At 42.1% G+C, this 72,089-nt stretch overlaps 1 protein-coding gene across 4 annotated transcripts; it reads right to left on the bottom strand.

The window, feature by feature from the left end:
* Positions 1 to 29,991: 29,991 nt before the first annotated feature.
* Positions 29,992 to 63,985, bottom strand: LOC144525094 (alsin-like). 4 transcript variants are annotated; one of them, XM_078261586.1, is made up of 41 exons: positions 63,787 to 63,985; positions 62,599 to 62,798; positions 61,775 to 61,935; positions 61,137 to 61,361; positions 60,725 to 60,915; positions 59,756 to 59,788; positions 59,465 to 59,659; positions 59,144 to 59,268; positions 58,795 to 59,009; positions 58,565 to 58,652; positions 58,081 to 58,256; positions 55,489 to 55,660; positions 53,950 to 54,046; positions 53,680 to 53,757; positions 52,976 to 53,203; positions 52,485 to 52,656; positions 51,998 to 52,193; positions 50,964 to 51,029; positions 50,470 to 50,629; positions 49,469 to 49,600; positions 48,710 to 48,838; positions 48,286 to 48,309; positions 46,452 to 46,522; positions 45,252 to 45,318; positions 44,545 to 44,723; positions 44,061 to 44,126; positions 43,668 to 43,766; positions 43,245 to 43,409; positions 42,781 to 42,892; positions 42,178 to 42,255; positions 41,731 to 41,867; positions 41,279 to 41,434; positions 40,960 to 41,074; positions 36,534 to 36,691; positions 36,288 to 36,386; positions 35,907 to 36,089; positions 35,683 to 35,728; positions 34,946 to 35,007; positions 34,248 to 34,397; positions 33,919 to 34,015; positions 29,992 to 33,308 (listed from the first exon to the last, which is right to left on the bottom strand). In XM_078261586.1, exons 2-41 carry the CDS (start codon positions 62,616 to 62,618, stop codon positions 33,270 to 33,272), a joined length of 4,962 nt encoding a protein of 1,653 aa, XP_078117712.1. In that variant the 5' UTR covers positions 62,619 to 62,798; positions 63,787 to 63,985; the 3' UTR covers positions 29,992 to 33,269. The 4 variants fall into 4 exon arrangements, with proteins under 4 accessions (XP_078117712.1, XP_078117714.1, XP_078117713.1 ...); XM_078261588.1 differs by having other exon boundaries at positions 35,907 to 36,086; XM_078261587.1 differs by lacking the exon at positions 63,787 to 63,985 and adding an exon at positions 63,147 to 63,206.
* Between the last annotated feature and the right edge of the window lie 8,104 nt (positions 63,986 to 72,089).

Below are 72,089 nucleotides of genomic sequence, written 5' to 3'. Positions count from 1 at the left end.
AGATGGAATTCCATCTTAGGCCTCCACATGACAGAAAGAGTTGCGTGTAATTAATTGATGAACATTTTTGGAAAATGCTTGTTTGACACTTTGGCATCACACTGCAGAAATTCCCTGGCTGGATCCAGGATTGTGCCTACAGTAAATACAGATGAAATGAAGAAAAATGAGGAGCAAAGGGCATTTCTTTTATACAGGCATTGCACATTTCACATCTGAAGCATTACAGTACAGTGCAGTAAAGTGTGTGTGCAGCAAAAGAATAACATCCAGGGGTTTAACCACTAACATTACCACACACAACAAAGAGTTGGAACATCATCAGGGCTTCTTTCCATTTGCCGTCAACAGTCAATCTACATGCTTTCTTGTTGTAGCCATTTCAAATGTTCTTGTTTCCTCCAGGTTTTCCAGATTAATGGATCAGCAAATATATTTGGAAAACACCACATTTATCTAAAAAACTGCATTTATCTTTTACATATTTTTTCATCTCACATAGCTTGCAGTATAAACCCCATGGCAGACAGTGCCCTTTCATTCCTGTAGTCACTGTATGGACAAGAAAGATACGAAAATATATTATATTTGTTTTACAATTTCTTTAAATTTAACATTTTGCATTCTCATCCTCCTCAAAATGTCAACATGTGATCAAGTTTGGAAGTTTTTGCTGTTTAACTTCAAAGGCCCTCCTGGGCAGCACTAGAGATGTGAGTCAGGTGAATATGAACAGGTAGTAATTAAATGTCTAATGGTGCATTCAGATGGAACGAGAAATTCAGAGATTGCACGCATGCACACACACACTCACAGTTTACTGTAACAACACAACATGTTGTCACCACAAACTGCAGCATCCATTTTGCCCTGCTGTAATGTACTTCAATAGGACAGCTGTTGGTTCCTGCACAGACTTAATACTTGCTTGAGATAAACAGTAGTCACAGTTGGGAAAGCTTTCTATATTTTGCTTTGTTAATTATCATTGTGCAGCTGTGAGCAGGGACGGTTTTGGAAACTCTTCCACACCGGGTGTGTTCAGGGAATATTGAATATCGGCTGTTGAACAGTTAGTCTACTAAAAGAGTTTGAATCACCCTTTCTCTATTTTCATTAACACACAATGATAAAGTAACTCGGAACAAAAATGAAGGTCACCCCCAGCTGACTGGTGTTTTAGGGCAGTTCATTTTCATGTAATTTAAAAACATAGCACTGAATTAAAATATGTACATACAAAGTGTTGATTTTCTCCTGTTTTTGCTGCAATAAGACCAGTTTAGCCAGTTACAATTAGAGAAGTCACACATGGCAACAGTGACATGGCAACAGCTACACGGCAACGCACAGTTACCTTAATGTTTTAGCGTCACAGCAGCTGGCGCTCTTTGACAAAGCTCTTATAAATGGATGCCTACGGTAAGTGAAGGTGCTGGCTCCTATTATTGTGGGTATAAATATCCTTGATACAACAATGTTGCCACAAATTTTTCCACACGTTTATTCCGTTCGTTCGTGATGTGTTCTGTGTAAAAAAAGGTCTTTTCTTTAAAGCGAATAAAAACCTGTGCGTAATGACGTCACATGCTGTTTTGCGATCAAATTGGTATATCGAATTGATTTTAGACATCTTAAGGTGTTTCCATTCATTTTCGCACTGAATCACACGACATTCAAGCAAACATTTGCGAACAAAGTTTCGCTAGACAAAATGGATCGTGCCATCTACCAACAAATGATCAATATTGCACAAGTTGTAATAGTGCTTATGTGCCAGCTGATAGTGACATATCAAGCTATAATAAGAAAACAACAACGCTATCAACACATTGCTATGATGATGCAGATGCAGATGCACGTAAATGCCCGACGACAACGGAGGCGGCCTGTGGTGTGGGAACGACAGCGCTCCAAACAGTTCTGGGAGATCGTGGTTCAGAGACACTTCACGGAAACCCTTTGGTTGAAGCATTTTCGGATGACCAAGACAACATTTGACCTGTTGTGTAATTGTTTTGGCCCGTCCCTTTCCCCAGATGTCGCAAGCTATCGCCCTCCGGTTCCAACCGAGAAGCGCATCGCCATTGCACTCTACAAACTGGCTACATGCGCAGAGTACAGAGTGGTAGGCGAAACGTTTGGAGTCAGCAAAACCACCGTGCACCGGTGTGTTTACGCCGTGTGCAATGCCATACGAACGAGGATAATGCGAAGGTATATATACCTACCTGGAGTGGATGAGCCGCATGATATCTCGCTGCGTAACTCAGAGCGCACCTTGTGCCACAGGTGTATGGCGCAATAGACGGGACTCACGTCCCGATTAGACCCCCTGCTGAAGGCTACAGGGATTTTGTCAATAGAAAGGGCTGGCCATCAATCGTACTACAGGCTGTGGTAGACGATCGTTGCATCACAAGGGACATTTGTGTCGGCACTCCCGGTAGTGCGTCTCCTTGTTCGTCCACTTACATCTGTCTTTGTTGACACCCGCCATGTGTGCAAACAGAGTGGAAATACTGGGCGGAAATTAACTAAAACTTCTTCTTCTTCGTTTTGTAGCGGGTTGCAACCATAAAATTACCTAAAATTTAATCGCAATTCATTATTTATTCGGCAAATAATGTTTCCATCAGCGTTTATCGCATAAGCTGTATATCGATCGAGATAAAATCCGATGAGACCGAACGTATTTCCTTTGAGTCGATATTCATGAAATTTAATCAAATTTTACTGTTTCCATAAGGCATTTTTCATTCTATATCACTTAATTCGGATAAAAAACATGTGGATGGAAACATAGCTACAGCCAAAAGAACTGAAACTATTGGCTGTCTGGAGAATGTCTGAAATTATTCTCTAAGAATTTTAATGCTGTGCTTTTGAAAAAGCTCAGCAGGTTAGACGCTGAAACTTGCAAAACCATCTGCATGGGCCATCTCCAGCCAAGACTTTCGTGAGAGGTAAGGTGCTTTGGTTTCACTTGGGCAGACAAAGAGCCATTGTGGCTGCAGACTGTCGTGTAGATAACACTGCTCACAAACATGGCTCCTATCCAAGAGCTCATATGGCTGTGGTAGTGTGTGTGTGTGTGTGTTTGTGTGTGTGTCCTTTGGGATTGACACACGACACCCTGAGTCATCACTGAAAGTAGCGGTAATGAGCACATGGCGTGGGAACAGCTAATTAATGCACACCAACCAGCTGACAAAAGTCCTTTTGGTCTCTCACTTTTTTTAGTTACTAGAGTCTGACAAGTGACAAGAAGACAATTGGAGCAAATACTGACATCAATAAAAATAACATATTAATCTTAATATTGAGCTGAAATATACAGTACATAGAAGTACATTGTATGGCCTTATAGTAAAACAAAGGACATTTATTATATTAATATATTTATTTATTTTGTTTTTTATTTGTTTGTCTCTCTCTTCCACTTGCTCGCTCTCCCTCAGACTTGAAGTGCTTACTAGGTTAGAAAAGGTTAATTTAAAAGACAATAACATTAAATGAAATTGCCTTCCTTAACCTAAACTTGATTTGTGTTCACTGGCAACACGTTGTTCCTTTGCAGGAAGTAACATTATGCAGGCTACTCGTGCAGTGAAAAGTCAATGAGGACAGTCTGATGTACAAAGTGCATGCCTTGTGTGCCTCATGCTTCAAATCAGTGTATTTTTTTCTTCTTTCTAAAGGGTTATCCAAGGCCATGATCTTGGCCTTAACCTTAGTCAAATGTTTGAGTTACATAAACATACCAATACAAACTTTTGACATGCACGTTGGGGGGGGGGGGGGGTTATAAAATGTGTTATTTACAAATATATTCAATATTAAACATTTTGTTTGGCCTTAAAAACACTATAAGGCAAAGCAGACTACAGTGATGTAGAGCTAGTAGCTCTGATGCCACCTTCTGAAGTTACATAATAGGACTGTCAGGATCGTGCTGTGACTGACTGCCTTTGTGTCACTCTGCTGGCCATTTTGTATTGTGTTGTGTTTTGTGCTTGTTGCTGTTTCCCATGTGCTCTGTGGTTACCTGTCTGTCATGTGTCTTTGTCTCCGTCCATCCCCTTATATGGTCTGTTGTTAGTTTCCCTTAGTTTCTGCTCTCACCTGTTCCCAATTATTGCCTTGTCCAGTCCCCTGTCTTCTTGTTAATTGGTCTGTGTATTTCTACTCCAGAGGCCTGGGGCCTATTGCACAACAGTAGAATGAAGAAATCCAGGATAACTGAAAAAGCGCAGCTTGACTTAGTGTGGTCTGCTCATCGCGGCTTAATCGGTTGTACGTTTGCCGAGCCAGGATGAGAAGGTGAAGCTATGTCAAGCCAGGTGTAGATAGCTGGGATAAGTGCATGTTCACGGCTTTCTTAAATAGACCACGGTATCGATCACAGATTTACTGATGCAGAAATGGAGAAGACGCGTGCGGCATATGTTTAGCCCGCTGAGCAGCAGCTGTTAATGGAAAGTTACGAGGAGGTGAAACATTTAATATGCAAAAAGGGAAATACGGCTGTTATCAGACAGAGAGAAAAAGTCCAACAGACAAAACAATGCGTAAGGATTTAAAAAATATCTACTTAGGGCCTACTAGTCACTCCACATTTTTGCAAAGTTTTAATTGCTTTTAATATGCTTGTTTTGTGTTGGTTTTATTGCTTGTGGGTTTTTTAACTAACTCCAAAAGTGGAGAGACCAGGGCGCAGGAAATCCAAAACCCGAACGCAGAGACCAAAGGGAATACTGACGGGAACGAACAAACTGGCAGGAACAAACACGAAATGATCTGACACAGGTCAGGGGGAAGACAAGGGGCATTTCTCAATCTGTGTTCTTCTTTTGACTTGTGTTCTTGTGTCCCTGTGAAACGAAAGCTTTGCCAAATTGACAATTTGCTCCAAAGTTTTCGGAGTTGAGAAGCTCCATAATGTGACGCGGCAGCAAGCTTGCGCCTGCCGGGCCGCTAGCTCGTCGCTCGGACGGTCACGCTCGGAGACCCCGCTGTAAGCCGGAGGTCTCTCAGACCGGTCTCGTAAAAAAGAGGCTTTTATTTCGCCGTTGACTGATCATTTGTTTAAATATCACAACACATGTCCATCATAGGATTAACGGTAAACTGTGGTTAACTGCCAACTACTCACCAACACCAGATCAATCACACACAATGGATGAGCTACAAATACACACAGAACTACTGCGTGATGATTTTTTACAAAAGCCTGGCTGAACACATTTATCACGGACAGCAGATAACAGCTAGCAGCTAACAGGCCAAGCTACCCACCGGCAGGATCAAGACCGGGTAGGTGAATTTAAACAATGTTCGAGTTGAAAACGCATCTTGTTGACACGTAAGGGCCCTGTTCATGTGGCACAGACATATTAATTGCATTTTGTGTCTGTTAAGAGGCACAAAGGCACTCTAAAACTTGCCCCGACAACTGCCGTTTTAGCTCAGGGGACGCTTGTACTACGTAGCTGCAGCTTCTCCATGTTGCCTGCACTGATTCGGGTCGGGGGGGTTTTCTATCGAAAGTACTCGCGTAGCTATAGCGATCAAGATTAACGTAAAAATTTGCCGGAATTCTCCTCTAAACTAACACACTAATAATAGTAGGGATCGCGTTCCACTCTTTTCAATAAATCAGGGGTGTTTGATCTAAACCATAAACAATAAAAGCTCAAGTTTTATTTTTCAATATTATTGCAATAGTTGTAGCATTGTGAGGTTTTCTTGTTCGGAGATTGTTTTAATACAAAGTGGTTATATTGTTTATTTCTAGCTGTCATTTTGGAGCACTGCAGGTAGCCTCTGTGCTGGGGGTGTTGAGCAATAACAGGAAGAACGCATCGTCTCAAACTGTTAACAGCGTTTTCTGTGCTTGGGAACTTGCAGGTTAATTCTTCCAAGAACAACCAGCAAGAACATTCTCCCCAAGAACACAAGTCTGTTCTTTGCATTCTTGAGCTTGAGAAACACCCAAAGACTAAATAAACAGGATAACGAGGTAACAAGAGGCAGGTGACACAAGGGCTGGGAAACAGGTGAGAAACATCAGGCAATCACAAGGGCGGAAAAACACAGGAAGTAAAACTAGACAAAGCACAGAAAACCAGACTATCACAATAAAACAGGAAACAGAACATAATACAAAATCCACAGAATATACAATCACAATAAGACAACACATAGGACCAAAATACCAGACTGAAATAGAACAAAATACAAAGCAAAATACCGAAACCATAACAGCTGTCACATAAATGTAGTGCAGTAAACATTACAACATTTCCCTCTGAGGTGTAGTGGAGTACAAGTATGAAGTAGCAGCAGGGACGTTTCTAGGATCTGACAGAGCCAAAGGCGTGAGTCTGGCACAACCACCTCAACCAGAATCTAAGCTTTCCAATGATATTAGCGCCAGTTGCTGTGACAAATGGTTTGCGAGAAAATTTAAATTGAAATGACATGAAATGTTATAATTGCATTCTGCATAAATCTCTGCACATCCATTACGCTATGTGAAATATCTTACAAACTCTTCACTCAACACATGCATCGGTACAACAAGCGGTTCTACATGGTCTCCAACTTTGAGCCAAAATTATAATGTATTTTAACGTAGGCTAAACTATTTATGTCAGCACAGACATTTTTGTAAATTGCTTAGCCAGTATATCCCACCATAATGGTTATTATATTGCCAGATTCCAGACAATCCCACTTACTTATATATATCCCACTTACAAATATTATACTGGGTTGTGTAAGGATTGTAATCTAAAGCACCTAATGTAGAAATGTGCAAGATAACATTTGAAGAAAATGAAGGGCCCGTTTATGAAAGGAGGTTTAACAAATTCTGAGTCTAACCCTGAACTCTGAGTTGATTTACCCTGAGATGGGAAACTCTGAGTTTTCAGTTCCAGAACATATGCAACATAACATTTGAAGAAAATTAGACAACTGAACCAGTTATGATCCACCTTAATCAGGATTCAATTGCTCGCAGCTGTGTGTCATTAACTGGCTATGTTCTGATTGGTCAGGGCAGGTCACCTGTAGCACTTATAAACCTTTCACAGGATCCCAGTGGCACCTGAGCTGTTCATTCAACATGATGGCTGTTTGGTGCATGTCAGGGTGAGCATGAGTTTGTGATGTTTTGACTGATTCTGTTAAGTAGTTAGAACTTATGCTTTGTCTGCTTTTAATAGGGCTTTGCTCCTTGTTTTGCTGACTGGTTTGAGTTACAGTTACCCTGTGAAGCAAGGTAAAGTATCATTGCTGTACACATTTTAAAAAGTAGTTTCATTGTTTAAAAATCCTGATGACTCTCTTACTACCTACAATGGGGGGAAAACCTGTCCCAAATCCAGCTCAGTCCAGTTTTCAGAATGCACCAGCACCTCCAAGATATGCTCAAGGCTCTTCTGCAGGCCCAGCTCCCCCTGCCTCTAAACAAGGTAACTAATGCTAATGTGATTTAACTAAACTAGCTAATCTTGAGCTGTCAGGGTCTCTAAATGTCTGAACTGATGTGGATAGTGAATGCTCACCTTTAGGTAAGGGACCTTGCTGTTGAATTCATTGCCTTGAATTCTACTTGCTAACATCACTCACTTCTGCTCCTAGGGACTTCCTGGGCTGTTGCACCTCCCAGTCCCTCTTCTGCTGGAGCATCCACAGGACCCTAGCACTCAGCAGTTTGCCTCCAGTGGACCTGCCCCTCAACCACTTGGCCTTAGCATTGTGAGCTGGCTTGATTCCTCTCTTCCACAGTACCAGGCAGGTGAACTGATCCAGGAACAGAAAAGCTTTTGAGCAAGGCAACTCTGAATCTGAGACTGAGGAGCAAGGTTCCTTACCACCACCTCCACAAGGCTTTAATGGCGGACCTATGCCATCAGGCCTGGCCCCTTTTCCTTATCCTTATCCTTACCCTTACTATGACTACATGTTCCTGACTGGCCAGTATCCTCCAGGCACGGTTACTTACACCAGCAACAGCTTTGAGCAGGGGAGGGACAGCTGGGAGGACGCTCGCTACACAAAGGACAACTATCCCAGCACTCGGCAGGCCAAGAACCTCCCTTCTAAACATCGGACCGCCAGGCAGGCGAGTATTGGGAGCGCTAGTCATGGTCAGAGTGGTGCAGCGACTGGACAACAGCAACTCTACAGTGGAGTTGGTGTACAAGGTTCTTACTCGCAGCTGGGATGACAACCCCGGGGAGAGCAAGATCATTCATGCGACAGGTACTGTTCTGTCCTTCACAGTTGGCAGGATATTTTCAAAGCTTGAGATTAACTTGTTTCCTTTCCTGTCTTTCAGGTTGGCTAAAGGGTGACTCTGAAGATTTGTCAATAAAACAAGCTTAATTTTCATGTTTGCCCTGGTTTTCAATATTTACTCACAAGATGCAATGCTTATGTAGCCAGAAGTCTAACTGGGTGCAGGGTTTGACAGCCATTTACAATCTGGCCATAGAACTACCAGACATCACCAATAACTGCCTACATTATGCTATGATCCAAATAATTCAGTCTGCTGCTGAACCCAGTTCTGACACCTTGAAGATTGATGCCACTCTGTCTGTATGGTAAATGTGTAAGCTAGTGCCGCCATAGCCTAGCATAAAGACTGGAAACAAATCGGCTAGCCTGGCAACACATCTGCCCTTGAGCACTAAAGCTTACTGAGGTATTTTCTGTTTTGCATAATCCAACCAGCAGAGACTTGGGAAGCAATTCTTTAAAATTGCTTACTAGCGGAGAAACTTGAACCTTATTTTTTCCATCACAGAACTTTTAGTTTCCATTTTTGCTATTGGACAATTTGTTCTATAAATGTACTACACCAGGTATCGGGGCTGTCTTTAAAAACTTGCATTTTAAAATGGCTTGGAAATGCATGCCATATGTAATGGTAATCAGAATGAATCTGAACTAGTTTAACTGAATTTGTGTGAACAATTATTTTAAGAGCGCCCCCTAATTGGGCCAAGGAGAATTCTGGTCGACTACATTTAGATACTTGGTACACAAAAGGAACACTAACAAAAACCAAGGATGTGTTGTATAAGGATTGTAATCTATAGCACCTAATGTAGCAATGTGCAACATAACCTTGGAGGCAAATTAGGGGCCTATTGAAGGAAGGTTTAACTGAGTCTAACCCTGAGATGGGAAACAGTTTTTTGGTTCCAGAACAGCTGATTTGAGTTGGTTCAATCAACTCAGAGTGGGTTGACTCAAAGTTAAACAAGTGCACCACCTTCTTAAAAAGGCAGCATGAATGGAGCCATGATACTATGATTCACCATGGCAACAACCACAAAAACGGTCGGCATACTTTACCCCCTCTGGAGCTGGAAATACTCATGCTCATGTCATTAACAGCATTATAATTTATTTCAAAGGGTTTTACATCATTCACCTGCAATTCTGTGGGATTCCTTTTTAATGTCTCTCACTGGTATGTGTCCAGGTGAACACTACAGAAACGTAAAAAAAAAAAACTGTTTCAGAGCGAGGCCCACTTTTCTGACGGCTCTGCAAACAGTGGCTTTACTAATATGATCCACATCACCAATGTTGTAAAGAAAAGTGTCGTTTGCAAAAAAAAAACATATCGCGACACAAAGAATCTACTCGGATGTAAGAATATGTCCACGATGGGTGACGTTAGTGATATGTGGACGGATAGGGTTATGTAGGCTACATATCTGATCGACTGTGAAGAAAAACGATACCGCTCAAACAGGTAGTTGGAAATGAAAATTCATTTGGAAGGGGCCTCAATATCATCTCCTGACATATGTTTAACTCCCTGCCTTGTGTGTGTGTGTGTGTGTGTGTGTGTGTGTGTGTGTGTGTGTGAATCTACAAAGCCTGACCTTAACATCTACTATGCAACAAACAGCTACTGTTGGAAGGTAAATTTAGCTCTGGACAGTGATATTTTAAGAAAATGAGTAGCTGGATTGTGACATTTTAGTTGTGTTCGGATGACTATGTTGGATGCATAGCTGGACTTTATCCATGCTGGGCTAATGTTAGATTGCTTGGGAAGGATGACGCTAGTCACACACGGAGATATGTAATTCAAACAACGGTGTTGTGATTAACACAACTATTAAGGCATGTCTGTAATATACCGGTCGGTCAATAAAATAAAATACTGTAGATCAGTGCTTTCCAACCCTTCTGGTCTGAGAGTCCCCACAGCCCTGTCATATAAACTCACATACCCCGCCCTATCAATTCCCAATGTGTTCACACTATTTATCATATTAAAGTGAATATTTTTACATTTTCATGCAATTGAACTGTAAACATTTAGGTTGGTTTGGTCAGAAATTCTACTAACTAGACCTTTAACTTGAAGTGTGGCTAATGTTTCAAAAGTCATCCATTACTTTTAGCTAATCATTTCAACTGTTAGCTAAGTCAGTAGGCCACTTTTAGCTATTTTTTTCTACCATTGATTACTTCGCTATATGTTTTAACGTATGTGTTGAGCTGTTTTAGCTGATATATTGTTTTAAATCAATCATAATTCAATTATTATTTTAATTAGTTAAGCTGCTCCACAATCTTTCCAAGTACCCACTGGCTACAGCAGAGATACCCCTTGCTGGGACATCACTGGGTGCAGCGCGATTTGAAGCCACCGCAGTGGGCGTGGTTTCCTTGGGGATTTGAATATTTTCTAAATATTTAGCTTTACACTTGGCGACACGGGTTTGCCACGGAGCCCGGCCGGGCACAGCCCGAAAAAGCTACGTGGCGGACATCTCTCCATCCCATGGGCCCACCACCTGTGGGAGGAACCGCTGGGGTCAGGTGCGCTGCCACATGGGTGGCAGTGAAGGTCAGGGGCCTCGACGGACCAGACCCGGGCAGCAGAGGCTGGCTCTGGGGACGTGGAACGTCACCTCTCTGTGGGGGAAGGAGCCGGAACTTGTGCGGGAGGTGGAGCGCTACCGGTTAGATCTGGTGGGGCTTACCTCTACGCACAGTCTCGGTTCTGGAACCATACTCCTGGATAGGGGTTGGACTCTTTTCTTCTCCGGAGTTGCCCAGGGTGTGAGGCGCCGGGCGGGTGTGGGGATACTCACAAGCCCCCGGCTGAGCGCCGCTACGTTGGAGTTTAACCCGGTGGACGAGAGGGTCGCCTCCCTACGCCTGCGGGTTGTGGGGGGGGAAAACTCTGACTGTTGTTTGTGCATATGCACCAAACAAGAGTTCGGAGTATTTCGGCCTTCTTGGAGACCTTGAGTGGAGTCCTGCATGGGGCTCCAGTCGGGGACTCCATAGTTCTGCTGGGGGACTTCAACGCGCACGTGGGCAATGATGGAGACACACGGAGAGGCGCGATTGGGAGGAACGGCCTCCCTGATCTAAACCAGAGTGGTTGTTTGTTGTTGGACTTCTGTGCTAGTCATGGATTGTCTATAACGAACACCATGTTCGAACATAGGGATGCTCATAAGTGTACTTGGTACCAGAGCACCCTAGGCCAAAGGTCAATGATCGATTTTATAATCGTTTCATCTGATCTGAGGCCGTATGTTTTGGACACTCGGGTGAAGAGAGGGGCGGAGCTGTCAACCGATCACCATCTGGTGGTGAGTTGGGTCAGGGGGTGGGGGAAGACTCTGGACAGACCTGGTAAGCCCAAACGGGTAGTGCGGGTAAATTGGGAACGTCTGGAAGAGGCCCCTGTCCGACAGACTTTCAACTCACACCTCCGGCAGAGCTTTTCGTGCATCCCTGTGGAGGCTGGGGGCATTGAACCCGAGTGGACAATGTTCAAAGTTTCCATTGCTGAAGCTGCGGTGAGGAGCTGTGGTCTTAGGGTCTTAGGTGCCTCAAGGGGCGGTAACCCACGAACACCGTGGTGGACACCGGTGGTCAGGGAAGCCGTCCGACTGAAGAAGGAGTCTTTCCGGGATATGTTATCCCAGAGGACTCCGGAGGCAGTTGCAAGGTACCGAAGGGCCCGAAGGGCTGCAGCCTCTGCCGTGAAAAAGGCAAAGCAGCGTGTGTGGGAGAAGTTCGGAGAAGACATGGAGAAGGACTTTCGGTCTGCACCAAGGTGCTTCTGGAAAACCGTTCGCCACCTCAGGAGGGGGAAGAGGGGGACCATCCAAGCTGTGTACAGTAAGGATGGGACGCTGTTGACCTCAACTGAGGAGGTAATAGGGCGGTGGAAGGAGCACTTTGAGGAACTCCTAAATCCGACTAATACGCCCTCTGTGGTAGAGGCAGAGCTGGAGGATGATGGGGGGATTGGCATCACTTTCCCTGGTGGAGGTTGCTGAGGTAGTTAAACAACTCCACAGTGGCAAAGCCCCAGGAATTGATGAGATCCGTCCAGAAATGCTTAAAGCTCTGGGTGTGGAGGGGTTGTCTTGGTTGACACGCCTCTTCAACATTGCGTGGAAGTCTGGGACGGTGCCTAAGGAGTGGCAGACCGGGGTGGTGGTTCCCCTTTTTAAAAAGGGGGACCTGAGGGTGTGTGCCAATTACAGGGGTATCACACTTCTCAGCCTCCCCGGTAAAGTCTACTCCAAGGTGCTGGAAAGGAGGGTTCGGTCGATAGTCGAATCTCAGGTTGAAGAGGAACAATGCGGATTCCGTCCTGGTCGTGGAACAACGGACCAGATCTTTACTCGCAAGGATCCTGGAGGGAGCCTGGGAGTATGCCCAACCAGTCTACATGTGTTTTGTGGATCTGGAGAAGGCGTATGACCGGGTGCCCCGGGAGATACTGTGGGAGGTGCTGCGGGAGTACGGGGTGAGGGGGTCCCTTCTCAGGGCCATCCAATCTCTGTACGACCAAAGCGAGAGCTGTGTCCGGGTTCTCGGCAGTAAGTCGGACTCGTTTCAGGTGAGAGTTGGCCTCCGCCAGGGCTGCGCTTTGTCACCAATCCTGTTTGTAGTAGTTATGGACAGGATATCGAGGCGTAGTCGGGGTGGAGAGGGGTTGCAGTTCGGTGGGCTGGGGATCTCATCGCTGCTTTTTGCAGATGATGTGGTCCTGATAGCATCATCGGCCTGTGACCTTCAGCACTCACTGGATCGGTTCGCAGTCGAGTGTGAAGCGGATGGGATGAGGATCAGCACCTCTAAATCAGAGGCCATGGTTCTCAGCAGGAAACCGATGGAGTGCCTTCTCCAGGTAGGGAATGAGTCCTTACCCCAAGTGAAGGAGTTCAAGTACCTTGGGGTCTTGTTCGCGAGTGAGGGGACAATGGAGCGGGAGATTGGTCGGAGAATCGGCACAGCAGGTGCGGTATTACATTCAATTTATCGCACCGTTGTGACGAAAAGAGAGCTGAGCCAGAAGACAAAGCTCTCAATCTACCGGTCAGTTTTTGTTCCTACCCTCACCTATGGTCATGAAGGCTGGGTCATGACCGAAAGAACAAGATCCAGGGTACAAGCGGCTGAAATGGGTTTCCTCAGGAGGGTAGCTGGCGTCTCCCTTAGAGATAGTTATCCGTGAGGAGCTCGGAGTAGAGCCGCTGCTCCTTTGCGTCGAAAGGAGCCAGTTGAGGTGGTTCGGGCATCTGGTAAGGATGCCCCCTGGGCGCCTCCCTAGGGAGGTGTTCCAGGCACGTCCAGCTGGGAGGAGGCCTCGGGGGAGACCCAGGACTAGGTGGAGGGATTATATCTCTAACCTGGCCTGGGAACGCCTCGGGATCCCCAAGTCGGAGCTGGTTAATGTGGCCCGGGAAAGGGAAGTTTGGGGTCCCCTGCTGGAGCTGCTACCCCCGCGACCCGACCCCGGATAAGCGGATGAAGATGGATGGATGGATGGATTTAGATTTAACATTTAGATTTAGATATAACATTTAGATTTAACGTTTATATATATATATATATATATATATATATATATAATTTCTGTCTTAAATGTGAGGAAAATGCGCTAAATGTGAGGAAAGTGAGCTAAATGTTGAAAATGTATCAGCTAAAAAATTTTAACCAAACTTTTACATTGGGCACCCCATAATTGTCCATCTTGTATTTACATTCATAAAAGTGCTTGTTTTGCCGCTGACAGGCTCAGATTAATATTCTAAGTGTTGGACAACATTATGGAAAGGATTTCTAAGGAGGTGGACCTTTCTGTTAAAGAGTAAGTAAGTAAGTAGTAATCCTTTTTTTAAACATAAAAAGTCTGCGAAATTGCGTTCGCTAAACCCACCAGACTCCATGTAAATAAACAGCAATTTTAGCATCGTAAAACATGGGCATTCTAAAACATCTCTGAGCTCTGAGCAGTGCTCGCTCTGGCTGTCTTGAGCCTGCGCGTGTAGGGTGCACGACTATACGTTTGGTCAATGTTTTCTTTCTTTCATTCCAATTTCGGGTCTGTCAGTCACAGTGAAAACCGGGGACATTTCCGGGGACAGCTCCAGCCGGGGACAGGTCACCGAAACCGTGGACGTCTGGTCACCCTATTCTACAATTAATGTTCATACAGAACAAACATGACTGGACAAAAACTAGAAAAAGAAGTAAGTGACTTCAATACACACTGTAGCATATCTGTAAAACAATATAGCCTATTATTCATGTTTTTTTCTCACTCCCAAGCTCCAAGATGCGTGACGGCACCAAAATAAAAAGATTAAGAAGCTTTTTGGCATTCCAACAGATTCTCACTCCCATCTCGAAAAATACGGACGTTTGGTCAGGTGCCATTGTCGTCGTTATTGACACTAAAAGTCTCCTTTAGAGTCCGCTGCACGGTGTGGGAGGATCCCCCTGCCTCCCCCCGGCCTCTCCACGTTGCACGGGGCATATTCACGGGGAGAGCAGCGGAGGAAAAGCCCATTTCCTCCGCATTGTCCCACTTTATCTCCGGTGCATGTGCAACAATTTCTTACCATCCAAACAACTGCAATAGTAGGATTTAAATCAAACTTGTGACCGCAATAGTGACAAGTAATGCATGTTAATTAAAATAAAGCAGAACACATTCAGAAGACAACGGAATAACTGTTAAACACGTTTATTTCGGATCAGAGCAGCAGCTGATTTAACACATCAGACTCCAGGATTAATCTTAGCCTGGCTGTTAGCCTGCTCTGGAGCAGGCTAACAGCAAAGAATAAATCTCCGTGGTTACTTGGCTGGGTTTAATTCAACCTGCTTTTGTGCAACCAAGTCAAAGCTAAATTCATCCAGGATAACTTGAATATCCCGGCTTAATCCCTTATCCTGGTTTTGTGCAACAGGCCCCTGAACAAACATCTGTGACAAGGAACACAGAAACAAAAACTAAGGAGGTTGGGTTGTGTAAGGATTGTAATCTAAAGCACCTAATGTAGAAATGTGCAAGATAACATTTGAAGAAAATGAAGGGCCCGTTTATGAAAGGAGGTTTAACAAATTCTGAGTCTAACCCTGAACTCTGAGTTGATTTACCCTGAGATGGGAAACTCTGAGTTTTCAGTTCCAGAACATATGCAACATAACATTTGAAGAAAATTAGACAACTGAACCAGTTATGATCCACCTTAATCAGGATTCAATTGCTCGCAGCTGTGTGTCATTAACTGGCTATGTTCTGATTGGTCAGGGCAGGTCACCTGTAGCACTTATAAACCTTTCACAGGATCCCAGTGGCACCTGAGCTGTTCATTCAACATGATGGCTGTTTGGTGCATGTCAGGGTGAGCATGAGTTTGTGATGTTTTGACTGATTCTGTTAAGTAGTTAGAACTTATGCTTTGTCTGCTTTTAATAGGGCTTTGCTCCTTGTTTTGCTGACTGGTTTGAGTTACAGTTACCCTGTGAAGCAAGGTAAAGTATCATTGCTGTACACATTTTAAAAGTAGTTTCATTGTTTAAAATCCTGATGACTCTCTTACTACCTACAATGGGGGGGGAAACCTGTCCCAAATCCAGCTCAGTCCAGTTTTCAGAATGCACCAGCACCTCCAAGATATGCTCAAGGCTCTTCTGCAGGCCCAGCTCCCCCTGCCTCTAAACAAGGTAACTAATGCTAATGTGATTTAACTAAACTAGCTAATCTTGAGCTGTCAGGGTCTCTAAATGTCTGAACTGATGTGGATAGTGAATGCTTACCTTTAGGTAAGGGACCTTGCTGTTGAATTCATTGCCTTGAATTCTACTTGCTAACATCACTCACTTCTGCTCCTAGGGACTTCCTGGGCTGTTGCACCTCCCAGTCCCTCTTCTGCTGGAGCATCCACAGGACTTAGCACTCAGCAGTTTGCCTCCAGTGGACCTGCCCCTCAACCACTTGGCCTTAGCATTGTGAGCTGGCTTGATTCCTCTCTTCCACAGTACCAGGCAGGTGAACTGATCCAGGAACAGAAAAGCTTTGAGCAAGGAAACTCTGAATCTGAGACTGAGGAGCAAGGTTCCTTACCACAGCCTCCACAAGGCTTTAATGGCGGACCTATGCCATCAGGCCTGGCCCCTTTTCCTTATCCTTATCCTTACCCTTACTATGACTACATGTTCCTGACTGGCCAGTATCCTCCAGGCACGGTTACTTACACCAGCAACAGCTTTGAGCAGGGGAGGGACAGCTGGGAGGACGCTCGCTACACAAAGGACAACTATCCCAGCACTCGGCAGGCCAAGAACCTCCCTTCTAAACATCGGACCGCCAGGCAGGCGAGTATTGGGAGCGCTAGTCATGGTCAGAGTGGTGCAGCGACTGGACAACAGCAACTCTACAGTGGAGTTGGTGTACAAGGTTCTTACTCGCAGCTGGGATGACAACCCCGGGGAGAGCAAGATCATTCATGCGACAGGTTCTGTCCTTCACAGTTGGCAGGATATTTTCAAAGCTTGAGATTAACATGTTTCCTTTCCTGTCTTTCAGGTTGGCTAAAGGGTGACTCTGAAGATTTGTCAATAAAACAAGCTTAATTTTCATGTTTGCCCTGGTTTTCAATATTTACTCACAAGATGCAATGCTTATGTAGCCAGAAGTCTAACTGGGTGCAGGGTTTGACAGCCATTTGCAATCTGGCCATAGAACTACCAGACATCACCAATAACTGCCTACATTATGCTATGATCCAAATAATTCAGTCTGCTGCTGAACCCAGTTCTGACACCTTGAAGATTGATGCCACTCTGTCTGTATGGTAAATGTGTAAGCTAGTGCCGCCATAGCCTAGCATAAAGACTGGAAACAAATCGGCTAGCCTGGCAACACATCTGCCCTTGAGCACTAAAGCTTACTGAGGTATTTTCTGTTTTGCGTAATCCAACCAGCAGAGACTTGGGAAGCAATTCTTTAAAATTGCTTACTAGCGGAGAAACTTGAACCTTATTTTTCCATCACAGAACTTTTAGTTTCCATTTTTGCTATTGGACAATTTGTTCTATAAATGTACTACACCAGGTATCGGGGCTGTCTTTAAAAACTTGCATTTTAAAATGGCTTGGAAATGCATGCCATATGTAATGGTAATCAGAATGAATCTGAACTAGTTTAACTGAATTTGTGTGAACAATTATTTAAGAGCGCCTCCTAATTGGGCCAAGGAGAATTCTGGTCAACTACATTTAGATACTTGGTACACAAAAGGAACACTAACAAAAACCAAGGATGTGTTGTATAAGGATTGTAATCTATAGCACCTAATGTAGCAATGTGCAACATAACCTTGGAGGCAAATTAGGGGCCTGTTGAAGGAAGGTTTAACTGAGTCTAACCCTGAGATGGGAAACAGTTTTTGGTTCCAGAACAGCTGATTTGAGTTGGTTCAATCAACTCAGAGTGGGTTGACTCAAAGTTAAACGAGTGCACCACCTTCTTAAAAAGGCAGCATGAATGGAGCCATGATACTATGATTCACCATGGCAACAACCACAAAAACGGTCGGCATACTTTACCCCTCTGGAGCTGGAAATACTCATGCTCATGTCATTAACAGCATAATTTATTTCAAAGGGTTTTACATTATTCATCTGCAATTCTGTGGGATTCCTTTTTAATGTCTCTCACTGGTATGTGTCCAGGTGAACACTACAGAAACATAAAAAAAAAACTGTTTCAGAGCGAGGCCCACTTCTCTGACGGCTCTGCAGACAGTGGCTTTACTAATATGATCCACATCAACAATGTTGTAAAGAAAAGTGTCATTTGCAAAAAAAAAAGAAATCGCGACACAAAGAATCTACTCGGATGTAAGAATATTAGAATTGACACTAAAAGTCTCCTTTAGAGTCCGCTGCACGGTGTGGGAGGATCCCCCTGCCTCCCCCCGCCTCTCCACGTTGCACGGGGCATATTCACGGGGAGAGCAACAATTTCTTACCATCCAAACAACTGCAATAGTAGGATTTAAATCAAACTTGTGACTGCAATAGTGACAAGTAATGCATGTTAATAAATATAAAGCAGAACACATTCAGAAGACAACGGAATAACTGTTAAACATGTTTATTTCGGATCAGAGCAGCAGCTGATTTAACACACAGACTCCAGGATTAATCTTAGCCTGGCTGTTAGCCTGCTCTGGAGCAGGCTTGCTGCAAAGAATAAATCTCCGTAGTTACTTGGCTGGGTTTAATTCAACCTGCTTTTGTGCAACCAAGTCAAAGCTAAATTCATCCAGGATAACTTGAATATCCCGGCTTAATCCTTTATCCTGGTTTTGTACAACAGGCCCCTGTACTACGAAGCGAGATCAACATGTCCTGGATTTCTTTCAGTTACCCGGCTTCACCTAACCTAACAGCCGCGGTCCCGCATAAACTGTATCACGACGGTGGTTAACAACTAGTTCAATCAACCCAGGGTTTCCCAATCCAGCGGCGCGCGCGTTCACATAAAAGAGGCGGTGTTTGCACAGCACGACCAATCGCAAACATCTACCAGAGCCACATATTTTATATAAGAAGAGGAAATTATAATTCTACATAAATATGAAGAACACAGACACGGTTTTACAGGCAAAACACAATACAGTCGCTGCTTCCTAAAACAGGAAGGAAAGCTGGCAAAAAATAGCCGACGCTGTAGATGCGTAAATCATAATGCTTATCAATATCACTTCCCCATCAGTCAGGCACAAGATCTGACCATTATTACACTTGTGCACTTTCCATTAACTGTCGTTGCTTTAGCCTAGTATTTCAGTTGCAGCCCTGGCAGTGGAAAGCCATCGTGAGAGCAAATAAAATATATAAAAACTAAATTCAAACTGATGTGCGCATTGGCAACACACGGCTCAAGAAGCCGAGCCGATATGTAATTCCCTCCCATTACAATCTATATATTTCATAAATATACACATCAGGGAATGCTAACGGGGTTGTCGGTCTCTAAATGTTTTAACTTTTATGTGCGCACCCATCTCTCTCTCTCTCTCTCTCTCTCTCTCCCTCTCTCTCTCTCTCTCTCTCTCTCTCTCTCCACCCACCAAGCTCCACCTGATCTTCTAAGAGCGGTGACGCCGTTATGAATCAAGTATTGATTGGTCAGTAGGCGGTGCTTTTACACCGGTTGATCTCTGATCTCCAACATAACCTGCTCCCGACCAGGTTAGGCATTCAGCATAAGTTACCACGGCGATTGAACCCGATCACAAGTGATCCACCTTCGTAGTACAGAAAACCCTGGGTTGAACCTGAAGTTAGCTCGTTAACGCCAAATCTCGCTTCGTAGTACAGGCCTCTGGTGTTCCTCTGTTCTTTGTCGGTATGTCTCTCTGTTTGTCCTGTGAGAGTCCTGTTCGTTTGTAGTTGTAAGTTTGTAAATTGTTAGAATAAAGCATGTTTCTCTGAACTTCTGCCTGGAAGAGTCTTGCATTTGGGTCCTCCTACTGAATCGTGACAAGGACAAAAAAAGCTATCTTATATAGATTACTTATTCAGTCATTTTTAGCCAGTCTAGCAGCATGTCACTGAAATATCTTGACAAGTATTGGATGGATTTTCATTAAATTTTGTACAGACAATTATAGATGATGAACCTTACTGGTGATCCTCTGATTTTTCCTCTAATGCCACCATGAGGCATTTTTGGTTTTGAGTGAAATGTCTCAACAACTATTGAATAGTTTGCAATGAAATGTGTTACATATATTTATGCTCACTCAAGATGAATTGTACTTCATATAGCGCCATTGTCAGATGAGGGCGTTATTTGGTGAAGTGTTATGAAACACAAGTAATGATGCATTGGTTAACTGCAGTTTGAGTTACAACGCACACAAATTTAAGATTACCGTTGACCAGAGTATCTTAAAAAATGACACTTTTCTAGGGCTGTTTGGAGACTTAATTTTTTCAACAATAACAATAGGATGTGCCCAAATCTTTTACATTTTAGGTAGAGCAGCAACAACAACATGGATGCAGAAGTGTGTGCATTTTGAGAATTGATCATGCAGACAATTTGTTTTTATTTGACCATTTGCATGTATGTTTTGATGTTTGCGATATGTATGCATGTGATTTTACTGTAATGTAGACCCACAGTTTGAAATACATTGAATTAAACTGGCATCCATTACAGGGCCAGACCCACACACACACACACTCTGTTTAGGGTTTGTGTGCAGAGACATTCCTCTCAACCTTTTACAAACACCAACCCTCATTCCTTCAGTCCACTTTCAAATATACTGTACCAAAAGTTCTGCTTAAAAAAGTTACAATCGTTGGATGCAAGGCCAACCAAAACGTATATCTAAATGTCCTGTGTATAACAGTATCTTATGTGAAAGGTAGTCCTTATTTATCGGCATTTTTTTATTACATAGATTGCCTAAATTTGGCAAGATCAAATGCTGAACAGAGGGCAAAACACATAAATCTTGACTTTGACTTTGCAGTTTCAAACTGATGTTTAAAGCTTTGTTCTTCCTAAACAGAGCTGAGGCATAATCAGTTTTGATTCTCACTCGCTCATTGATCACTTTTCTTCTCCAGTGCATTGTTTTACTTTATTACTTTGTTGTCCTTTACACGTAGGACGGAGTGACTAAATCTAACCTGGAAATGATGAGCATGAAGTCTGCTGGTGATGGAAAATCCTTGTCTATTCCAAACTCCCTCCTGCAATTTGCCAGTAGCTGGAATGCCAAGGAACACTGAGCACAGAGGAGCACAGTGTTTTATTACCCACCTACCCAAATATGAATCTAGCTTGAATGGGATTGCTGTATAAAGCATGCATATTTGATCAGCGGCCCTCTCCAAAATTCATTGTCATCCAAAAAATATGCAAAAAAAGGTATTAAAGTGCATATTAACAATCAAAAGCAATTCTTACCAGTGTATCTTGATTGGGAATCAAATGAATGCAAATAAAGTTACTTTATGAACTTGATTTTAAGATTTGTAATTATTTATTTACTGTAAACAATAGAAAAATGTGTGAATCTGTCATTATTGCACAATTCCTCCAAGTACCTAACTAAAAAACTAAAAAACCCTATCCTTACCAGAGTCAATATAATGTTTAGTAACTCCTAAATAATGTTGATTACTCACTGACGTCCAGTGATCACCGGTTAATGAGACAGCGTTTGCAGCACTTTGCAGCAGTTCCAGTTGGGCTGCTTTCTCCGTGTCGTACAGGCTATGTATCCGTGAAAACTACTGTCCCTCTCGACGGCAACGAGACAGGTCAGAACATGTCAACCGTAGTACGTCTTTACCTCTAAGTCTTCTACGATGCTGACAGGTCTGCAGTTAGTTGCCACCCGTTTCGCAAGAGCTGTAGTAATTTTTTGGGATTTGGTTTCATCCACAGGTCGGCAAGTAGCACTCTCCAAAATAGTGCTTTGCCTGAGTGGGTAGCATGCTAGCGGGTAGCATCAACCAGAGTCATGTTAATTAGCTCCATAGGTGGTAGCTCAAGCTTGACGTGCTTCGGTGATATTTTAATTCGGCTTTACACAATGTGCATATGGCTTTCGACTTGTCTACGAGCCGTCCGGGAGTTTTGGAAAATAAAAAGCGCCATTCAGAGTTGTGTTGCTGCTGTCTTTCTCCGTCATGCCTGCAGCCTGCAGCAGCAGAATGTGTTACGAGGAAGTATGGCAGCTTGATGATAAGTAACGGTGCTGCAAAGGGTCAAAATAGTAGCCTGTTAGGCACCACGCGAAGCCGAGTGAAGTGTAAAATAAATTAATAAATGCCGGCATGCGATTATCGCATTGCGATTAACGCGTTAACGCTGACAGCCCTAAAAAAAAAAGACAAATTACAGTGAGCATTTCTATTCAAGATGGATGGTATAATTGGCTTCTAATGTGTTTGTGCACAGAGCACATATTTGAACATAACTGACTTCATTGACAGCTTCAGTTTAAAATATACTGGCATTACAGCAAAAACACATACTAATTCAGTGGAAAGAAACTGGCCTTTTAGTTTATGTCCCTGGCATGTCATTAATGTCCCCTTATTTCAGTAAGATGGAAAGTGTATTAGGATGTTTATTGGTGAATGAATGGTGATGGGAGAGTTACTGTATGTACTGGAGGCTTGGCCAGGTCAGTGTACCAGGCATGCCAGCATTTAGTCACTTCAGGTAACTGGGTCAATAATCCTGTGTCCTCCTTCAAGCCCGAGGAGGGGCAGAAAACACACACAGAACCGGAGAAAGAGGAGAGGACAAATTAGCCTTTTTTTGTGTATAAGCACCAACAGCAGCTATGTGCTGCAGAGCACTCTTTATTTCATCTGTAGGAGCCAAAAAAACAGTTTTTGTTTATATTTAAAGAACAATAGTTATAATTTTAAGACTTCTTAAGACTTCTGATCCACTGATTTTGATTGACAGCTAGGCCACTGAGTGGCAAATCGGCCACACCATAGTAATTGTGGGTGTGGTATAATTAATTAAGGGAAGTTGGAAACATGAGTAGAAAGTTTTGGAAGTCCAAGTTAGTTGAGACCAAACACAGTTTTTTAACAATCTTGTCATCCCGTTTCATCTAATTTGATATCATTTAATAAACCGTCAGTATTATTTATGTTCCCTGATTCACACACATGCAACATTGGCCTACAACGTTTTGGTAGGATCATAAAGATTTATTTCTATAGGTAGGATATTTGACTTTAATTATTATTTTTCAAACAACGAACGCATGTGCCTGGATCAACAACAAAGGAACCAAGGTGCGTTAAAACCACTCTTCTATTGCTGGGGCAGTGGCTATAATTTTGAAACGGAATAGCCACTACATCATGTTTGCATGCTTTCTTCCTTTCTAACAGCTTTCCATCCCCTGTACTGTCAAACCTTTCTGTCCTTTACATAAAAAATCACAATGAAAATGTTCCTGCAAGTCAACCTCCATTGCCATTTGGAGCTGCTGATGTGTAAATATGTTTATATCAGACGTATGCTTCTTAGTCTGAATATAGATAACTGTTACACCTGGTTTCTAATCTTTCAATTAAATGAATACTCACACTCACAGACATATTCTGCTCCTTCTTCGTGCGGGCAGGACGATTTTCAGTGGGAGAAGTAAAGAGGGTTAACGTGATGAGACTTTATAACTCTTTCTTTCTTCCTTCTCCACCTGCTTTGTATTCTCTTCTGTGCTCTCCCTGTCTGTCTCTCTTCCGCATTAATTTCTCTTGTCCTCGCCGCAGACAAACACAGCTGAGGTACGGGCAAAGCACCAAAGGCAAAGCACCAAAGTGTGTGTGTGTGTGTGTGTGTGTGTGTGTGTGTGTTAGAAGCTGTGCCAACCTGAACCTGCTGAACTGCAGCTCTGACAGACCCTCAGCTCTCTCTCTCTCTCTGCAGATGAGCTGGATGTCAGCACTCGCTGTGTGATACATTCCAGAAACACAAACCAGTCCATTTGTTATATATGAACACCTTATTTGATTTACATAAACTCGATATAGGAGATAAAATACGCAGGTAGGAATTTACTGATTAAACCTGACTCATATGGCACAACACGTCTCGACTAAACAAAGTGTTCCTTTAGCCAAATGTGGCTGTAAAATGTGTGCAACGTCACATCAAGTCTGCTTCGATCCAGTTAAGAGGAATTAACTGTATGAAAGAAACAAAGGCACAAATTCACTCATTCTCTATCCCTCTATCACACACACAGTGAAGCAATTTTCACAAATTTGAACTATGAAGTTCTTAAAACATGATTCCAGCAATGGAATCAATATTGAAAGAGGGCTAAACAATAGCAGACATACCGTGCTGTATACCAAAAAGTACTGTAGTTTGCTTTTACCTCTTACATTTTCATCTAATATATTCTAAGGTTGATGATGATGATTAAGGCCAACAGGTATAATATTGTTATTGTTAAAGACAGGAAGGCCTTCATCTCTTGTCGTCCTGGAGGATTGTGACACTGTCATTGTCAGCGACTGTGTTTGGTTGGTGTTGGTTGGGCGCTGAATACTGCAGCTTTGTTATTATCCACATAGTTTTCATCATCTCTGGGTTTCCAGGGGCTTGAAGGTCTACATGATTTGCTCCATTTGTGGGCCTCCTCCGTCCTTAATATTGCTATTTTCTGTAGTTTGTCATCTCCCTCGCTGACCCTATAACTTGCAAGATAGTACCAGTGTAAACTGATACTGATCTCTTGGTCACACATATAGATGAAACGTCTAAATCGGTGTGTTCTGCTGCAGGTTTTGCTCCTAAAGGTCACTGCCTCTTTCCACATCTAAGGCTACTAAAAAAAAAGCTTCCACGGTCTCTTTTGCTTCTGTCTTTCCAAAACACAAGCCAGCAGGTTTTATATTTCTTAAACACTCTGCAGTTCCTGTGTTTCTCTGAATGACTTTGGGTTTTGACACCTGGTTACAGGCCACTGACACTGAAAACAGGAAAGTATCAACAAACAGTACCTGTTGCATCACCACGAGATTCTGCACCAGCCATAGTTGATTTTCTGCCTGTCACAGAAATGACCATATTCACCTGCAGCAGTGCCTAAACTTGAGCCACTGGTGTCCTCACCAAATGAGGAGTTTATTTCATAAGTCATTTGCATACTGTACATACAACTATGTAGTATCTAAGGTAAGTAAACACAAACTGCTTTGTCGTGTGTTTTGAAGACAAACTAAAGTTTGTGATGAAAGGTGGGTCTCTAAAATTGAACTTCAGCTCCAAATTACACATTGCTTCACACTTTACATTGTGAATTATGACATCACCACATACTGTACATGCTCTTTTATTCATGTGTGACATTAATGTTACTGTATTCTTGCAGGAATAATCTCCAAGCATGTTTCAGCTGGACAGTCAACATGAAAAAATAAAGCAAAATAAAGCAAAAAATAAAACGGTTGCAGGAGCGTAGGTGAAAGTTGTTAGAGAATAGTTTCTTCCCCTCAACATTGAGACTCAGCAGATTCTCCCAAATTAAATCCAACTCTCAGTACAATCAATACCTGGAGGTTTTCTCTGTGCCGAGAGCAATGACTTGAGATTTTAGGGGAAAATACAGCGTCAGCCGTCAGCTTCTAACTTAATGTTCCTTCACTGGTCAGTTTAATCAAATCTAACCGCCAGCAAAGAAAACTCCTGACCTAAAATTGAAATGTACAATATTAGATTCACTGCATTTGCTGCTCAGACAGACAATGAGCTGACGTAAAAAGGTCTTGGGTATCATTAGAGATCCAGCCTTGAAATAAGTGGGTTTGTGTCTGTCAGTGCAACACAGACAGCCTACAGTACTGGACTACTCATATATATATATATACACATATATATATATATATATACACATATATATACACACACACACACACACACACACACCTACTGCAATGTCTTTGTCACACCCATCCAAGTGATATTATTAAGTGAGTAATTATAGCATGAATTAATAATGAGAAACCTAAACCTGCTCTTGTTACAGCACAGGTGCTGATCCGTGATCAAACTCCACCGGCAGGTGTGACCTTAAGGTATCACTGGAGGCCTTGGTGGCACTGAGTTGTAAGTGGAGTAGATCTGAATCAACACTGGCTCCATCTGCAGTCAAACACAGTTATCTATGCCAAGAACATTGCACATGGGCCTGATCTTTGTCCATGACATTGATGCAAACAAAAAACCTGAATGGAACTTTAATCAAGGTCTTAAACATTGCATACTGAATAGACACATAGCTACGGTTTCATGATATAATTTAATGTGTATTCCGTAATACTAAAGTTGTCAGTGTAAGGTAGTACCCTTAAGTAGGCCACTGTTGCCATTAACAGATGCAGTTCAGCAATTTTCGTAGTTTACACTTGATCTGTGTAGGCCGCCATGTTTGTTTAAAACTGTATGTACTCCATTAAGGTATGCAGTTTAATACATTGATAAACACCCACTCAGCTCATTTGTTCACATGTTGCTTTTTTAAGTGTGGAGTTACAGTTTGTAGGGTCAAGTACTGCAAATTAGTTTTTATTCACTGGTGTACAAGTTGGTTTGGGGTTGTGGCTAGCCGGTGGGCTAACATTAGCTGTCATCAGTGTTTAAGATGACTTGATGGTTTATTTAATAATTCATTTTTATGTGCCAAATCTATTCTTGTTAGAGTGCTATATTTAATTTAGCTTCGCAGAACTATTTATTTTACACTGTATTATTTTTACGTTAGATTGTTGAAAAAAACTGTATGAACTCTGTTAAGGGGATGAGGGAACCAGACTTCTCTGTGACAATAAAACCCGATGGTCTCAGCCACAATCATCAACCCAGCGTCCCGTGCCCCCTTCTCTCTGCACTTCACCCCTAACATCTAACACAACACAGAGTATCGCAGCAGTGCCGTGGGGTACCCCCCAGGCAGCACAACACACAGACGGAGTGGGTTACATCAGCATTATTGAAAAATAAGCAACCTGTGGGTCGTCATCCTGCAGATCAAGAGTAGGACTTCAACTACTTCAGTCAATCCTCATAATACTCAATAAAGAAAGACACATTTTGTTTGTATCTGTGTTACTTATAGTACCATAGTCATACTTTCAGGAACAAGAGAACTAAACATATTTACTGAAGAACTTTACGTATCTTGCCTTCATCAGTATTTCTGACATTAACTTAGAATAAAAGGACTATATGTTAAGTGAAAAGAAGTGGCTCATAGAGACTATGGAGAATTATCAGCCAACTCTGCAACCCCACACAGCTTTTATGTGTGTATGTTGGATGGAGTCTCTCCACTCTCATGATGCCCTACCATCTCTCTGGATACGGTGCCATTGCATACCATCACTGTGTTCCACATCAATACAAGCAAAGGGTTCCCTCTTGTGTCCATTTTGTGCCATTACCCAACCTATAGCGTGTTGCTGAGTTGTGGTGCAGTCGTGTCACTCAATGTCAATTTTAGTAGTGTAACTTTTTTTTTTCAGCATTCACTCACTTTTTGCATTAGACTGTGTATTGTAAAAAGCTTCCTTCAAACCTCACCTTATAGGAGGCGAGGATGTTGTTTGTTCAGGTTACTGATGTTGGAGTATGTGCACACTTTAAAGGCTGTTTTATGCTTCTGCGTCGAATCGACGGCGTACCCGCAGACCCCTGTGCGTCGACGCGAACCCCTCTCCGGGCCCTCCTCCCACCTCAAAAAATGTGTAACTTTGCGTCGAGGCGACGCAGACCGCAAGGACTGTGATTGGTCAACTCGTCCTGTGTGTCGATAGTCGGTGTTTCAAGCAGCCTACTGTGGGAAGTAGCAACATGCTAGTTCACTGACATAAGCTTTGCAAATAAACTCAGACATATTTTGGTTACAATGACGGGGTTATCCGTTTGGAAAGTGTCTATATGTCAGTAACGTTTTGAAATTAGCACTTTGCCAGCAAGCAGTACTTTGTGGGCAGTTGTGCTAAAGTTTGCTTGCTAACATAACATTAAGTGGCTCTCTCTCTCTCTTTCGTCGGAAATGGCAGAGTTTCGCGATTGACCCTCCGGAAACCATACACCCCCTAGCATTCTGGCGGTGAAATGCACGGCGACACAAAGAAACGCGTTCAACCCCGACGCAGAACTCCAAAAGGGTCACGACGCCGTAGCTACGGCGTGGAGTTGACGCAGAAGCATAAAACAGCCTTTACGCCCACATAAGGGTATTACATCTTCATCATGTCTGTTGACTTCCTTTAATACTGAACACAAAGGGCCCATTACACAGCTGTCTGACATAAAGGACTATGCAAACAAATAAATGAAACATCAATTAATTGGTCAAATTAAGAAGGGATTTATAAATAAATTGCTGAACCTGTACAGCTGTAAAAAGGGGGTTTGCTTTGAATGTAAAAGGTCCTGGGTTCAGTCTCCATCATCCTTTAATACTGTAATAAGTAGCCACTAAGTGCATGTTTAAAAGAGAATACAGACAAATTAATTAATTAATCTGCCAACCTGCGTTAATCTGGCCTGTTCAACAGCATGCAGGGGATGTGCTCCCCCTGGTTTAAACTAAGAGAAAAAACAAAACAATCCCCGTACACTACATTCTTGCTCTACATCTCAATCTGAGGTTTACCAATGTCCATGTTGCAAGAGAGATGAGTCAACACACAACTCATGTGGGATCTGCACACTGTAGAGGGTTGAATTAAAGATCTGTGTCCTATACTGTGTGTTGTAAATGTGCTGTCAAAATTCCAGGGGGATGTTGCTCAGTGGAAGAGCATCTGCTTCACATGTACGAGGTCCTGGGTTGATTATCCAGCATCTCCACGATAACTTCCTGTAATACTGAACCTGAATGCCACTGATCCTGTTTATTTGTATGGTGGCAATAAGAGCTCTCCAGAGTTTATGAACTGGGGAATTTAAAGTAAGGATAAATAAAAGACTATACAAACAAAAGAAATCACTTGAGTAATTTGGTTCAGTGACCTCCAATAGCCTCCACACTAATGATCTTGTGACTGCCAAACCAATAGAGCACATTTGGGATGAAGAATTCAGGCTGTTCTGGGGATAATGGAGGTCCTACCCAGTATAAGGTGTATCACTGAGTACGTTTATATGCACACCAATATTTCACTATTATTCCGAATATGACAATATTCCGAATTTGATACATGTCATGTAAATAGCATATTTCGGTTGGATATTCCCAATAAGGCCTTTTTCCGAAAATAGCATTTCTCGATTAAGAGGTTATTCCAGTATTATTCGGGTTTTGGAGGCATTCTTTGGACATGTACAGCGCTCTGTATCTCTATGTCTCAATCGGGGTTTTTACCGCAGTTTATGCCCAGTTTACGGCCTCTTGCCTGTATACGGTTTATGGTCAGCCCTGTGTGTTGCTATGGTTGCTGTACACAAACCAAGGCTGGCTGCAAGGACCCGATAAGAAGAAACACAGCTACTTTAAACATTATCAAAGACTTGGATATCAACAGGTTTTTGGATATGCCCACATCGCTACGCCGCAGAGGGACGCTATGTTCGCACGGCCCAACAAGTCCGCCGCCGCTGGTAAACGTTGAAAACATCGTATTTTGCACGGCTACATGTAAACGGGAATAGTAGTGGAATATTCACTTTAATTAGCCATGTAAACAGTTTAGTCGGAATATCAACTTTTTCGGAATTAGGGCAAAACCGGAATATTATGTGCATGTAAACGTAGTGACCACTGAGTGAATGTGTAAAAGACAATACAAATAAATAAATTCATCAGAGACATGACTGTCACCATTCAGCACCCAGTGTCACCAGTTTGAAACTGGCTAAAAAGATTAACAAATACAGTTGGTAAATGTCTTGCTGAAGGCAAAATACTTTGAATGACAGCTTGCCTTACAGTCACCACAGACAGTTTTCAATTCAGCAACAGTTTAGATAATTTTCCATGTCTGATAATCGGATGTCAGCCTGTCTGAGTCTGAGTAGCCTACCTATCTCTGGATGATCTGTACTGCTAGTTACTGTAACTGCTAAAAGAAAGAAAGAAAAATAATATTCATAAAAAGACATTTCCAGAATGAAACCACATTTATTTATATAGTAAACACTTTTCATTTCTCACTGCATTTATTCATCTAAATTAATTAACATTCTGCAATCAGTTCCCCTGATCATCTCTTTCTATAAACGTATGAAGTTACAAAAATATAGACTGTTAGAAAAATAATAAACTCAAGCCATACATTCAGCCAGGTACCTCATAGTGTAAAACACAAAAAAAATTTAGGTTTTTACAAAAGACCATGTTTTACATGTTTGAGCCCATAAAATGGAAACTATGTGCACTTTATATTACTTCTACTATTACATTTTCTAAATCATTAGATTAAGTTAATTTTAGTACAATAACATACCATAATGGAATGTCGTATGTGATGGTTGGCAGTAGCCTACTGAAAATTGCAGGTGATGTGTTGATATTGGGCTAAGACATGGAAAACATCTGTCTGACCTTTAACCTGGTATCTATAGAGTCCAGCTGAATGTTTTTGTCTCATCCATCCTTAGTTATTACATCTGTATTACACTACACTGCAGTCGTTTTAATAACCAAAAGAAAGAAAACTGTCCCAACACATACATGTCTACATTCTGCAAAAAAAAACTTCAGTGACAATAAATACAGTACAAACACATTTCAGTAACGCTGAAAGAGATAAAATGATTTTGAATCAAATCTAATTGAACAGCTGCTTCTCTATCATTTTGGCAAGTTTTTTTTTTATTTTTTATTGTTGAATACTGCAGTTCAATCTGACTGACATTTATTCCTGACAACATTAAAACAAGCTTAGTTAATCAAGTCAGTAACATGACGGCAGTAACATTACGGCCAAAATCATCATGGTTCTCAGTGGATTTTTAAAAGTTTGACTCCATGGGGATGCTTAATAATAAGACAGGGTTGTGGGAAATTCTCTGATATAGGATTTATACTTTCATTATATCTCTGATACATAAATTAATCTAATAATAAATTAATGAGTAATATTCCTTTAGTGATTTAAAGGTCCCCCAGGTTCTTAGAATTTTTTTTTTTTTTTAAATCAGTTTGTCATGCCAGATTGTATTCATAAACGTTTACTTTTGCCATAACAAGGAGCATTTTAAATTTGATGTCCTGAAAAGATCTGACAATACAGTCATTTAGAACACACAGATGGATTCAAAGGATCAAAACAAACTGACAGAAAAATAAAGTTTTAAGGACCTTGATGGTTTTTGTAGGCTAGCTAATTAGCTGTATTAAAACACCCAGTGATATCAATCAATCATGGCATACATATGCCATATTTCTTTCATTTTAGAGAGTGCAGTAGCTCATAAAAGAATAGTGACAATGTTTAAAATGCCCCATTTTACAATGTGAATTAATCCTTTAGTGGACACACACAGTAGACATCACTTTTTTGGGCTCAACCTTTCACCAAATTTCATGAAAATCAATGACAAGTCCTTTTGACAAATCCTGTTCACAAACTAACAGAACACAAAACAGAATGTCCTGTGTGGAGACAGGGAACAATCCTGGAATATTTCTATGTATATTTCTATAAATATATATATTTCCTTAAGGTAACTTGGATGCCAAAACGATTGCACGACAAAGTGAATATAATATAACATAATCTGCCTTCAAACACTCTCCTGGCTAACTAAACTAAAAAGCTGTCAGTGCAACATGACAAGTGTCCCTCGTCAGACTTGTTCATACATGCTCACCCCCCCCCCCACACACACACACACACACACACACACACACACACACACACACAGTATAACAAACTAATTGAAATATCCAAAAAAGAATGAACATTTCCTTCATGCTTAGCTAATCAGTGTTCCCTCATTACTTATCTTAAGTAAAGTAAAAAACCCTTTCCCTCTGTAGTGACATGTTACTGCCCTACTGGTCAGCTTATTGTACACTAGTTGAGAATATCAGAAGTTCAGACCTGAGACAAACTACTTCATGGTTAGTTTCAACATGCAGAAGCATGCACAGGTTGGGTACAGGACAGTACAAGTGTTGAAAAACTAAAAATAATTTAAACAATCTCAAGAAACTGAAAATCTGTTTGGTGTGATGTTTACCTCTCTTGCATTCAAAAGGTACTACATTTGTTTGGGAAGTGAGAGGAGATGCTACTGAAATGGAGCATGATGATTTGATTTATATGCAAACAAAGGAAGACAATTCGCATCTAATTTACATTTGCAGGAACATACTGTTACACAAGATGTTAAGATTTCTGAGCTGGTGATTTTGGTTTGGCTTCTGAGGAAGAAATAGTAAAACCACAGCTGAGACATTAAATGCCTCAAGCTGTTTTCACGCAAAAGCTCAACTATGCGACTTTTGAGTTGCATTCTGTTAAAAAAGCAGAACCCTTCGTCCAGTCTTCTTTTCAGACTGAGCTGTATTAACACCATCTGTGTCTCCTGTAGCTGTCTCAACTGCTCAAAGTTAAATAAACTGCAGTTACCATATACAGTAGGTACCTGCACCGCAGGTTTCATTCACTTTTGATATTTGATATATAACAGTGAATTTTACTGTGGTTGGAGATTTACTGTTAAATTAAACATGTGGAAAATCACAACTTTAAAACCTTGACGTTCCCTTTGAAGAGTGTCTGCCCTTTAAAACAATATCTACATTATTATTTCGAGTTTCAGTATTTTCAGCCCGTTATGTTCACTGACTTCATCAGTGATGTGGTTAGTAAGTTCCCTTTGTCTGGAGTAATATACAGTCCAACACCTCACAGGGACCTTACTGTATATTCTAATGAATCACCCTTTAGGGAAAAAAACTGTCAAGTAAAAAATACTGTAAATGAAAACTGCACCTTTTCAACAAAATTGTTATTGTTGAAACTGAGCTGATGTATTATTACAATATTATGACATATTATTACAATTATGACATATTACCAAATGTTATGAAGACGATATTGCAGTTTCCTAACATGTCCAGGAGAGGGCGATGTGTTAATTTCCTATTAAAACTGTCTACGATCAAAAAACAAAGAACTTTGGTGTGCTGTAACATACTGAAAAGTAGACGAGTAAACGAGGTGCCAGACATCATTTCTCTGTTTGACAGAAGGAGTAACACTCTCCCTTCCCTCCATCTTTGAGTGCAGCTTCCCAGTGGCATCCAGTAGAATACTGGTGGGTTGACTCGTTTTGTTCTGGCAGCGTCTATGTGCTAAGCACTGTGCCTCTTCCGGCAGTGCATGCATTGCTGTTTGTTGACTGTGTGGTATCTTGCTTTCTGCTCCTACATAGCCGACTCATGCTGGATCTGGATGTAGCAGGCCTGCAGCAGAGTCATTTCATTGATGATTAACTCAAGAAGGACTAACGACTGATGTTGTTGAATATATTATAGGAACTAAGAAGGACTATAAGGCTGCTCAATCCTCTAAATGTCTTATTTTAGTTAATAAACACATTTTTCACCATGAGGCATTATCTGTGTGTGTGTGTGTGTGTGTGTGTGTGTGTGTGTGTGTGTGTTAGAAGATGGATACCCGAACCGAGCCCATCGGGACCTGACAGTACTTTTTTTATATTTAAAAAAGCTTATTATGTAGTCGGCGCCTGTGTTAACGTGCGCTTGTTGCCCCGTGTGCGCTGATGGCCTCATCTGTTGACATTGCCCTACAGTTGCTTAATAAAAGTGGGCTTTCCACACAAACAAATGTATGTGTCATTAGTGTGAGAAAAAAAAAACGAGATTTTAACTGTGTCGGGCTCGGACATAAATATCTTAATGCCTGTTGGGCTCGGGCCGGGTTCGGTTACTGCTCTGTCGGACGCAGGCCGGGCTCGGACAGAAAAATGCGGCCCGATCCGCACTCTAGTGTGTGTGTATGTATGTGTGTGTGTGTGTGTGTCTGTGTGTGTGTGTGTCTTGGGGGTCCCACCTTCAGTGTGGTGAACATCAGCCCCATCTCTCCGTGCTGAACGTTGGGATCCATTAAATCTTCTATCAGACTGACCTCAGCTCCCAGGTTCCTGATCCTGGAGAGCAGGGCAGCAGAAACACAACCTGTTCAGTGACCAGCCTGCAGTGCCTGCTACAAATGAGCTAATTGGTAGCAGATGCTGTATACAGCTATAGCTATAGCTACATTAGCTGTATACAGAGTAATAACTAAATGACCGTATACAATAATTAAAGTGTGTGTGTGTGTGTGTGTGTGTGTGTGTGTGTGTGTGTGTGTGTGTGTGTGTGTGTGTTAACACTGTGCACCTTGCCCTGAGCACAACATAGAGGAAGAGAGGGAGCAGGTCATCCATGCACCACAGGAAGTTGGTATTCAGCATAGGTTTTACTTCCTGGGTCAGTTCCTCAAATGTCTTCTGGATGACGAGGAGTTTGTCTGACGGAGTGAAGGTGGTGCTGCATGTGTCGGGAGACATACATTTTTTCAGATTTTGTTAATGTCCTAAGTTGCACTGTTATACAAAAAAAAATTCTGCTGAAATATTCTGTCACAGCCTTGTCGCATTAGGTGAAGGGATGGGGTTTGCTTGTTTGTTTTTCATACTGGTGGTAAAACCTTTAAAATGGGACTTGGCTGAGTGAGTGAAACTCTTTCAGTCCCTCCATCAGTTTGCAATCTTGTGATCACGAGAATGAGTGAAAATTCAAATATTCAAAAAAAATAAACTGTTAAAGATTTCATGCAAACTGTCTCGAGCCCCAGTAATCCAACTTCTTACATTTTCAAAAAAAGTTTCTGCCCCAAAAGCTGTAAAAAAAAAAAAAAGCACCATGTACCCCCTGACATCACATACGCCAAATCACTGCAAACCATTTCAAACGTTGTAACTAAACTGTACCATGTCCAACTATCATCTAGGACTTTCACTTTTAGTTTTTTAGGAGTAGTACATGGTCTGGGTCTGGGAGAAAATATAAAAACACCACAAACACATGGCAGCTACCTGATTTGTTGGAGTGTCTCTACAGCAGAAACAAAGCAGGCATCTTTACTGCTGGACACAATCTGTGATACAAGTAAAGAAAATCAGTTGTAGAGGACAAAACAAAAAATGCAAGATCACATTTATATTAGAATCACAGGTAATCCCTTATGTGTGTGAGTGATGGGGGTGATGGGTGGTTTAAAGCTGGTGGAGGAAATGGAGTGCAGGAATTGAGAAATGGTCCATGAAGAGAAAATAGTACATTAATGGCGTTTTTCCATTACATGGTACCTGCTCGCCTCGCCTTGACTCTACTCGCCTCGACACACTGTGCGTCCGTTTTCCACTGCAGATTTTATTACCACCTCAGCGTGGCTGGTCATCATAGCAGCGCCGCAGTAAACTGCCGTGACCTAACGCGACACACACACAGAACGTCGAAGGTGTGTTGTTGTTGCCACAGCCAGAATACGCATTTTGTTTCAAATGAAGCTGGAGGCAGCAAAAAAAACCACAGCTGGCTAAACTATTTAAAAATGGCGGGTTTGTTCAGGACACCCCCCTCTGTCGCTTTCACGTCACCTTTTGGTATTGGCTCAGCTCGCTTGGAACCTCGACTGAGGTGGTACTAAAAAAACGTACCTGTTAGCAGGTACCAGGGACTTTTTTTCGTAATGGAAAACCAAAAAAGGCGAGTAGAGTCGAGGCGAGTCGAGCAGGTACCATGTCATGGAAAAGCGCCATTAGTATCTGACCTGCTTTTTCTCTCCCAGAATTGACATCCACACAGGCCAGAACTTCCTACAAGAGAAACAAAAAGTAAGCATGCAGCTCTTAGCAATAGAGGTGGTCAGAATTGTAAAGGTATTTAAACCAACCACAAGTACACTGTTAATCTAAATGCCATTTAGAGACAGAACTTGTGGGTGTACAAACAAATGTGTGTGTCTCCGTGTGTTTGTTGACTCTCCACACTCACTCCTGCACTCCCAGGAAGCTGAGCAGTGACTGGTCGGGCTGTTTGTTGAGTCTGAGGACGCGCTCCCAGTACTGGGTCTCCTTCTGCTCCTCCTGCAGGCAGTACAGGGTAAAGAGAGGAGGGTAGAGTCGAGGAAGCAGCTGAGGCAGGAGCAGAGAGGAGGAGCTCACCACCACAACACTGCTGGAGGAAAAAGGTGGAGGAGGGAGAGGAGGACAGAAAGGGAGATGAAGGTTCTACATACAATACAGCCTGTCTATTTCAACAGCTATGAGGTGGATAAGCTGACAAACTTATCGTTTCAACAATGATCCATCTGACCGAGTCTTACCACTGGCAGATGCATAATAACACTGCGTGTTTGTGTGTGTTGACACTCACTATTGCTCTGCTATGTTAGAGTTATGTCTGCTTTGAGATGGAGAGGCAGGGGGGTCTGGGATGATGCCGCCATCATCTGGTAACCCAGAAAACAGAAACCTGCAGGCCACAATTTATGTTATTTAGTAAAGTGACTTAAATCATTTCTTTTTTTTTCTTCTTTTTTTTACATACCATGCAAAGTACACTAGATACATGTCCACTGAAGCAGTGAAGAGGCAATCAAAAGCGAGAACTTGAATGTACCTGACAATGCTGTAGAAATGTGTAAGGTAGGCCAGAACCTCCTGGACGGCCTGGCTGAGCAGCCTGCGGTTGGATCCCACACCGACGTAAGTCATCCTGTAGGCCGTCACCAATGTCTCCACCAGCCAGCCCAGAGGGTGGTGAGGGGTCTCACACGCCTGACACACACACACACACACACACACACACACACACACACGTATTACACAGAGAAAACCACAGATAAAGGAACAGACCGTATTTTCTTTGATTCAGTCGGAGACTAAGGCTGTACCTGCCCTTCTTAAAAGGTGCTCTAAGCGATGTTGGGTGACGGCACTTCTTGTTGATGTTCGAAGTATTTTCAAACAAAACGAGGCTAGCTCGCCCCTCCCTTCTCCTCATCCTGTCCCCTCTCCCTCCCTTCCGTGCACTAACCCCCCAACCCCCACCCTCAAATCCTTCTTGTCGGCTATTGGCTGGAACGGTGGAAGTTTGTTATGTTTCGTGGTGCAGGTTGGCACAGCTCTTCTCCGGGAACCATCACCTTATCGTGGTGGAGAGGTTTGTGTGTCCCTATGAACCTGAGGGCTGTGTTGTCTGGAGCTTTGTGCTCCTGGTAGGGTCTCCCAAGGCAAAGTGGTCTCAGGTGAGGGGCCAGACAAAGAATGGTTCAAAAATCCTATGAAAAATCGAGGAAGGGATGAAGTGACCCTGCCCGGAGGAAGCCCGGGGCCCCCGTCTGGAGCCAGGCCCAGATGGAGGGCTCGTCAGCGAGCGTCTGGTGGCCGGGTTTGCCACGGAGCCCGGCCGGGCACAGCCCGAAAAAGCTACGTGGCGGACATCCCTCCATCCCATGGGCCCACCACCTGTGGGTCGGGTGCGCTGCCACATGGGTGGCAGTGAAGGTCAGGAGCCTCGACGGACCAGACCCGGGCAGCAGAGGCTGGCTCTGGGGACGTGGAATGTCACCTCTCTGTGGGGGAAGGAGCCGGAACTTGTGCGGGAGGTGGGGCGCTACCGGTTAGATCTGGTGGGGCTTACCTCTACGCACAGTCTTGGTTCTGGAACCAAACTCCTGGATAGGGGTTGGACTCTTTTCTTCTCCGGAGTTGCCCAGGGTGTGAGGCGCCGGGCGGGTGTGGGGATACTCACAAGCCCCCGGCTGAGCGCTGCTACGTTGGAGTTTAACCCGGTGGACGAGAGGGTCGCCTCCCTACGCCTGCGGGTTGTGGGGGGGAAAACTCTGACTGTTGTTTGTGCATATGCACCAAACAAGAGTTCAGAGTATTCGGCCTTCTTGGAGACCTTGAGTGGAGTCCTGCATGGGGCTCCAGTCGGGGACTCCATAGTTCTGCTGGGGGACTTCAACGCGCACGTGGGTAATGATGGAGACACATGGAGAGGCGTGATTGGGAGGAACGGCCTCCCTGATCTAAACCAGAGTGGTTGTTTGTTGTTGGACTTCTGTGCTAGTCATGGATTGTCTATAACGAACACCATGTTCGAACATAGGGATGCTCATAAGTGTACTTGGTACCAGAGCACTCTAGGCCAAAGGTCAATGATCAATTTTATAATCGTTTCATCTGATCTGAGGCCATATGTTTTGGACACTCGGGTGAAGAGAGGGGCGGAGCTGTCAACCGATCACCATCTGGTGGTGAGTTGGGTCAGGGGGTGGGGGAAGACTCTGGACAGACCTGGTAAGCCCAAACGGGTAGTGCGGGTAAATTGGGAACGTCTGGAGGAGGCCCCTGTCCGACAGACTTTCAACTCACACCTCCGGCGGAGCTTTTCGTGCATCCCTGTGGAGGCTGGGGGCATTGAACCCGAGTGGACAATGTTCAAAGTTTCCATTGCTGAAGCTGCGGTGAGGAGCTGTGGTCTTAGGGTCTTAGGTGCCTCAAGGGGCGGTAACCCATGAACACCGTGGTGGACACCGGTGGTCAGGGAAGCCGTCCGACTGAAGAAGGAGTCTTTCCGGGATATGTTATCCCAGATGACTCTGGAGGCAGTTGCAAGGTACCGAAGGGCCCGGAGGGCTGCAGCCTCTGCCGTGAAAGAGGCAAAGCAGCGTGTGTGGGAGAAGTTTGGAGAAGACATGGAGAAGGACTTTCGGTTGGCACCAAGGTACTTCTGGAAAACCGTTCTCCACCTCAGGAGGGGGAAGCGGAGAAACATCCAAGCTGTGTACAGTAAGGATGGGACGCTGTTGACCTCAACTGAGGAGGTAATAAGGCGGTGGAAGGAGCACTTTGAGGAACTCCTAAATCCGACTTATACGCCCTCTATGGTAGAGGCAGAGCTGGAGGATGATGGGGGATTGGCATCAATTTCCCTGGTGGAGGTTGCTGAGGTAGTTAAACAACTCCACAGTGGCAAAGCCCCAGGAATTGATGAGATCCGTCCAGAAATGCTTAAAGCTCTGGGTGTGGAGGGGTTGTCTTGGTTGACACGCCTCTTCAACATTGCGTGGAAGTCTGGGACCGTGCCTAAGGAGTGGCAGACCGGGGTGGTGGTTCCCCTTTTTAAAAAGGGGGACCAGAGGGTGTGTGCCAATTACAGGGGTATCACACTTCTCAGCCTCCCCGGTAAAGTCTACTCCAAGGTGCTGGAAAGGAGGGTTCGGTCGATAGTCGAATCTCAGGTTGAAGAGGAACAATGCGGATTCCGTCCCTGGTCGTGGAACAACGGACCAGATCTTTACTCTCGCAAGGATCCTGGAGGGAGCCTGGGAGTATGCCCAACCAGTCTACATGTGTTTTGTGGATCTGGAGAAGGCGTATGACCGGGTGCCCCGGGAGATACTGTGGGAGGTGCTGCGGGAGTACGGGGGTGAGGGGGTCCCTTCTCAGGGCCATCCAATCTCTGTACGACCAAAGCGAGAGCTGTGTCCGGGTTCTCGGCAGTAAGTCGGACTCGTTTCAGGTGAGAGTTGGCCTCCGCCAGGGCTGCGCTTTGTCACCAATCCTGTTTGTAGTATTTATGGACAGGATATCGAGGCGTAGTCGGGGTGGAGAGGGGGTTGCAGTTCGGTGGGCTGGGGATCTCATCGCTGCTTTTTTGCAGATGATGTGGTCCTGATGGCATCATCGGCCTGTGACCTTCAGCACTCACTGGAGCGGTTCGCAGCCGAGTGTGAAGCGGCTGGGATGAGGATCAGCACCTCTAAATCGGAGGCCATGGTTCTCAGCAGGAAACCGATGGAGTGCCTTCTCCAGGTAGGGAATGAGTCCTTACCCCAAGTGAAGGAGTTCAAGTACCTTGGGGGTCTTGTTCGCGAGTGAGGGGACAATGGAGCGGGAGATTGGTCGGAGAATCGGCACAGCAGGTGCGGTATTACATTCAATTTATCGCACCGTTGTGACTAAAGAGAGCTGAGCCAGAAGGCAAAGCTCTCAATCTACCGGTCAGTTTTTGTTCCTACCCTCACCTATGGTCATGAAGGTTGGGTCATGACCGAAAGAACAAGATCCAGGGTACAAGCGGCCGAAATGGGTTTCCTCAGGAGGGTAGCTGGCGTCTCCCTTAGAGATAGGGTGAGAAGCTCAGTTATCCGTGAGGAGCTCGGAGTAGAGCCGCTGCTCCTTTGCGTCGAAAGGAGCCAGTTGAGGTGGTTCGGGCATCTGGTAAGGATGCCCCCTGGGCGCCTCCCTAGGGAGGTGTTCCAGGCACGTCCAGCTGGGAGGAGGCCTCGGGGGAGACCCAGGACTAGGTGGAGGGATTATATCTCTAACCTGGCCTGGGAACGCCTCGGGATCCCCCAGTCGGAGCTGGTTAATGTGGCCCGGGAAAGGGAAGTTTGGGGTCCCCTGCTGGAGCTGCTACCCCCGCAACCCGACCCCGGATAAGCGGATGAAGATGGATGGATGGAAGGTTGGCACAGCTTGTTTTTGTTGGCGTTTGTGGAGCCTGGGCTGTCTACAGAGATCACGTTTTTTTTACAGTGTGTTCAGGGGACAGGCAGCTTGCGGATAGTGAGGAGATGTTTGCTGTATGTGACAAAAAATGTTGTAGCCTAAAAAACGCGTGACATCACTTAGAGCACCTTTAAGGTACTTTGAACATCAGATACATCTGCAAAAATGTCCTTAAGTGTACTTCTTACAGATGTTCCCTCTTCACCCATTCTCATTAGACAAAAGCCTGATAGATTATTCACTTGCCAGTTTATTAGTGTAGTACACTTAGCTAAAACCACTGTAATGCAGTCAAAAACAACAGTCCTGCAATAAATCAGACCTTCATAATGTTAAGACTCTTTTAGGTGTTGATTTGACTAGTTTATGGTACTGGTTAATTGTATTGTAAGTTATACTAAAAGGTATTTGTAATATTTTGTTTACCAGATTATAACAATAAGGATTGACAAAACAGCAAAAGCACCTCATGTTATAGCTAATTTATGTTGTATCAGTCTGTACACACGCACACACACTTTTACCTTGATGAGGTATTTTCGTATGTTGTCATAGTTTGCGGTGGTCACCGGTTCTCCGTGCTGAGGAATGATCTCCAAACACTCCAATACTTTACGCTGAGACCTACTGAGATCTGGGCTACACACACACACACACGCACACACACACACACACACACACACACACACACACACACACACACACACACACACACACACACACACACACACACACACACACACGCACACCTATTTAGATATGACAGCCGTATATCTGAAAAAGGTATGATACCATTTACATTTGCTTCTGTGTGTGTGTGTGTGTGTGTGCTGCTGGATCTACCTTTGTCTTCGTGCAGTTGTTATGGTAACAGCGATGTTGTCCCAGGCCACAGTCCTCTCTCCTCTCCCAGGAGCGTCACAGCCCAGTCGACTCCAACATTCATCAAACACACAGAGCCACCTCTGACCTGCAGGCACCATGTACTGACCCAGCCTTCTGCACACGCACACATATAAACACAACATGACCACAAGATGATATAAAACTGTCTTAGACTTGAATACCCCGTTACCAGTAACAACTTCAGCCTCACAATAATATTCACAATAGATTAACACACCTGAACATTCACACACAAATCATTTTAAAAAGGCATAGACATGAATACACACCTGCAGACTTCTGGACTAGCTGCTCAACATAAGTGCATTCACATGGCATTTTCTAAATAAATAAATCAGTTCAGGACACAGGTTAATTCCAGGTTTTTAAGAGTATAAAGTAATACTCACAGCAGGCTGTTTCTCTCTTTGTTTTCTGGTTCATCTGCAGCTGGTTTGGTGTAAGTTCCAACCACCTTCAGCCCTGTGGTCCACTCTCCACTGAATAGACCCTGCAGGCAGTCACCGTTAGCCTGGGATAAAACACCCTGAAGAAAAAGGGAAGGGAGTTAGATGGTATGAAATTATAGTCTTGCAGTTATATTGGTTGGGTTTTTTGGTGACTGACTAGGGCTTCTTGCTAGTAACATGGAACCATTAGGTATTAACAACCGTGAGATTTTAAATTGGAATTAAGTACAAAAAGACAAGTAACTCATTTTCAAAATGTAGTCCGAAACAAGAAGACCCAGTTACATTACGAAGTAGTAAAAACCATGGATAAGATACCCGTCTGCTAGAGAGCATAGCAAACAGGCAGACAGAGCACATAGATCTAAAGGAGCTGGAGCTTTCTACCTTCCCGTTGACAGTCCAGTCATCAGAAAACTCCCCATGTAAAACTGTGTCGTCATCTGACATCAACAGACCTGGACCCTGATACAAAACATCAAATAACAATTACACATTCAAATTATTTTATTTACAATGTTTTCATCTTATCATTGCCTGAAGTCATTAGGTACCTACAGTTGATAATGAGAAAACAAAGTGGCACCAACTTGTGTCTTTAATCAGAGCATCCGCATATAAGTTGCTGTCATCCACCAACTTTTATCTCTTGATATATTTAATAGGTTTGTAGCTTAAAATAGAATGAATTATAACAAATATGACGTGATGAGTTAAGCTACGTGACGTTATATCATAAGTACTATTTACTGGCCCAAAATCTACTTGGTAATCCAGGTTTAAAGCTCCTCAGACAAATGTTTTTCAAATTCCTTGGCACAAAAATCAATACCTCCTTTAAGTGGAAAACTCACGCAGACCTTGTCAAAGCACACTGATGCCTGAACTTCCTCAGACTGTTGAAGACAGTTGTGCAGTTCAATCTCTTTACATCCAGCCATTAACTGTATATGCTAGAAGGATGAAGTACATATTTTAGGGTGAACTTACACACATCTTGTTGTCTCTGAAGGTCCCTTCAAAGTACACACCACACTGGGTGACAACCACAGCGCTGCCATGCCGCTGCTCTTCCAACCACAGTCCCATGTACTTCTCACCTCTGGGGAGAGCAAATGGGAGAAGTCACACTAGTGACAGTTTGTATGTCTTCATGTACAACATTTAAATTAACTTAAAGCAAAATCAAGTACAGAAAGGAAAATTTGCAGTTTGCAGAAACAAATGTATGCAAGATTCCTCTGAAATGCTTTGGACTTACAACTAAAACCATACTTGATCATAAAAACAAACTGTGCTTATTATTCATCTGCCAAATAATAAATTTTTCAGCTTATATTACGAAAATGTGGAAGTTCGCCTGAAAGTATCTAGTCATTTATTCTTCCTCTATAAGCCAATATTCTCTCTCTTACTGGAGCTTTCTTGGGTATGAGCCAAACCATTAATCAGACCTGGTGATGTCATCGTAGACTCCATATCCCGTCTTCCTGTCGTGGACCCACTGGCCAATGAAAACGCTGGAGGAGTTCTTGGTCAGCCTCCCGGAGCTCAGCATGCCATAACCGTGCCGGTGCCCATCACAGAAACAGCCCTCGTACACCTCACCACTGGCATACCTACAGCAGGTAGAACCCACAGAGACATGAATACACACACAGATGGTGGCTCTCTGTATGTTCATGTGCAGAGCAAGGCGCCACAACTGACAGGGTTGTGGGTGTGGGAGTCAGACACGATGCCCAAAGACTGAATATTGCCTTTACATGAGTGACTTGATCAGTCTGTGACTCTGTTATGTGCAATTTATATACAGGTCATTTGTCCTATGTTACCCTCTACTTTACTAAAAAGTCAGTAGAAAACAGTGTACTGACTTGTACTTTCCGAAACCATGGATCTTGCCATCTCTCCAGTGTCCTTGGTAGCTGTCTGGCTTCTTCAGCACTTTGTTAGGTATTATACACTCTCCATAGCTGGAAAGAGAAATAACAATTGTACAAACTGTTGAGACAACAGTTTAATCTTTGCTAGTTAATTACACAGATATAAATAGCAAAGGCCACCAGCTGGTTTTACTGTTTTAGGCATACTGGATGTTTAAAACAGAACAGGACTAAACACACTATTTTCTGTTACTGCAAGTATTTCAATATTTTAACTTCTGATTACAGATCTCCCTAAAAAGGTAGAGAGATGTGTCATATTGGAAATGAACAACTTTACACGTTAACCATATCTTTAGCACTACACCAGGTAAATGTACTTACCCATCCTCCTGTCCTTTCTTAAAGTTCCCGCTGTAGGTCCGTCCATCTGGCCACTTCATGGTGCCTCTGCAGAGGCAAAGACATGTAACTATCCAACTATTTGCACAAAGCCATTTAATTAGCTACTACAGGAAGAATCAACTTCAGCCTTCATTCTAACAAAGTCTGTATTCAACAATGCTGGAAATTGTTGTTCACAGTCAATGCTGATTTCACTCACTCCCTGCTAATACTTTGATTGATTCATTTACTCTGTTCCTCTTCGCCACACAGGTTTCTACTACTACCGATTTGAAATTTGTGAACTAAACTAATGTCACTGTCGTGACTGACATCCTGAAACCATATCCAGGAGTTTATAGTGGGCTGCCAAAAACCAATGCACACACTTGAAAATACATTTAATGGACACACCTATATGCAAACATTATTCCACACACACACACACACACACACACACACACACACACACACACACACACACCTGCCATGAACTCGTCCTGCCAGCCAGCTCCCGGTGTATTGGGCGTCTTTAAACCGGCCCTCTCCGGTGAACGTGTATGAGGCAGTGCGAGACATTGCTGTCATCCCTGGTGACGACCCCTGACTGGCACCACCCAGCACCTGATCTACCGCCTGGTTAATAGACCGTAGCCACTTGTTCTGGAGAGAGAGAGAAAACAAAAGTAGAGAATTCTGAATTAAAGATGACGTCATGAGACATAATCATTATGCAATATGCATTGACAGAAATTTGAGTGCCTCCTGACTAAAACTAATAAAGTATCTATCTATCTATCTATCTATAAAAAATCGAAAGTATTTATCAGCATATTAGGAAAGTTGTTTTTTAGTGTCAGATATTTGTATTTGATGCATGATCGGATGGCCAAAACATGAAAAGCTGTTAGTAGTACAGTACATTGAATAGAAATGTGCCACTTTCTAGCTGTTGCAGTAATAATGCCAAACCATTGATAATTCCAAGACAAATCAATATTTATCACAAAATGTCATAATACTTCTTAATATTAAAAAACCAAAAAGACATTCTACGTCAAGCAACCTTAATCATTTACATTTTTGTTCTACATTTGCAGCATCATTTGCAAATAATAATATGCATACAATTCTTGAATAACAAACCAAGCTGCAATAAGTGGGTAATAAGTGTATAAACCATAAATGTACCTTTTCTTGTGGAGTCGAAGCCACCAGGGTGAAACTCTCCTCTGGACATGTAATTGTGATTGCATAGCTGAAGACACACACCATAAGGACAATAATAAACTTGATCTGTATAAAACGTTTTAACAATGAATGACAAACCATTTTTCAATCTGTGACACAGACATCAACCTTCACCGCTATGTATGATGTAGTTCCAGAGATATACCCAGATATCAGCCGAACAGCAAGCAACCATCGAGGCTTAATGTTCACCAGCACTGAAGTGCATTAAAACCAGTTCATCTATTAGCCACTAGATGCTGGAGCCAAAGAATTAAGTCAATAAAAAGTGAATGAAGAGAACTCATATCACTTTCTCCAACATGTGTCTCTGGGAAAATTGTTCCATTACCTTGATATTACAGTTTAAAGAGCAGTGCGTTTCTTTTTTAGGGCTTTTCCGCCTTTCATTTTTGACAGGACAGCTAGGTGAGAAAGGGGAGAGAGAGGGGGAAGACATGCAGGAAATCGTCACAGGTCAGATTCCCTGGACTTCTGCGTCGAGGCATAAACCTTTCAGTATATGTGCGCTGCTCTACCACTGATCCAACCCGGACACGCAGTGCGTTTCTTTAAATGACAGCCATAATGTTTGCTGCTAGCTTGACCCGCTTCAGCTCCATCCATGGGCAAACAAATGATCTAATAGGGATTTTCTGAGTGGTAAACTCAAAATCCAGAATCTTTTCAGACCTGGGTGACATCACACTGTGTCCATGTTTGTGGTATCAGCAAACAATGCTGAAGCTATAGGGTAACATTACTGTACATGTTGGGGTGGATGACATGTCTTATGTTCATATTTATCATCATGAACAGTAATGGCTTTTTTTTTTTTTAAGATTTCTTTTTGGGCACTTTTAGGCCTTTACTTGACAGAAGAGCTGAAGACATGAAAGGGGAGGGGGGAACGACATCCAGCAAAGGGCCGCAGGTCGGAGTCGAACCCGGGCCCGCTGCGGCGAGGAGCAAGCCTCCACACATGGGCGCCAGGATGGCTCGGTTGGTGGAGCGGGCGCCCCATGTGTGGAGGTTTGCTCCTCGACGCAGCGGGCCTCTCTGATTTTTTAGCCACATCCATCACTTTCTATTAGAATTAGTCACGTTAGCTTTGTTATTCAGTTTGGATTAAAAAAATAATAAAATAAAATAAAAACTCACAGTCCGCTGCTGTCTTCAGTAAGTGGTTTTGCCCACAGACAGGTCAGAGGGTAGACGTGATGTGTGGAGAACTGCAGAGAGAGACACAGCAGCGGTTCAGGTATTTTATCACCGTCTTTCTGCAGATGTGGGACATTGATAATTCTCACATTATCTGAGCCTACCAAATCAATGTTTACAGAAATGACCAAATCCAGATTGTGTGAGTGAGAGAGAAATTACCCATATATAGTTGCCTCTTTACATGTCTCACTGTAGTTTTGAATATTCTTGTGAATAAGGGAAGTTATACAAAATATCACCAATGTAATTTCAGTTTTACTAGTGTGTGCATGTAAGGAATGTTGATTTAGATGTCACTGTACGGTAACACCACTACCTAATTCTGTTACAAAAATGACCTACTTCGTCCACTGAGTTTGGACTTTCATGGTATTAGATTAATGGGTCCACATAACTCTTGTAAAAAAACTAAACCAAACTTAAAAAAAACAAATATTTCACAAAGCATATATTGGGTTTTTCGATTGTTTGTCTTATCTCAAGTAAGTTTCAAGTCTCTGATGGGTTTTGGGTTTTTTCCCTATATACTGGAACTAAAAATAAGGTTTCCTTGAAGGTAGTGAATCTAAAAATCTACAGTATGCTTAATTTTTTAACCAATGATTCACCTAAACAAATTTTAGTTTTGTTAATCGCTATACTCAATACTACTGAATCGCAATAAATCAAATCTGCACCAATGTATCGTGATTAATCAAATCGGGACAAAAGCATATTGTCTGTCCCAGCCTTAATGCTTTAGAGAATGCTTAGCAACAATGCCACGTATCTGTGATTTATTGATGCTTGCAGTATAACTTCATCCAGTTTAACTAAACAAAGCTCAACTATTAAATGTACTAGGCAAGATGTGTATCCATGTGCAATGCAGGATTAACACCATACTAAAGGTCTGCTACACAACACAACACAGAACATCAACCCAAAACCACAGAGAAAGAGAAATGGTACAAGTTTCACCACTATCTGCTGTCTATTAATACACCAACCAAAGAAAACAGATAGGAGGGCAAACTATTAGGCAGGATTCAGTACCAAACTATTTTATACTGAAACAAACACAAAGTAGAGAGGGAGAGACACACAGGACAAGTCAACAGTAGATATGTTGTCATCTAATCAGTGACAAACACGTTGTCTTGTTGCTTGGGTCTTGGTTCAGATGCTTTTGAAAGCTATGCAGCTGTGAGTTGCATCCTTTCACCAACATGAGCTACTGCAACTATGACCTCATCTACAGTATTTTCAGCACTGATTGATTAACGTTACGGTTGCAAACATGTCTTAACCCAAATCCACACACACAGCAGCCTGTTTGGTAGACAGACATCAGGACAACATGTACAAAATAAATATTAACACAGAACATTTGCAATGCTAAGGTGTGCAATATTACAAAGCCCAATAATAATTCAGTTAGTCTACTCTCATTGGGGTTAGGGTTGAAAAATAAAAAATAAAAACATTATAACCTATAGGATTTATTATTGTAAGGCTCTTGGCCTGAACTACATAAGTTTATACTAGGTGTGCCTACTAAACTGGGAACTGAAAAATGTATTGGGTTTTGCATGAAAAATCTCTATAACGTTACAGAAAGTCCTGTGTTAACATTTGTTTGTTTATTTATTTGCTTACTAATCCCTTGTGAACCTGTCAGAGTGTAAGCACTGAAGAGAGGCCGACCCGCCCATGCTGCTGCAGCGCTAAGCTCAGGGTGGTTAAACTGGTTGAAGGTGAAGTTTGGTAAACTGGTGCCAGATATACTTACAAGGCTCTGAGAGGGAATGGCAGCCTAGGTGAATAAAAGATACAATGTACAAATATAAACTTTATTAACAAAACATGGTAGATGTCAAGAAACTACAGGAGGACAGATCCAGTGGAAGCTTTGTCTGATGTGAACGAGACTAACAAAGATCCTGCGGATTTTCTCTGATGTATAAAAAAGTAGTTGTTGTTGTTCACTGTAAGACAATTTGAAGTTCATTTAAAAAGTTTTTAACAGATGGGTCCGTTGTGCTCGCTCCACCCTATAGTAGGCATCGTTAGCCAATCCTATTTACATATCAACTTCTGTCTGTAAAGAAAAAACTGGTGTCCATCAAGAATTTAAACTACCTAAACGTAAGAGAAAAATAATATAATTTGGATCTTTTGTTGTACAGATTTTCTGTGTTTGCATGTGTGTGTACCTGTGTGTGCACCAGTGTGTCATTGAATAGTATGAACCAGTGGTTGGAGAACCGCCCGGCATTCTGCAGAGTCAGAGATCTGTTGCTGCTTTCACACAACACACGACGCTGTGGGAGACGCAGGACCTCCTGATGAACAAACATACATGTACATTTGCTGGTTAGACATCTGACAAACAACTGTGTCTTACACTTTAGAGTAGATAGACATGCTGCATTTATGAATTCCCACCTTGAGACTTTCTGTACAACTGTAGAAAACACTGCTGTCAGCTGCAATCCTCCCATTTTGGTTTCTTTTCTTTTACAAAAGTCATCATTTTGGAGTTAGGGTTTGGGTTACCCTAACCCCAGCCTTACCCCTTGACCTAACCTCAGCTATCAGGTAACCTAGAGAACTCAAGTGGTAAAGCTCGTATTGGAGTACAATTACCCAAGTGGTCAAGTCAAGGTCAAAAAGCTCTCTTTGTGAATAATAACAAATGTAAAAGGAGCAAACAGACAGCAATGGTTGCTAAATTAAAATGTTCCTGTATCCTGTGAGCAGGAACAGCCTTAGTCCTGGGTAGTGAAATAAATGTCACACGTAGAGTTTAGTGGTTTAGGATCTCAGAGATATTATTTTGACGAGCATACTCTCTTTGTCTTCTGTGTATCGTAGTTTGGCAATGTAAAATCTCTCAGCGTTTTCTCACCCAAACAGTATAATCAGGAAGAATGATAGCAGGTCTAAATAACTTAACAAAGAGTGGTACTCACAGTAGTTTTTCCAGAATGGGTCTTCCAGAAGAGGAAGGTGGTTTCAGCCTCCTTCTTCTTCCTCAACAGGGACAAAGACAGGGAGTCATACTGACCACAGCCCTGATGGAGGGACTGATACTCTGTAGTTATCTAGGTGGGAGAGAAATTAAGAGAGGTTAACTGTTTGTTTTTTTCTTCTTTCTTTTAAATTTCAGAACATAAAAATGGGTCCACTTGACCGGCTCTTACAGAAAGTATACCTCCATTAACAGATCACAGTTCAAAATACACAGTACATCCTAGCAGACTGCCTGGCCACTGTAACAAATTTGGACATTTTAATTCCCACAAAATGGAAGATACAGTGGAATATTTTCTACTCCACTGTATAAATATATGAGGACTGACTTCATCAAAATAACAACAAAGCACACAAGAATGCATTAACTTCTGCCAAGACTGCAACATTCTCAAAATCTGTTATTATGATAATAGTAAATACATATAAAGTATGTAACACTGCCCACAAAATAACCAGTCTCAAGAGCTTGACAGGAGTGTAATTATGTTAAGGAGACTGAAAAACAATGGAGGAATGTCTATTACCAGTAAACAGTTTTGGAAATCACCAAACAGTAGTTTCAGTAGTAAAGGCATATTCTCTTCACATGTTGAACATGGAAATAAAAATCTGCTAAGCTTTAGTTTGTCATTTTAAATGTATTTTATTTACTGCTAAATAACTCAATTTCATATGTAAATGTTTGTTATATTATTTAAGATACAGTATCTCTAAGCTTGTTTTTTAACCATTCTTACTATATCTTTATAAACTATTTATCTATGAAGTTATTGATAAAAATTGAAGCTAATGCAATATCAGTAATAAGTTACGATATATCCAAAGTTACTCATGAGAAATAAACACATTTGGAAAAGGTGGAAGAGAAAAGAAAAAGAGAAGATCAAAAGAGTGTTTGAGTAAACAGAACAGAACAAAGAGAGAGCTTCCTCCTCACCACATCGTAACAGGCTGCCAGTTTGAGCAGGACTCGGCTATACTGGTGGAGTTGCTGCAGAGGCCAGTACAACAAGGAAACCAGATCAACATCACCACTGACAGACTGGTCTGATACACACAGCTGAGCAAGCATGGCCTGCTTAGAGCCTAGACACTCACTGGACAGAAACGCACAGAGAGACAAAGAGACATACCACTCAAGACTCAATTATCTTCAGTATTTTAATCTAAATATGTGTCTGTTTTCAGTTGATGGGAGCAAATCCATTTGCTTTTCTAAAAAATGTCCGTTCGGCAACTCTGCACAGGATCACTTCCTGTGTTTTAGGTTTGTGGTTTGTTTTGGATACAAAAAATACAGAATAGCTGGCTATTTAGCACGAGCATGATCATCAGCATTAATGGTGAATGTTATCTCTGCTAACATTGGGGTAAAGCCAAGTGAGGTTAGCAGGAAGTGAAAACAAAGAAAAAAAATAAAAAGGCGCTTACAGTGAGAGTTTATGGAGTGATCGGAATCCGCCCATCACGTGGAAGTCGCCTACTGAAGAACAATACCTAGAGAGACAGCAACAGAGAGAGGGAGAGATGTTAATTTGGGTTTTCACTAGATACAATATAAAAATGTCAAATGTACCAGTAAGTCCTGGGTAAAAAACAACTTGTACTCTCCGTCTACTCTCCATTGCCAAACTACGATACACAGAAGACAAAGAGAGTATGCTCGTCAAAATAATATCCTTGTACTCTCTAGACTGTTTGCACTATCTACTGTCAACAGAAACTCTGTAAGCGTTAACTTTATTTGCTCTGAAAAATCAATGGCACCTTTTACGTTAAAGGTCATTTAGCTGACGCTTTCATCCAAAGTGACTTACAATTGCTATACATGTCAGAGGTTGCACACCTCTGGAGCGACTAGGGGTTAAGTGTCTTGCACATTGATTGATGTATCACAGTGGGAAACAAACCCAGGTCTCCCACACCAAAGGCATGTGTCATATCCACTGCACCATCACCACCTTCCTGTTTTGTGTTTTAAACCCATGTAACTGGTTTTCCAAAATTATTTCCAGCTAATCAGTTTACAGTTTGGCTACAGTCTGGACAATAATAATTCATTCAAAAAGCATTGTATTCAAACAGATTTATGCAGTCATTGACAGTACATATATTGCATGGGGGGTCTTTTGTTACAGAAGTGGACCTTTAACATTGAGATAAATAATATAAGCTGCTATTTACTGTAATTTTTAACTGTTAAAGCATATGTAAAATAATGGTGTTAAATGAGAGTTTAATACAGGTTCTTTACTGGCACTACAAAACAAAATGGGCTGAAACACAAAGTAAATGAGAGGAACATTAAAGCACATGGAAAGTTAAACTGGGACTAAAACTCCAAGAAAATCCACAATAACCAGAAGACATGTAGAGGTATATTTGCTATCAAAAATATGAGAATGTCGGTATTAATAAATACAGTATGGGCTTTTTGTGTGCTGAGACAAAAAGGTGAACCTTACTCTTTATAGATGTCCAGAAAGTGCTCAGCATGTGTCAGCAGGGGAAGGGAAGTGACATCACAGCCCTGCACATCATGCAGGAAGTAGCTGAGTGACGTGGAGTGTCGACCGATCAGGACGCTCAGACGAACAAAACTCTCGCAGAGGGAGAAGAAGAGATGAGTGCATGGCTCACCTAACGACGGACACACGCTCTCTGTGCAGGAGAACACACAGACACAAATATTAAGTTGATGCTTTACTACTAATGCACTTATTAGATGCTCGGAATGTATTATTTCACAGATAATTTGTTATATTGTATGCACAGTTTTGTTTCTATTTGCAACAATTTCATATGTTTTCATTTACATTTAAGAGGAACATTTAAATTCACATATTCAAAATCCCCAATGATAAGTGGGTCAGGGATGGAAATGCAGAGTAGATGCATAACAGCAGTTGGTGCTAATCAACAAAGACGGAGCCAGTACAGAGACACTTTCACCTCTGTTGCGTAGCGGTGTGAGGAGGCGCTCCATGACGGTGCTTGACCAGCAGTAGAACTGTCTCTCTCTGGAGGCCAGCTCATGGATAGCTGAGATAAAACCCATGACATTCTGGTCTGCCAACACCGCACAGCTCTGACCGCCGCTGCACACAGTGCTGATGTAACCCATCTACACACAGAATAATTCCTTGTTAGTCATACATTAACAGGATTCCAGTATTTTGTGGTTTCTCGCTGTTGCTTCTAATGTTTTGTAATGTCTCTCAGCTTTCTCTTGACTTTCTCCCTTTGTTCCACGTATGTCCACCAGATTTCAAAATGGCAGCTGTGAATGATTACCGTCTCTGTGTGGTGAATGTATCTGTTGTCTGTTTAAAGATTTCGGTCAATACCGCAAATATAACTTTATAAAGGATACTTCTTTGTACTTTAACCATACTGAAGTAGGAGTAATAAACCACAAACAGTTGTGTTAAGGAGCTACAAACCTCCATGCAGAAGGGCAGCAGGGTGGGTCTGACTGTATAACTCTCCACACTGTTGGGGGACCTCTGACGTGAACTTTGACTCTGGTGGGACTTCGGACTCGGCGCTGACGTTGGCTCCTGCTGCTGGCCGCAGTACAACAGGACTGGCTGGACACAGTCTCCGTCAGCCAGGAGGAGGGAGTGGCTCTGACCGGCTGACACGTCCCAAACCCGAAGACCATCAGACAGCTACAGTGGCCAGCCAGGGACAAAACACAGAATGCTATTAGTCTATTTACTGATTTGTTGTAGATCTGTTAGTGTGACTACAATATGATTACTTTACTGTACATGTTTACATGTTACCTGGCACACAGTGCTATTTTCTTCTCACTAGCTGTTATTTCAGCACATTTGCATTCATACTGTATGTCCTCGAGTATGTTTTACAGTACGAACGACATCCCTCTAATGATATGTTCATTTATAATTTTCAGTAATACATTTCTGTGTAATATGCTGTCAGGATATGGCATAAATTAATTGATTTATTGACTGATTGATTGTGTGAATGACTGAATTTGTTTCAGTGAATAAAAATAAAAAATGAGAAATAAGAAATAAGCATTTCAAGAAATAAATCAATATGTGACTAAACATGTGAAATACTGTAAATTAGTTAAGCACTGAATGAATTAAAGAAGAGACATGACTGATTGCTCTACCTTTGCCTGTTGAGGTACAGTGACAGGACTGTTGACATGACCGAGCTGTCCACACATGTTGCTGCCCCATGAGTACACCTGGAAAACAGCAAACAGATAAGTTAGTTGGTGTAAATGTGTGTGTGCTTAAATGTGTGTGTGCTTAGGTTACTTAGGGTAAGGCATGTATTTGTGATGGTTAAGGAATAGTGTCAGGGGCCAAGGAGCATATTATGTCAATGAGAGTCCTCATACAAACGTACAATTAAATGTGTGCTGTGTGTCTGTTACCTGGCAGTGAGCAGTGAGAGCCAGTGAATGGTGTGACCCTGTGGCGACTTTGATCACTTCCTCCCCTGTCAAAGACTTGATACACAGAGGCTGGAGTCTGGACACACACAAACACACACTGTAACAGCTTGTCTACATTGGAGGCGTTTCAGCTGTGTTTTTATCCAACACGCATGTCTGCACAGGCCACATAACGGCTTGAATTTCACTAGCACTGCTTACACCTAAACACAACCCAAAGTGTATTTTCAGTATACGCACGATTTACATACTACTACAGTGACTATCTGACTGTGCTAACATGCTGCTCATATTAAACAGATTGTGTAGACATTGTGTAAGAGTTATAAGTCTAGTCTTGTGTATTTCATTTCTTTGTGACTTTTAAAGCAAGTGCATTTCACGGAATTTATTTTCTTATCTTGTCATGTAAAGTAAGTACTATCACACAATTACAGCATTAATATAATAATTATTATATTAATTATTAATAATAAATATATAATAATTTATTTTTAAATGTGTTGATGACGTTATACTCATCGACTTGTGCTTCTTATCTAACACAAGTCGTGTATTTACATTTAAAATCTAACTAATTAACTGTCTTTGATTAAGTGATTTTCCCAAAGGGCCCTATTTTAACGATCTAAGCGCACGGCATGAAGCACCTGGCGCGGGTGCATTTAAGGTGTGTCCAAATCCACTTTTGCTAGTTTAATGGAGGAAAAAAGGGTCCGTGTGCCAGGCGCATGGTTCAAAAGGGTTGTACTTAGTGTCTTCATTAATTCATAGGTGTGTTTTGGGCGTAACATGCAATAAACCAATCAGAGTCCCCATTCCCTTTAAAAGCCAGGCGCATTTGTACCTTGGCACACTGCTATTATGATGGCGGATATTTAACATTGTATTTCTAGTTTTAATCTTTTGCATGTTTGTGTGCTGCTGCGTGTCCCTGTGTACGTGTAACAAGCATAGTGTGCGCGCGCTGTACACGAGCCTAGGCGCATTTTACAAATGCGCTGTTAAAATAACAATGAAATGCTGCGCTATTGACTTTAGACCAGGTTTTTGTTGGTCAATGGCGCAATCACTTTCCGCTGCCTCAAGATAGCAATATGCCAAGAATTCACCTGAACACACCTCCCTGTAAGACCAGCACACCCCTGGGCGCACAGATGGGCGCAGGTGCATTTGCTATTTTAATGTTGTAGCCGCTGGATGGGAAATTATGGTCGGTCTTAAACTAGCAAAGACACTTGTGTCGGCCTTTGCGCTGTGCTGGGTGCAAGATAGGGCCCATAGTGTTAACATGGCTATAACGGCATGGCGTTTTCACATGGAGTCAGTGAAGACTGAACCTCCAAATCTGTTGCAGGACAAACTGTTATACTGACGGTTTGTGTCAAATTATTTTCTTTTATACTGATTTATGTTAATGTATAAGAATATATTATATTATAAGTATTGCAGCTATAAGTGGGTATTATAAGTGGGGATATACTATAAGCGTATGTGTGTACTGTAATGTGTCCACACCTAGCGAGCTGATCTCCGTGGCCCAGTTGCCCCTCAGACCCGCGGCCCCAGCTCCACACTTCTGTCTCCAGAGACGGCAGCCCATCTCCAGCCTCCTCTGCTGCAGCAACAACCTGGGACCAACAAGCAGAGGATGGCCTGTAGGCACAAGACCGCAGTTGCCGTGGAGACCCTGAAAGAAAAACACATGGTAAAGTCCTGGTAACAGTGTTGTTTCAACCAACTGAACCATCACCTACTAGTTACATTTGAGCATCTGTCAAGACTGCAAAAGCCCTTCATCCGTCATACGTAACAGCAGCCACTACAAACAGAGGAAGTAGATGATGTGTCTCAAACTACAACATGACGAAGGAAATATAAGACATAAACAAAAATCTATATAAGTGTCACATATAACAAGTATAATGAGTCTGTAGCTGGTCTGTGTTGCCTTATCTCCACAAACAATGTGCACCAGAGTTCACATACAATTTTCTCACCAGCCTAAATAAACGTTTGTTTATACCAAACAGGTTTGGTATGAACACGCTCTAATAACCTAGTGAGCTCCTAGCATCCCAACAAGAGATGAGTTGTGTGGAAGATAATGAAGTTGTTCAGCCACACAGGCTAAATACATAAAGCTTTTGGGGACTACTAAAACTGAAAAAGGTCTATATGGGGGATGGTTTTAAGATCTGTGTTGAAGGATGAGGGACTTTCATTCTGACACTAATGAAACTAAAGTAAGTCTACTGCGGTGCGTCTGCTAATCACAATTTCCCTAAAAGGTCCAACCATGTATTTTGTGGCACTATCGATACACTTCATACATTCTCCTGTGGATATATAAAGTGTAAAGAGACTTTAAATGATTAATTGAGCATAATACAATTAAGGGTAAAACATCACAATAATCGTCATTTGGCTTAGGCAATATATTGTGACTAAAGGACTTTCTGATTTTTATGTGTAGTCATTTTTATTATCTTATAATAGTTCATTATTATGTTATCTCAAGAAAGCAAATAACGTTATCTCAAGATAATGATACATTTATCATGTGAGCATGTGTATGCTGTAATCTTGACTTTCATATCAGTTGATCTGAGCTGTGACATCAGATGCAGGAAAACCCATTATTGTTCAGTACGTCAAAGTGAAAGGCAAACACAGGCAGACACTGTATTGTGTGTTTCCATTGGAGATAAAATGTGTACTTGTTCCTTGTTAGCCAGGCTGCAACTTCACAGAGACAACCCATTTCAGTGATTCTGGGGATATTGTTTACTTCATTGGTACCAGATCATGTATGTGTATTTATGTATATGTGTATTTGTGTCTGTGGTGGCACATTCAAATCTTGCAGGTACACTTAGTATGAAGCTTGAACCAGTTAGCTTAGCCTAGCACAAAAACTGAAAACAGGGCGAAACACGTTAGGCTCTGGCTCTGTCTAAAGTTTAAAAAAAATACTACTACCAGCAACTCTAAAGCTAGCTAAAACATGTTAGCTCACGGCAAAATATTTCTTGGTGAACAGCCTCTTCCAGTCTTTATGCTGAGCTAAGCTAATGGGCCCCTGGTTCCATACTCAAGCCAGGTTTATGGTTGCCGCGGTGTTCCCGGAGTGAGTTGCGCAATCCATAAAACTACGGCTGTCGTTTCCAGCGCGAAGGCTTTGTTGTGCCACATGGTCGTGCACCTCTGAATTTCTGTAACCCGGCGCACGCTGGGCTTTCAGTTCAACATGGTCGGCTGGGAAGACTGGCCGAGCATGTTCGCCTGTACAAACATCTGTACGATTCTTTATGTACAGACCACAGGGAGTCAAACAGCCTTAAATATGTGGTCAGAGAGAGACACCATACCGGGAAAAGAAGAAGCATTTTGCAGAAGTGGGCAGGACAAAGTGGAAACAGGAAGCATGGACAAGTTCGAGGGCAAGCTTTCCGAGCAAGTGCACCAATAGCAACTGCATTCTGACTGGTACCGGATGCCAGGACTCTCAGAGTGACTGCAAGTCTCTCTTGTAAACTTACTGGGTTAAGATGAGACTTTTATGGTGAATGAAAGGCTTGATCCGACGAAGTAGGTCATTGAATCGTTGCGCAGACATTCTGAAGTATTCAAATTGCTTCTCTTCGTCTATCATCCTCATTTCTTTCACAAAAATATTGAACTCACCATATTTATGTCTGCCGTTATTCCAAGGACGAACATTCCACCTTCTTTTTCTTCGTTTCTTTGCAAGCAGGCTCAAAAGCAGCTGTTCTTCCTTATCCATTGACTCCCAATATCATCTTAGCCACCTTTGACATTGACGTCAATGCTGCTGCAAGTTCTGCCATTGTTTACCTACTTCTTCTAGTCCGTAGAAATAGCAAAGTCGGTAGCCTTTCCTCAGTTGCGACACTTCTGTTCAGGAGAAGACTGCAACTAGTGTCGCGACCACCACGCGTGGGTATAAATCGTTATGGTGCTCCCATGACGTCACACTGTCGCGCGACAGGTCGGGAATGGCGAGTATAATGAGCGTTTTAGGCCCCACAACATATTATTATATTTCTCAAACGTGCTGTCAAGTTGTTCACACCCTACCATTCTTACCACGGGTGGGTATTCCAGGCAGGGAGCGTCTCCTGTTTGTTGCTGCTCTGCCCTTCTGGTTTATATTTGTGAGACTGGAGCTTTTCTGCCCCTGCAGGGTCTGCTTCTCCGCCTCCAGACAAAGCCGAACTTCTTCCAAACACACTGGGGAGGAGGAGTACGCCACGGCCACTCCACTGCATAGGAAAGCAAATACACTGTAGATGAGAGTCTGTTGGTATGTGGAACACAGATAAACACTATCTTTGTTAATTTTCTAAAGTTAAGCTTGACTTGTTGTTATTTTCACAGTGATTAAACGGAGGTGAAGTAGAATCACTTGAATAAAATGAAGATCGACAAAAATAGCACTAAAAATGTTCTCTCTGGAGTGAAAACTTCTCAACATGACTTTTTTATGATTATTGAAAACACTGATGAATTGCACTGCCTAAAATTCTTAACCAAAGTGTCACATTATCAACTACTGAAAACTTGGTCTTACTTGTTGTTTTGACTCTTGTTTGGCGAGTCTTCTTTGTAACTCGAAGTCAACAGATCCGTGGAAGGAGTTGAGGAAACACAGCTGTCATCTGGAGAGAACAAGGGCAGGAGAGAAGGAATAAAAACATTTTAGGAGAAAGAAAATAGAATGACGGGCAAACAGCTATGAAGAAATAAACAAATAAACCAACCTCAAAACAAAGGCATAAGGAACAAAACTGAATAACCAACCTGAAGTGTAACTGCTCAGTGAGTCGGTATCTCCCGGCCCGGTGGTGTGGCGCATCTCGAATGAGTGACTAGAGAGTTTCTGAAGGAGGTTCTGAAGCTCTGTCTCGTCAGGGAAAGCAGAGTTCTTATTGGCTTCCCAGCCTGACAGGGGATGAGACTTGGGGCTGCCATCTGTGTCAGTGAGAGGGTGAGTGTGCCCAACTGAAAGATTCGTCCTGAAGTTTTGCAATGAAAGAAAGGGAAAGAGAGCAGAGAGCTGAATTAAAAACTGAAATAGAAAAAGTTTAAATGCAAAAACATAAAAATGTAGGCATAAAAAAAGAAACCCATAAGTTATTTAATACCGTACTGTTTAGTGTTAGATTTGCCATTTTCAGAAAATGGACATGAACCGGCTGCAGAGCCAGGGCTGCTTCCAGCTGACCTTCCCCGAGATTGGAACTTTCGCCTGGGGCATCTTCTTCTGGGAGAGGTCTGGGAATGCAAACCAAACAGGGGCATCAACCAGGGCTAAAATAGCTGAACCTCTAAAATGAGCATAGATACTTAACCGTAAACATTTTTTACAGCGTCTAGATTTTGTAATCTTATATCTTTCTGGTACAACAATATATTAGGTCTGCCCAAGCATATTCCTTTCTTTAATTTCTCCTTTTTGGAGTACAGTTACCTCGCCTGTCATGACTTCATTCAGCTCCACCCCCAGGGGACAGTAGTGACCAGCATCAACTGCAAAGGGCTCCTCCCTTTCTGTCACTGAATAGTGAGGCGACCGACCCCGCTCCCTCGTCTCAGTGGGATTCTGGCTGTTCTGTGGAGGTAAACTGCGAACCAGGGCCAGGCTGTGATAGGCACCACAAGCCACCTGTGGGAAATAAATAGAGATGGTGTTTCTGGAAACAGAACATAGTATTCTTTGTAATTTAAATATGGCAATGAATATATCAGGAAGAGAAACTACCTGAATGACATGTCTGCCTGCCAAGTGCTCCACCTGTGGCAGAGATAGAAATAATACAAATGTGTTTATTACATTTAAATACAGTTTTGTCAAGTTCTCACATGCAAACACATACCAAAACGCTATTGATTCTCCACCAATCAGTGCAAACATTTAGGGCGTTTTCACACCTGAAAGTCCGAACCAAGGTCCGGACCAAGGTTCATGTTTTTGTTACATTGTATACATTTGATCTGGTAAGTTTTGGTTTCACACTGCAGTTATGCAAGTGCACTAAAGATCTATACGTGACAAAACTACGTCCTGCCGTCATCACATACGCAAGCTGCGTCTCCAGATACTTATAATTGATTGGTTTGTAGACAGGCGTCCCCGTCCTCTCGTATCCTCTCTCTGTGTCGGAGTTTTTTCAACTGACTGCTGCTCTCCCCTACTGCCGTGGCTCTTTTTGTTTTGTTGTTGTGACACGGGACTTTCTTTCTGGAGCATTTATTCAGAGACAAACGGAAACCTACACTGTACATTTACTACCACTTAACAAGTAAACTGCTGATGTATTCTCTGCTCTGATAGCCGACAGCTGTCTGCTCTGAGCGCATTCACCGTCACACACTCTCTCATGTAGCCTGCACACTAAGCACCGAGCTATTCCTTAAAGGAGCATCCCCGGTCTTGTAACACAAGGAGAGCCTGCCAGAGCTGCTTGTATTTGGTCCGAAAGATCCAAAAAATGCTTTCACACTATAAACGAACCGGACCAGTTTCGGTTCAGTTTGACCGAGACCACCTTTAATCGGACCAAAATTTGGTCTTTTGATCCGGACCGTGATCCGGGGGAGGTTTCACACCTGTAATTTTGGTTTGGATCAAACTACAAAAACAAAATAGTATAAACATTGGTTCAGTCAATGGTTTTCATTCTGACTGAATTTTGAATGATGAAATTCAATGAGCTTTAAAACAAATTACCTTCTGTGGTCTCCAAACAGGGAAGGTGTTGGTGACCAAGCCAAGCTGGCAGCCGCTACCCCACGCCCACACCTCGTTCTGGGCCGACAAAGCCAAGCTGTGCTCCCGTCCAAGAGCCAGGTCCACCACCCGAACCACTGCTGGAGGAACAACCTCACTGTCCACCACTGTGACCGGGCAAGGCTCTGGAACTAACACAAGATTTTTTTTTTTATACATAGTTTGCCCGACATGTATTAATTGATAAATACCAAATGACTAAATTAGAGAAAGGAAAATGTAAAATATATACAGTAGGGGCAATGACAGAAGAAAAAAGTAAGTCTGGGCAAGTAGTGGGTAGGATTCAAACAATCGATGGAATGTGGGAAGAAAAGACGTAAGGAAGTTAGGAAGTAAGGTGTTGACCAACCTGTGATGTTTGTGACTGTGCCCCTCTCGGTCAGCCCACACTGTCCTGCAGTGTTCTCCCCCCACATGTAGACATTGCCCTGCTCGCTCAGCGCACCGCAGTGGAAACCACCAGCAGCCACACGGACCACCGTCTTCCCCAGCAGAGAGACCTCCAGCACCGGAGCAGACACCGGGATGCTCACATCCCTCCACAACAGCTCTCCAAAAGAATACACCTGTCCACCTGGAAGACAGCAACAACTGAGTGGAATTCTGACTTAAAGATGCCTACTGACCCAAATTTTCCCAAGAGGATGAATAAAGTATATATCTGTCTATCTATCTGTTAGAAGTAGCAGCTTAGGGTAAAAGCATTTAGTTGTTTAAAAATGTATGGAAGGAATATTACTGTTGAAGATGTAATGATGTAACCACAGCAGAGTTCAGAGCAGGAATTTTGTTACAATCCCCAGATACAGATATACACAGAAAAAAGTATCCCTTTCCATTACTGGTGGGACAACATCATATATATCAAATATTATTTTCACTAGGTTGAGAATAATTATTTTAAGTCAGAAAATGATTATGCGTGTAATAGCACTGAATCATTACACAGGCCTGCTTTCTCACACACACAAACACACACTCCACTACCCTGTGTCAGCAGGAGTCCATGGTGTTCTCCCAGGGTGGCCTGCAGGACAGGCCTGGACAGGAGCACTCTCTCTGGACAGAGTTGCGTACTGGGGCCCGCTGACTGCCAGATGTGGAGCAGTCCTTGCTCTGGAGGTGTGTGGGCCGGCTCATCTGCAGGGCTGCAATAATGCATGCCAATGAATCAATAACATTAGCCTGAAATGGGCCTTAAATTTGGACATAACCTGAACTAAAAGGCTAAATACATTATGTCCAAACCCAAACCAGCTGAATACCAGGTAAACCTGGCAACCACCATCCAGTTCCAGAAACCTCCTGAGATTGTAAATGTTGAAATGTATTGTGGTTTAGTGACACAAACATTCTCTTAAAGTTGGATTAAATTCCGACTCATTTATCTGTCGACTGATACTTGTTTGTTCAGCACCTGCAGGTCCTGACATGCAGTTATGTTTTGAGGGAGAACATCTTTAAGTGACTCACTCACACTCAACTGGACAAAAATATATTAAAGAATTGCAATGCAAAGGCATAAACACTGGCCAGACACTCTTTTGACATGGGTATCATATTTAACCATCTTTATATAGTTTGTCACATGTAAAGCACTTAGAACTGAACTAATGGTATTAAAGTTGCTATATATCCTAATTTAAGTTTAACTGAAAGATCAGTGGTCTCACACTTAAAAGGAAACACAATTTGGCATTTTGCTTCAGTATTCAACATGTTTCCAGTGGAGGTTGCTGCGGAGATATAACGAGGACAGGGGCTGCGCTAATATATGTGTGTGTGTGTGTGTGTGTGTGTGTGTGTGTTACCTCTCATCTCTGTTCTCCATCACTTCAGACTCTCCATTCCATGGGACAGTAAAGGCATCTTTATTAACATTTTTCCAAAGCTCTTGACTTTCGTTCACCCTCAACAATAAACCAGTTCACAGGAGCACGAATAATCCTCTGTACTGTTTTGACACCTCTTTGATTCATCTGGCTTCAAGTGCTTGTTCTTTCTAAAACACCTGTTTGTAAAAAGAAAGATTACAAAAATATATACAGTATTTTTAAAGTGAGGCATGTGCAATAAAGGCAGGTCTCAGAATCAGAATATTCTTCATTACGTTTGCAGTTACAAATGCAACTTGAAGGGCTACAGGTGACTGTCAAGAGAGGATAAGCTAAACTAAATTTCATTTTAGTGTGCTACGGAAATCAACAGTGAACTCTAAAACTTGCTTGACATTGGTAATCCATCATAGTGAATATTTAGTCACCTTATTAGTGATACATTAATTCATGTATATTGCAAACATATGCTTGTTAATATATAATAATCTTGTTTGACAAAATAAGACTCGAGGTCTACTTACTATATCTTTTTCAGCGGTTTTGAAATGCACCTTACAGTCTTCATCAGTTTGCTCAGAGACCTTGATTTAAGATTATTTTTTGTCAAGCCACTGACGTTCATTCCAAGTTGAAGAGTGAACTTGTGTGATGTTCAGTCATGAGCTAGCTAGTTTGTAATGGTTCCACAGGGAGCAGGAGTGGTTTCTTTTGATCATTGCTGGATTCTGCTGACAAGTCACAACAACTCCTTACCCAGTAAAACTATTTGAGTTTTGTGTTATTGTTGCTCCATGCTCCATACGTGCTTTACATTAAAAGCCATAACGTTAACGTTATATTACCCCGTATCATTGGAAACACACATCACAACAACACAGAACTAGTAATTACTCTAGAGTTAACATAAAGTTACACTGAGATTAACGTTAACGTTAGCTAATTAACAGCAGACATGTTCTGTCACCGAGTGAAAATAGAGACGATTGTCATATCTTGCCAAGTATACATTCGTCAATATTTAACATATAGCGAAATTAACTCCCCCCTTAAATACAACATGAAGGTAGTTTATTATTAAAATAAGTGAGGTAAAGCTAGTACACTGAAGTTGGTTAGCTTAATGCTACCGCTGCTACAGAAGCTAACGTTAACTAAACTTACCAACTGCCAGGTTTAACTCGGGAGAAAATCGCGGAGATGTGTGAATGAGTCCGGATAACTGTGTGTAGCTGCAACGGCAGAAACACTGAGCTATGTCATTTTTTTTATTCCAATCAGTGCTGCGCAGTGAAAGCAGAAGTTGTCTGACAGTTGTGTGTTGTTGATGTGAGCCACCTCTCCGATGGCAGCCGGGCAGGGACAAACACTGCGGCGGTGCCACACCTGTTGCTGCGGTATGTAGCTAAATGACGCAAGGAGGTTCTACTCTTACATTTCCAGACAGTACTGCAGTCTGGCTGCCAGCGCCAGCATGTCCTTTTCACATAGGATAGGCCTAACGTTACAGTTATCCGTACCTTCTTTGAACGGCATCTGGCAACATTTGCATGTCCTAGAATAATATAAGTATTGGATAAAAGATGAGTTCATGAATACATTAAGTGTAAAACAAGTCGGTTAAATACTCTTTTGTCTGTTTGTTTTAACAGCAATCTACATGTTTGTAAAGTTTTGCAAATAAAATAAAAAAATAAAAAACAGCAATCTACCAAGCTAGCAATGTTAGCAAACTGGATGGATAGTTAGCTGTTTTTTCATGTGGTACTTAAAGCCAAAACGATTTTTGTCGTACTAAAATGTAACAATATCCACTGTAATACTCAACATGTACTTCTTAAAACTACATGTAAATATCAAATAATTCTCCAAAATGTGCAACTGTTATGTGTTACAGTAAGACAATAGGCCCAGCTAAGGTCAAACTACTTTGTAAAAAAATATGCTCAAATTGACAATGTATGTGAAATGAGAAGAAAAAAAAACAGTCACATATGCCAGCAAAAAAATACCACTCAATTGAGTTTATTGCAAAAAGTGCCCACTTGTTAACAGGTCATACACCAACAGAAAAATAAAATACCCAACTAGTTATGGGAAAGTGCAAGGAATGTCAGCTTTGGTTTTGTATGCAATGTTCATCAGCCAGACAGCTGCCTTCCAGAAACTAGAGTCCAGGTGGGGGTATTGCACCAAGCAGGATTACCCAGCTAGCCAGTTACTATAACTTTTAAAATGGCATGCAGCAACTTCTCTGAACATTTGTTCATAAATAACCATTATCGATACTTATGACTAATTGACACCTAATATATTCAAGTTTAGTTTTACAAATCCAGATTCAAAACATTAAAAACTATAGTCCCTAAGACCTAAAACTGTCCTAAACAAAAGTGGCTGTCTGATGAATACATTGCCTGGCATGCCTTCACAGGGGTCAGAAAAAAATTATTCCTTTCCTTTTATAGCCCAAAATTCTTTCTAGTTTCAATAGTTACCTACACAACATGGCAAACAAGTAATTTAACTACTTGAATCATTATGCATAACGAATGTACTTGCACAATGTTAGTTAAACTACTAGTTCACTACTGCCCAACACTGTGTGTGAATGTATGTGAGAGCAGGATGGGTTCCTCAGCTGTATGTTGGAACAGCAGAGGTCTCCCTCCTTTGAGCTGCAAAAGCAGCATTAGCTACACCTGCCCTTTTCAGGCTCAGATTGCTGCCCAGTTGTTAGGCACCTGGACCTACAAGAGGTACGACCACACCAATGACACATTTACACTTACCAGGGTTTAAAATGTAGCCTGTACAAAGTAAGCCTGTGAAAAATGTTCTTGGATATATACAACATAAGATAACAAAGGATTTTTTGCATAACATGTTATTTCAAAGGTTGAATTTTTTATGTGATGATGTTGAGTTGTTTTTAAAGTTTCTAAAGCAGGACATCTTGTTTTAAGTTCTGTTTTTATTCAAATTGTCCTTTTATTATACAGAGATGGTGTGCAGTCCTCAACAGAAAATTACTACAAAAAGTTTTCCATGGATCTGGTGTCGGGTTCAGTGAGTCAGCCTCTGGAGAAATACCTAAAGGTAAGTGAAACATCTGCTCATTTGCTCCCCTACATTTTAGTGTGATTTCATTACAGCTGACTCACACACCACCAATGCTCAAAAAGGGATTTTTTTTGTCTAAGAGTGACTCTGATATATTACCAAGTAAAAAGTGATTTAAACTAAAACATGCTTTCTGCTGTTCTCAGTTGCAGGAGACCCAGTTGGAGTATCAGAGATCATCACAGCAGTGGTCCTTCTTGACCCTAACAAGGTGAGTCATATCACAAATGTAAAAATGTCTTTCAACAGTCCTCAATCGTATTACCTTATGGTTCCAAAACCCTTGGCAATCTACAACTTTTCAGTGATGGAGTTCTGGACTCTCTAAGCTGAACCACAGTTTGTTAGGCTATCAAGCCCGTGTCTCATCATGTTATCTACAATTTTACTCCACACTATATACTGTATAATTACATTAATAGATATACACAGTGTGTCTATGTATACTGTATGTGTATATGTATACTGTATATGTATTATATATATATATATATATATATATATATATATATCTTTCACTGCTACATCCTTTTTTTTCCTTTCCTTTCTTTTCACCCATGTTCGTGATCAGCTCTTGTTTGCCGTTTTAGTGTTTTCTATATAAAAGTGTTCAGCAGGTTTTGGCTCCGACTTTTACTGCCTGCAGTAAAACAGGCGGAAAAAATGAAAAAAGGAACAAGGGCAGGGAATCCAGAGAAAGAGTGTCTACATTTTTGCCTTCTTAGAGCTTGAACACAATACATTAAAGGATCACAACTGCTGGCAGTAGCTTCTGGGTTCTTAAATGCAGCATGTGCTCCTTTTTCTGTCTAATCTAATATTCAGTTTTCACCACACAAACATCTTAGTGTTGTGAAGTTCAGCTCTTTAAAGACACACTGTTGATGTCATTGTTGTTCATGTTCTATTTTCAATCCATTAGCATCATATTGGATTATTGTAAATTCACCAGTCCCTTAGTTAAAAACTCTCACCGTAACTTCAACCCACCACATCAGCTGACTTTTGAAGTTAACTTGTGTTTTCAATTGTATTTCTATGCAACCATAACGTAACGTTGGCAATAATCTGCATTTTACTCAAACAAGTTTACGTCTCTGCACAGTCGTCAAACTGTACAGAAAAGAGAGGAAATTACCGCTGACTAGGACTAGGAAACACTATATCATTTGTAGTAATTGGCAAAGCACTGGTGTAGTCCTTAAAATAAAGAAGTGGGCTGCATGATCATGCAACAAGCTACTGAATAAGTCCTACTTGCAACCGTCATATTTGTTGCAGTTTATAGTTAATGAAAAATCTGACATAACCTGCTATTTCAGAACAAATTTTGACCCCCATATTATCCCTGATCGTTACATGCATGCGTGTACACGCATGCGGATGCACACACACACACACACACACACACACACACACAGTAACCCCATGTCGTGACCTGAGCAGCCAGCATTTGTCCAAACCCTCATAAACTTCTACTGCTGCTGGAAACAACACAACCTGGATTTACTAGACTGCAGAGGCTGTTAGAGAGTGTGTGTGTGTGTGTGTGTGTGTGTGTGTGTGTGTGTGTGTGTGTGTGTGTGTGTGTGTGTGTGTGTGTGTGTGTGTGTGTGTGTGTGTGTGTGTGTGTGTGTGTGTGTGTGTGTGTGTGAGTGAGTGAGAAACCATACAGGGTTGCAGCCAGGCCACAGAGACACAGCAAGCCTGAGAGAGCGGTTTGATTGACCACAATGTCGTGAGGAGCAGAGGAGTAGGTAACGCACACCAGAGCACTCTAAACTTTGCCTCAGAGCTTATATTGTGTGTAACTGTAAAGAAAAATAATCCAGATTTGTAATAAACATTTATTGCAATTGATATTTGTTTGTTTCTGTAAATCCTGGGTCACATTCAATGACAACGGTTTCCTTTAAAAGCATATTACTTCATCAAAAAAGGGAGAAAACTAGAGAGAGCTGATTTTTTTTCCTCCTACATAACTTCTATATCTGGTAATTTTGACTTAACATCCTGTACTGATAAATATTTGAAACTTGTGAGATCTTGTGATTCACTTTACTTAATATTAGAATGATCTTGGGATTCCTGAGAGTTGTAAAGTAAAGTAGTTAACTACAGACACAAAGATAAGCCGTAATTGCAATTTTTGACATTCTCATTTTAGGTCAAACAGACATCACTGGTGTACTGGTGTGTTCTCAACAGATGAATTCAGTCAGCTTTGCATTACTGTCTTTATCAGTTTTTTATTCACGTGTAGTCTGATGCCAAAGGAAGAAACATTTAACTTTGTTTTAGACAACAAGGGAGGGGTTTAATTTTAACTATCTGGCACTGGAAGTACTGTGCATGTGTGTGTAGGCAGCGTATTTAAAGAACATTGGAAACACATGTCTGGAGCCTGATAAAAACATTTTAGGCACAGGGTAATTTGGCATGATCTTCACACACGCACGCACGCACGCACACACACACACACACACACACACACACACACACACACACACACACACACACACACACACACACACACACACACACACACACACACAAACACACAAGCTTGCTCCCTTGGATGGAGGAAGTTTGACCTCCTGGGAAACAACATTTACATGCATTAAATATCTGGACCAGAAACACTAAAGAACTTTAATATAAACTAAATTAATTTAGTTTAGTTAATTTAAAAATATTCCCATTATCCCAAAGTATTCATTACGAGCATAAAACCATACACTGTATGTCCTGCATGGGCTGCAATCTATGCAAGATGTACATTATATAACACATTTTGACAAATGTACAATGGCAGATATATGTTCAATGTTTTCAAATCTGTAAAGTTAGACAGCAGCAGGAGATAACTCTTAAAAAGGTAAAGGAGATCATGTCTCAATTTTAGCCTTAACTGGAAAGAGTTTTATACATGGGTTTGGATGAATTTGGGTTTTCACGTTACGTTCATTAAAACAATACAAGCACTTGCACATGACAGGCCACGGGTATGGATTAAGACGATGGTGCAGTGCAGAGTTTTGGAACTTGGAGCAAGAAAAAAAAAAAATGATGAAATGGCACTGTTTTTGTCTGCGCAGGGGAATTGAAGAGAAGGGCAGGGAGACAGCATCAACCACCATGAAGATCTGCATCATCCCAATAAATAATGCTCAACCCGGCCTGACAAGGTGAGGACTAAAACTTTAAACATTCATTTTTAAAATGAATGTAAAATACAATATATACAACTATGCATAGTGGTTATTGTTTACGCAAAAATGTGAAAAGAATGTTAAAAGATCAAACTGAAGATCTCAATAAACCAAATGTTGCTCGTTCATAGTCTTTTCCATGTCCTACTTTTAGGACATGGAAAAGCCAATCTAGCCAAATCTGTTATTCTTCTTGGAAATGCTCCACCACTGAGACCTTTTTTTAGTTTTTACAGCATAAGTTTAGGGATAGGTTAATCACGAACCATTGTGTGATCTCCATTGGTATTCAAAATGAACAATTACAGAGAGTTTGAGGCTTTGAAGGCATGTTATTGATACATCATTGATTTGGCATTGTTTGCCTCATTCACACTACAATGCTAGACTGGTGTTTTGAAACGTATCCACTCTGGAGAGCGTATTCGAAAAGCTAGGTTTTTTAGGTGTGAAAAACACTGGCTTAGTGTGGACTTGACAGAAAAAAAGAGTCATAAAAAGAGAGAGCGGTGACCATCTGGCTCTGGTCAAACTCCCACAGAGGGTGATGATCACTGTGTGTGTGTGTGTGTGTGTGTGTGTGTGTGTGTGTGTGTGTGTGTGTGTGTGTGCGTGCGTGCGTGCGCGTGTGTGTGTGTGTCCTGCAGTGAAAGGTGATGACCACAGCTGTGTGTTTGACCTCAAAACCGCAGGAGGCCTCCCCCCTCCTAATCTTCTTCCTTCCCCTGCTCCTATTCTCTATCTTCCTCTTCCTCCTCTCCTCTGTTTTCTTTATTCCAATCTCTTGATCGATTCTCAATCAAAACCACACCATCAAAATACATAAAGTTTACTGAATACAAGCCATGCAAGCAAAGAGAGCTCTGTGTAAAGCTTAGCGGGGCAGCCATCGTGGTTTCACCTCCTCTATTATTTTGCATCAATTAGCACATCTCCTCCAAGACTGCTTTGTGTGTGTGTGTGTGTGTGTGTGTGTGTGTGTGTGTGTGTGTGTGTGTGTGTGTGTGTGTGTGTGTGTGCTCACTGTGGGGGAGGGAAAGTAAAGGACTTTTGTGTTTAGTCAAGGAAATAACAGAAGAAATTTACTGTGTTGCTTAACTTAGTCTGTTAAACCCAGTCTATCTGAGGGGTCATATACAGCATTAGAATTGTTGCTATGGTTATATACAGTCTAATATTGTTGTAAGTTTCCATGACAGTCCCTTCGGTACTCTGCTTATGGTGTGCCCTAGAATGACAAACCTTTCTAAACTACTTGTGTGTTTTGAGCATGTTTTTGTATCTGTTCTGTCTACGTTAAGTGACGCACATATGCACATACAATATGATCGACAAACATCACAAAATACTTTCATATTACCAATTTCACAATGAGTACCAACCACAAATTTCCATTCCAAAAAGTACTTTAAACTCCCTCCTCCAAGTATCATTCAGGCTAATGCTCTGTCCCTAGACAAAAAGTAGAGGAACTGAACAAGCGACACAACTCTTATTAGATGGTTAACAATAGGAGGGGCTTTTATGTAGCAATATTTGCCTCACACAAGCTCTCAGTGGAGGTAGAAGGGTCTTTCTTTAATAGTTCATAACTTGAGATGTAAGGCTACATCCACACTAATACATTTTTGTTTAAAAACGCATATCTTTTGCTACTTTTAGGCCTTGTGTCCACACTACTCTGACTTTTCTGAGCCCCTAAAACAGAGACATTTGGAAACACTGCTGACCCCATTTAAGTTTAAGAAAACTCCAGGGTTGTTCCGCAGAGGGTGGGGGGTGGGAGAGGGTTGTTGTTCTTGTTCAGTTGTATTTTTCTGTTCTGTATGTTAAAAAATATATAAAAATAATAAAAAGTTGATCTTAAAAAAAAAAAAAAGAAGCTCCGGGGTTGCATTGTAGTCTGGATGGGCAGAAACAGAGACCTTTGGAAACGGCGACGCACATCAGTCTTATCGGTTAGGTAGGCTTACATACCATTCACCTTACAGTTCCACCTTGTCGTCGGTCCAAGCACATAAATCCTTGGTCTTACTTTACACCATAGTTGTTTTTTCTCCCAAGTATTTTCAACTTATACATCCATGATTTTCAACCACAGAGTAGTGTTAGAAAATCTGCTTCCTGTCTACACCGGCATGCGCATGTCCAGTGTATGTGAATGGTTATGTGATATGTGTTGTCAGGCTTGTTAATATGGACGGAGATCCTTTCTTATATGGAGCCTAAATGCTTGTGTGGACGGAGAACAAAGTAGTTTGAATGTAAGACTCTTCTATCCCCCTCGAGAGGTCAGGTTCATTACTCAAACTGTAGTTTACATTCCACAACAAGCAGAAAAAGCTAACTCCATGGATGAACTGAATGATATTATCAGTGGTTTGGAGAATGTCCACGCTGAGGCAGCTTTCAGTTTCAACAGTGCCAGCATATAAAAGGTTCTGTCAAAATATTACCAGCATGTTAACATACTAGAGGTTGTGCATATTGGACCACTGCTATATGAGCTTCCCCTGCCCTGCCTTTGGGAAAGCAGATGATATCGCTATTCTCCTGCTCCAACCATACAAGAAAAGATTCAAACAGGACAAACCAGTTCTACATAACTGTCCAGTGTTGAGTGACCACACAATTGTTACTTGAGACTACAGACTGACAGACATCTGATGGCAACATGAATATAACAGTGACTCTGTCATAAGTTATATCACAAAGGGCATTGATGACATTCCAGTGTTTTCCCTAGTTTTATAAAAACCTTAGGTGCACATATTTGGCAGAGGATTTAGGGTTCATCCCTCAAGAAAAGGCTTTTCAATTCATAAAAAAGAAGAGGTTTAACATCATTTTGGAGCATTATTATTACAATATCTGTGTCTAAAACGTTGGAAAAGCTAGAGCTAATAAAAATAAATAACACTGTTTCCTTTAGGAATTTTTTTTAGCAGTGGGGGCAGATTCCCCGAAGGCCTTGCCTTGCCTTACAACCTCAACCTGTCAGTCAGTCACCAGGGCATAAAATACACTGTTGCGCCTGCTTGTCTCAGAGGAAGTGTAAAACAACAGCACTGCGACCGCTTTCGGCTCACCATTAATATCATATCGTGGTGAACGGTGTCTGTGTGAAGTTTT

This window comes from Sander vitreus, chromosome 11, assembly GCF_031162955.1.
Source record: "Sander vitreus isolate 19-12246 chromosome 11, sanVit1, whole genome shotgun sequence".
NCBI classification, from domain to species: Eukaryota; Metazoa; Chordata; class Actinopteri; order Perciformes; family Percidae; genus Sander; species Sander vitreus.
Note: the sequence above shows the minus strand (reverse complement) of the source record. Positions and strands in the feature narration are given on the sequence as shown.

What these genes read in the sequence shown, in the direction of transcription:
- LOC144525094 (XM_078261586.1), bottom strand. Translation starts at nt 62,618, where the DNA reads ATGGAGAACAGAGATGAGAG. An exon ending in AACAAGAGTCAAAACAACAA is followed by an intron (nt 58,257 to 58,564) that starts GTAAGACCAAGT and finishes TTTCCTATGCAG; the next exon opens with TGGAGTGGCCGTGGCGTACT. An exon ending in TGGCAGCCTGTTACGATGTG is followed by an intron (nt 49,601 to 50,469) that starts GTGAGGAGGAAG and finishes TCTCCCACCTAG; the next exon opens with ATAACTACAGAGTATCAGTC.